Here is a 72,089-nt window from a genome sequence, read left to right as displayed (position 1 = left end):
ATCAGCAGGTTTTTTCATTTTTTATTCGGAAAAATTTTTTTCTCACATTTATTTCGGTCCCCTCTTATTTTAATAGCATAAAAACCATAAATATTATGTTATATTTGAACAGATGCGGTAAGTTAGCTCCCCTCCAGTTTTAGACTGCAGGTGTGAAATTTCACGCCTTGTTAAATGAAATAACACTTCCTGCAGCTATATTTATCAAATAAAATCATTATTTAACGATTATTTTTAACTTTTTAATGTTAGATTCGTATTTAAGTGGAAATAATTAATTAATATAAAAATTAAAATTCTTAGAGGATTTTTTCCCCCATTAGGTGTTGCAGAAAAAGGCCCAAGGAGTTAAAAAAGCAATTCCTAGTTATTTCGTACGGTTTCGAGTTATTTTCTACGTGAGACTTTTTTTATGCGGTCCCTATTCACCGCATAAAAAAATATTTTTTTAATTGTGTTGCGAAAACTATTTTTTATAGCCACTCGTGAAGTTTCGCGCGATTTTTTTATGCATTTTCTTTTATGCGGTCCCTATCCCCCGCACAAAAACAGGTTTGACTGTATTTGTTAAAAATAATATCATATTTTAATAAATCATTTATTAAAGTATTAAATTTTCAGATTTGTATGAGTTCATAGGCCTATATATCATTAAGAGATTGTTTGTTCTTTGGAATTAAGCACAAAATTGCTACGGAGAACTTATCACACTGGAACATTTTTTCGAAGGAAAAAGTGTTCCTGTGTGATAAGTTATCCGTACAAATTTTGTGCTTAATTTCAAAGAACATACAACCAAAAGAGACAACAACAAGCAGTCAAATATCATTAAGAGAAATTTTCGAAGTTTAAATATAAACAGATTTTAAAACTCGAAAAAAATTCATCTAAAACAGAAATTGGCTATTTACGGCCTGCAACCTGCAGATTTCGGACAATGAGACTTTACAAGTACAAAATAAATGAATTTTATTTTGTACTTGTAACAAGGCACACAAATTATGAAAACGATATACGGTCTGGAAGTATTGGGCTTCATGAATAATGAAAATTCCATGTATTTTTTTTTTCACAGAGCAAAAAGTAATACAATATATAATTTATATAAAGACATGCGCAAATGCAGCTCCGAGAGCCGCTTTCGGCTTTTTTTGAGGTGCATGCGGCTCTTGCTGAAAGTGTTAATTTCTGTTTTTTATTATTATTTTTACAATTTTATTTTTATAAGTTTGTGAAAAACATGTTTATTAAAAAAATTCAATATTTGATTTATATTATATTTATTTTATATAATAAAATCGCGCGCCTTACCATACAGTACAGTACCGCCACGACTGTACAGAACTGCGGCTCCCATACATTTTGCAAAACCTACATTTCGGCTCCCACTAAACTCTCGCTTGCCCATCCCTGTTATAGAACTACGCACAAAAATATTTTGTCACTAGTCAACTAAATGTGATATCTTTGTAACTGGTTCTTTGTTAAGTACCGTGGAGTAATGAGCATATTTATACTGATGTTTTTTTTACGAAAACTGTAAAAGACTGTTTTTTGATTATTTTGTTTTGATTGTTTTTATGTAATTTGTATTCTCAAATATTTTGTAATAATATAACCACCATCTTGTAACAGGCATATGCCTATTATAAATAAAGTTTATTTATTAATAATAATATTATTAATTAATAATTATTTAACATTTGTTAAATACTATACAATAATAAAGTTCAATGAGATTGATTAATGTGATAAATAGATTTTAATTAAAAAAGTAGATATAATTAAATTTTATTGTAATGAAACAAGTAGGTATCAATTAAAGCAAAAAAAGAAAAAAAACAATAAAACATGTAAAGAATCTTAGTTCTTAGAATAAATGAAATAAACAAAAAGAATATAATTCTCTAATAAATTTTTACTTTTTAACTTAGTTTGTGCTTTTTTTCTTGGTAAGGAAGATTCGTTTTTTAATTAAATAGCCGTCTATTTCGGATATAAATTTTAAACATAAAAATAATACTGTATGATATAAAATTAAACCTGCAACTTCATACATATTAAAAAGTCAAAAATAAAAATAAAAGAAACAAGAGTAGAACATTTTTCTTTAGTTCTATTCTTTGTTTATTAATAAATTTATCGTTCGCATTAAAACAATTCGCTAATTTTCTCTAAATTCCAAACAAAATAGTAGTGATTTTTCTGTCTCGAAGAATTAGATTGATCATAAACAATTTTTAGAATAAAGTAATAAATTTAAAAATATATAAATTATGTTCTATTGTAATAAGAATTATAATAGCATTCATATTCAAATAATTTTCATAAATTATATACAAATCTTATGACTAAGACATAAACTTGTTTCAAATAACTAAACGGTTCCAGTTTTTCACTTAAATTTGGAAATAATTACGGACTTTTACAATGTTATATTAATACACTGATGTTTCCTTTCACGAATTAAAAATAATATAAGTTCAACACTTTAATAAAATTATTTAAAAATACAACTTATGTACAGTACATAAAATATTTTTCTCTAATTCTACATAAATGTTTATCATTATAGAAAATATCAATATTATGAATTTTCAAGTTTTAAATATGTCATCTGAGTAAATATGAAATAAATTAAAATCAAGTAATTCATGCCCTTTTAAAAATGCTAAAATATATATTTAAATAGTAGTAGAAAAATTTTTTCTACTACTATTTAAAATATTATATTATAAACTAATATACTGTATTAAAATTTTATATGATTTTTAGAAAATAAAAAGAAAACAAATTCTTAATAAAATAAAATATAAATCGGTCTTTTGTAAGCTTAACTTGAGTTACTGAAATGAATGATATTGACAATAAAAAGGTATAATAAATATTTTTATTGAACATATTCGTTATATTTAATGACTTTCAGCATTATTGCATTGGTTTTATTGCTTTAATAAGACATTCATTTTTGTTTTTCAGGTGTAGTGAGAAAGTGTTCTTTTTCCCCTTCCATAAAACGCACTCTGTGTATTCTTAATTTATAAATTATATTTTTATCTACAATAATTTCCATTACGTTTATTTTTTTATAAATTAATTTAAATTCATAACATGTATATTTATTAATATTCCTAACAACTAATAATTAGTTCCTAACAACCAAAAATAAACTTTTTCTCTACTAAAATAAGATTATTATTTAAGTATCGTATTTCGTTGCTCGAACAACACAAATTTGAAAAAATTTACTAATTAAATATATTATATGTATTTAAGTATTAATACTTGTTTATTTACAGTGTTTTTGTTAAATAAGTTTTTTAAAGTGTCCTGTATATCTTATATAATTTTCGTTTAATCGATTTACCGGCCAACAGATGATTTTGGTCACGCGAATTAAAAGGATTATTGTAGTATTATCTTATAAACATTAAAAAGTTTTTATAGAGGAATGATAATTAAATTTTGAGAATTAAATCTTTGAATGGTCTTAAGCAAGTTCCTGATTAAATTCTAATGTAATTCGAATTTTTTGAATTTTACTAGAATTTAATTTACTTACATTTCCTGATAAAAATATCATTGTGATTTTATTTTTCTCTGTTGCTTTGTTCAATAAGAATTTAAATATTAATATTAAATAAGAATTTTACATAAATAGGTTCTTTAGATTATCGATAAACATATCTAACTAATTTCATATTTAATTTTTACTAAATATTAATTTCTTATAAAGTTGATATAAAAGAAACTTTAAACAGTAACTACTTTAATAAAACCTATATTATAAAACCGGGTGATAACACTAAATTGGCGGGTTGAAAATTTTAGTTGAAAATTTTAACCCGCGAAAATTTTAGTTGAAAATGAGCCGGTTATTTTCAACTAAATTTTCTCGAAAATTTGACTATTGATTGGATTTAATGAATTGCAATTTAAAATTATACTTTTGTAGCGGAGATTCGCCCACTTGATTCCAATATAAATTATTTATAACAAAAGTTTTAATAATGTACTGTACGTATATCTTCTGTTTAATTCTGACTGAGGACTCTCAACTTAAACTAAGTTCGGTTCCGTTTCGAAATTCACGTCTACACTTAAATTAACCGGAAAACACAGTTTTTATTCAAATCACATAAGAACTTTCCTTTCAGATTTTTTTTATGAAAGTCAAACATAGAACAATGTTCAGATTCCAGACAAAATAGAACATTTTTGTTTTTCGAATGAGTCGAACGTCGTGATTTTTTAAATTAAATTAACATCCCATAGAAAAACGTTTCAATTCTACGTGTGATTTAAAAAGGAAAAAAAAATGGCCGGAAATACTTCGTCTCGTGATAGTAGATCACGAAAATGTCCAAGCACATGGGATGACAGAATTTCTGACACCACCTAGTTCTCTGTTCGAACGTAGGTCGAGAGTTTCCGTACGTGAACTTGAAATAAGAGAGTGGATGAGTAATTAAAGAGATAGACGACCCGGAAATGATTCTCTCAAACTAGCGAGTAACAATAAGAGACAATTATTTACGATATCTATATATATTAAAGTTTGATGAGCAAAAATACAAAATTATATATGCAATATATTACGCACCCGAATTTTCAATTAATAATTAAACCTAAGCCCTGTTGAGAGAGAGATTACAAATTACTGCGTCTCGATAAACATGTTCTCGAAGTGAGGGAAATTCTCCGGTCCGGATACAAATATGGATGCATTTGCTACTATCAAAGTTAAGAATGCCGGTTGTTACTATTTTCTATATTATGAAAATAATATAGCATTAGATGAATTCTCATATGTTAGTATTTTTATATAAGAAAATTTTACAATTTCTTACTTTTATTGTCCAATTTTATAATAATTATGACGTTGATGATAATAATAATAATAATAATTAATTCTAATAAAATCGTTATAAGACGATCAAAAGTGTTGTTACACTGAAACAAAGTAGCAAATTGCTTTAACGTAATGATACTTTTGGTGGTTTTTTTCACAGCCATCTGAAGGCTTTCATATTGTCACTAGACTGTGCAAAATTTTCAGAAATCGGAGGAAGAGGGAAATTTTTAATTTATATAAATTTAACTATCGCGATATAATTCAAATTAATTAATACTGTAGAAAGAAATGGACATATGAAATATACAGTTAATACAGTGGGCTATATAGATGTTAGGTACTGTACAGCCGCGTTATATACCGATAGATTTGTAGTAGATTAATATACTTTTTAAGATTTTGTTTACTTATCTAATTTTTATATTTGGTTAAATATTAAGAAAATAAAAATAAATTTACTTTATCTCATTACTTCATTTAAAATGAAATTTTCTTTAAAACAAAAATGTATCTATAATTATTATGTCCATATTTAATTTTCAAATTATTTTAACTTAGAAATCGCAGGATATCGGGCAGGTTACTAAAAGCAATTATCATGCCACTTTTAAATGCAAATTAAGACTTCATGTCAGTTGCTTTTCTTATTGAAATAAACATTATTAATTTAAATAACTATCGTTTTAATCTGCTAATATTGTATTATTTAATTCACAATAAATATAGATAAAATAGTTAGGTTAAATGGCAAGTAATATGGCGATAGAATGTTTATAAACAAAATTTTAAATCACGTGATTTTTTCCGCATTAATTTATGCTGTGGAAATTTAATTATAGGTTTAAGTGTGCCGTGAGATAAAAAAAGGTTGAAAAACACTGTTATAACAAATATTATATAAGTAAAATCTAAGAAATCTGTAGGCTATATGAAATAATGTCAAAACTTCAATCGTGATTATTTTCATAAATATCTATGATACCTAAAGGAAGTTAAAAATACTGCATGTGTAATGTACGAGTATATACTGTACATAGTAATGGCTATAACCAGTATTGTAGTTTAAACTTAAAAAGATTATTCGGAATTTCACAATTTTTCCCTTTAACGTTTAAAACTGATATTAGAAAAAAGAAACGAGCAATTACTTGAAGAGAAAAAAGAAACTTGTATTAGTTTGGTTATTTGAAATTTTAAAACTCTTTTTTTTATAGATTTACGACTTTATCGTATACCGTCTGGATATACGAAAAGTTATGTAACTAAAATATACGACATTTATACGCAAAAAGCATAGGATATACGGAGTATGCCGCCATGTACTCTCCATTAAAACCTGGTTGTCTCTAACAAACATTTTATTTCGACTGTAATTAATTTGTCAAAAATTAATTGCAAACTAATTAATTTATGCAAGCGATTTCAGTCAGCTGTTTGTGATATATCATGTTAATATTCATTTCTAAATTTTTATTATTTTCTCAAAAATATATAATTTCTTTATCGTGTACAATACGGCATCGTTTCCTATTCATTTTCTGGTAAAATACTTTTGTAAATTTTAAAAATATTTTTTGAATAATAAATTCATATTATTATTCTATAGTATATATAATAATACATTTTATAATTTGAAGTATTATCCTGAATTAGTATTGAAATAATACATTATTAGAAACACGATTATTAAACATTTTTAATTAGTGTTTCGATAGTTATTAAAAATAAAATGACGTAATTGTGATTTAATATTTTAAAATAAAAATATTTCTAAAGATATTATTTCATTCGATACTGTGAACACTAAAATATATCTGGAGAAAATAATCGATTATATCCAATTATGGTGAGAGAAAGTTTAGAAAAATGTTTCCCATGTGACTGCAAGTCATGCTTGGTGTCGAATTTTTACAAACTCTCCAATTTTACTATTGATAGAAATTCCAAAGAAAAAAAAACTTTCTCAAAAATCGAAATAACTTTGAAACAATTCAATTATTTCTTAAAAAGAAATTTTCCGTAGGCACGAGCGACCATAGAAATAAAAAATTAACAACTATTAATAGCTAAAATGTAAGAAAATTATTATTTACATTATTATTATTATTATTATGATATAATATTGCTAATAACAAATTTGAACTGTGGATAAATTTCGATTGAAAAATAATAATTTATATAAAATTGAAATGGTGTGTTTTAAAAACACCTTATATTATTATTAACGTTAGATAAAATAAACAAGGAATAATATCATTTCTTGATTGTTGAAAATTCATTGAAAAATATGACTTAAAATTCTCATAATATTCATTATTCCACGTAAAACTATTTAAACTAGAGAAATTAAAATTATGAAAACGGAAAACATTTATATTTTTATTAAATTATTAACACTCTTAATAGGATAATTACTCTAAATGTTTTAGGGTAATCGTCAATAAAATTTTAAATTTAGTGGGAGATATGTATATAAGGTTTATTTCCATTTATATAAAAATTTCAAAGATAAAGTAAGCCTATATTTATAATTATGAAATCGAGATTATGGTAATTTTTATAACTTTTAAAAATATTTTCTCTCTTTCATTTGGTTGCTTGGTAGGATTTAAAAATGCAAAAACAAGACCCGCAGACGACATTATGCCAAATCGAACATATGTGAAAGAGTTTTAACAGATTGTGAAATATGTACAGTACTGTATAGTACATACAAAAATAAACAGAGAAATAAAAAAAATTATATAAAATAAAATTACAAAATAAGTATATCAAATGAAAGTTATGAATAATTTTTCCGAAAGAAACGTTTAAAATTTTTAGGAAAGTAAATAATTGAAATTTTCTTTTAGAAATGTTTGCTAGAAAGTAGCTATTCATCAGTTTTTCTCTAGTTTGAATGTAAAATTTTAAAATATTTTTAAGATTTTGAATTTAAATTTACATGAAATTTGAAAGTTAAAGCACTCTTTAAAGTTTAAACTTTAAATAGTGCTTTAACTCTTTAAACTTGTATTTTAAATATACGTTAAATTCTCCATTTTGTTACAGAGATTTGACTAATTGCAATTTCCCATGAATTTATTCTGTTCATACTCGGAATAGAAGAACATTTTACTTTATATATACAATTTAAATACAAATAATTATATCATTAAAAATAAAATAAAATATGAAAGTTAGCCTTCTCTTATAATTTACGAAGGAAAAATATAGACGTAAATATTACTATGAATATTTCGATTAGGAAAAAAATCATCACTTATGTAATTATTATCACTATATTGTTAGTATAACATTTTTCATCAACGAGGTTGTTTTTTAAGAAAATGTAATCCTGTCTCTTACAATCTAAATTTATAAATGAGAATGTTTGTTTGTTTGTATGTTTGTTTGCTAGGCACACATAGGCCGTTCGACCAATTACTACAAAACTCGGCAGTTACGTTCAAATTTTTCTAACTTATGTAATGTCGTAAAACCACCCCAAATTATCGCTTGTATTTCTGTACATACAATAATTTCCGTCTACATTTGATCGATGACTTTACATATAACGCCGTCTACTGGAAAAAATTTTACAAAATAATTAACTATATATAATTCTTTACAAAAATATATATATATATAATTTCAAAAAATACATATTATATTAATTAATTCAATTACTGTGGCGATAATGTAGAGCGAAATAGATGCAACATTGCGCCATTACGACCACAGATAGCACATATCACTTATCTGCGTAGAATGTAGTAATGTTTTGCCCCTGTACGTCATACTTTTTCTGTTAGCAATAGAGTCGTGCAGGTTAGATATCTAAATCCGTTCGGGAAAATTTTTTAATTGAAATAACGTGATTTGCAGGATTTGCAGTACAAATCGGAAGTTCATATGTAGTTAATATGGTCCCTCTTTCTCTTACTATTTCCATGTCTTGTCTCGACGTTTATCTATCTCCGTTCTCGAGATTAAGGAAGGACAAGATGGACAGAAGACAGTGGAAATTTATAGTACTGTCCAGTAACCGAGTGGATAAAACTACCGAACACCGATAGTCGATCGTAGGTTAGCGCATGGCCAACGGCTGTCCACGTGGAGTTTGAGTTTTCTTCGCATTAGTAACACTTAAATTGGGATCAGATTTACATAAAAGTCTTTCTGGAATGCAACCTCTTTGGCACGTGATCGCTCACGTGTCACGTTGCCGTAACCAAATAAACCAAATCAATTCTAATAATTTTTCTATAAACGCAATATATTTATGAGGACATGCAAACCTGGACATCAGTGATACCAAACTTCTTTCAATGATACTGTTTAAGATGTTCTAACGTTCAGCCAAATTAATGTATAGTACTTGCAACGATTTTAAGGCAGAAAGTAGAGCTTTCTGTGTCGATGTTTATTTTTCCTGTTTATTATTATTTTGCTTCATTCAAAATTTGCGACATTGCTTCACTCAAAATTTCCTGTCGTTGTAGTCTGTGTAATGTGCACTTTATTCACATGTTTGTTAAGTTAGGCAACGCAACACTTGAGCGATCTGCCTAGGGAGATGCTTTCCAGAAGGCCTTCTTAAAAGTAACTAACCTCTATTCAGGCGTTACAGAGATAGAGAAAACTCGGAAAACTCCACGTGGCTAGCCCGTCCTGGCGAGGCTCGAACCCACGTCCTAATTCTCAGTGTTCAGGAAACAGAACCGCTTAGCCACTGGTGGGTCATTTACATGTTGAGTCTTACTGTCAAATCCAATATTCTTATGTCACAACTTTCAAAAGTTTCTTTTTCTTAGATGTTTTTGCCGAGCTTTACTTTTCAATCTGGTTTCACCAGTTTTTACGGGATCACATAAACGCAATTATTCTCGCATTTTTACTGGAATTTTTGTTTAAACAAGTCTTATATCAAGTCTTTCGGTTATCAATTTCGATTACATGCGGGGCCATCACAACCTATACAACACGGATCACTTTTAAAATATTAATACTAGACCAGTATTAAGTAGTAGTCGTTGACTCACGGAAGACAACTACTACTTTTGGTCGAATTAACTTCAACGTCCATCTGCAACAGCTCCTTCTTTCTATTGGACCCAGCAGTATGGTGGCATTCGAATACGAAAATTACATAATACGAAGTTTCCGGCGAGTACAATATATGTTTTAAGTGGTTTTCGAGGATGCGATTTTAAATATTTGATCCGTTTTTCACGAAATTTGATTCGTTAGCAGGTCACCATTTGATATTCGGCCGTGAATGAAACAGCTTGTTAGAGCTAACATTAGAAAAAATATGATATTTAAAAAAAAATATATCTTTTTAATATATATATTTTTTATATATGATATAAAAAATATATATATTAAAAAGATATATTGTTTTCAATTGATGTCTACTTGACCAATGAAATTGTGCCATTTTGTACCACCCGAGTATCGCTATAAAGATGACAATGGTAGGCTGAAATAACCAAACTGTTTATATGATTTTCGTTTTAATATTTGTTATATCATAATGAAGATCCCCGTGACGATCTCGTGATGATATCTCCCGAACTTCGTTTTGCTGAATTGGGTTCCGTATGTGTCACGATCCGATAGTTAATTCCGGTTCGATGAAAGCACTCCTCCACACTCAATTCAGTGAATATTTACAGTTTATTTACAAAACAAAATATTTCAGAATATACAAGTTTAACAACATTACATACACAGGACAACAAAGTGTGATGTCTCACGTAACAACTTGTCCTTCGGGGACTATAGACTCTGGGGAAGCTTCAGTCAGTCTGTGGAGTTGCCTCAACTATACGGCCCGTCCAGTCTCTGCACTTACCCGTCCCTGAGATCGTTATCAGAGGAGAACACTCTCTCTACGTTCAGCGGGCTACCCAAGTGCCTGAGACTACCGTATTATCAGTCTCTTTCCCTTCTCCCCTTTTCTCTCGCCCGTCTTCCTATTTAACGTGCTTCTGGACGACAACTTCTGACCAATCCGGATTCTTCTTTTCATCGGCAGCTTCCTACAACGATGGCCCTTCTCCCGACGAAACAGCTTACCGAAACGTCCGCTCCTTGTTTACATTTTTTTCTAGTAAGCTAACATGTGGTAAACACATTGCCGCCCACACACAAGTCTCATAAACAAAAACGCTACTCCCTTTGTCTCCCCGACTATTTAAAAACACAACGCCAGGTGGGACCAGTTAACAAGGTCGTGTCGCTTTTACCCCTACTCTGTTAAAAGCAAACCTTTACAATCATAGAATTTGATTTTTGTAACTACAAACATTATTTTATATAAGGGTTTATCACACCGAGTGAAGAATCTAACACATTTTAAAAATTCCTTTTTCCTATACTGTATACAATTTTTAAAAAAATTTAAATGTACTAGATTTCATTGGTCAATTGGTGAGAAATAGACCCTTATGTAAAATAACGTTTGTGTTCTATTATATTATATTATACTATAAATCATATACTATAATATAATATAATAGAAGGGATAGAAGTCCGAAATAATGTAAACAACGTTAATGTTTGTACTTATTTTTTGTCCGGGCAACGCTGGGCTTACCTGCTAGTTTACTATCTTTGTAAACTTATTGTGTGACAAAATTAAACGTGTAAGTTATTTTTTTCCTATTACACAAATGATTAATTCTTAATCAAAACATTTGTAATTTCGATAATTAATAAGTATCTAATAGAGAACATTTATAACATGTCTTAGTAAAGAGCTTTAAATTTAAAAAATGAAAATGAGCAAGATTTATTTTTTGAAAAAGTTTTTCAAAAAAATATTATTTAATCTTCTTACTCCTGTTAAGCTATGTTAATTGATACATTTAATTCTTTACAAAAATAAGCCTAAATATTGACTTTATATAAGTATATTTTCGAGCTTTCTACAAGTTCATTATATCGGGTGTTCATTTTTTGTGGTTTTAAGCCTCTCTCCGTGCAATATACAGGGTGTTTAGAAAAAAAACGCACTGTAAGAGCTCCTGAAGAAGTAAGAATGTCGCCAAGCAAGCATAATATTCACTGATCTGTCGGTTGTTATGTTGTTACACGGAATTATGCAAAATTTGTCATAAAATATAGGAATAGCAACCTTTGTACCACATATGTATGATACGGATTGTGCCAGGTTGTTTTAAATAGGAAACAGTTTAATCGGAAATAAAATTACATGTTAATTTCATACTTATTTGTTAAAATGAAGAAAAAAGTTTTCTTGTAACCTCCAAGAAAATTAAAAGTATTGACAAGAACACTTTTACCTATTTTTTATAGTGTTTGAAATATACCTATCTGACAGCATCCAAAACGACTCAAAATCTTCCTTGGTCCTCCTAAGCTGGTCAGCCATTATCTGTGCAGAAGCGTCAGTTTGTGCGTTATCGTGAATCTGCGACATTTTAAATTTCTGTTCAATAACTCCTGTCCTTTACGTTGCCCAAATAAAAAAAATCTAATGGCTTCAAACCAGGAGAGCGAGGGGCATGGATAGAGACCTCTTTGATCAATCCACATTTTTGGAAAAGCGGCATGTAACTACTCATTCAAACTGGAAGACCCTAATGCATCGTGTTTAGAAAATGGCGTTATCAAGAACTACATCTGCGAGTAGTAAAACCTCCAACACTTTTGGGAGTTAAGGACACCGTCAATAAAAAACGGTCCGAGAACTCTATGGTCAAGTAATCCAGCCCAAATGTTCAAATGTTAACACACTGCTAACATTAAATGTATCGTACTTCACTCGCAAGCAATGCAGATTTTCCTGCGTCCAATAGCGCACGTTAGTGGAGTTTATCTCGCCTCATCTGTAAAGCAAATTCACCTGGAAACGATAGGATTTGTGTACCAAAATCCATAAACATTTCTGCAAAATTTAATTTTGCATTATAATCTTCAGAAAACAGTTCATGGTGAAATTGGGATTTTTACAGATGATAACAGAACCTGTTGAGAATTGTACAGTACGCACAGATGTTGACCCAATTCCTGCTTGTACAGCCACACAGCGAATAAAAGTACTGTTAGGTTTATGTGAATGTGGCTATAATGTTCATAGCATCATCCATCATACAAGTCCTGGGCCTCCCAGGTCTTGACGCATCATTCAAGCCATTCGAGCGTTGAAATTTTTCTATCATTCTTAAGATTGTAGTATGTTGGGATGCAATGCATGGAATTGCATCACATATCCCTTATGCTACATCTCCAAAGAAAAACTTGTAAAATGTCGCTTCTCTCTGCCTTCTCATTCTGTCACACACTGTTTGCAATCTACACCGACTTTAAATAAATTCCTGTCTGAAGTAACAAAATACTGCCGCCACAGACAGTAATTTGCATAATTATCGTAATAACAGATGCTTGCGATATACATTTTGAATACTTCTTATTGAGAATCGCCATCAGGAGTTACATCGGCAATTTTTGAAAGCACTTTGCAACCATTCAATCTGTAAAGTTATCACAGACGGCAGGTACTGTACATGTGAGAAGAATGCCGTCCAGCAAAGCATTGATATCATCATTGCTTTGCTGGACGGCATTCTTGCTTCATCGGGAGTTCCTATAATGCATTATTTATTATTTTGTTTAGTTATTTAAATTTAAATTTAATTAGATTTAATTAAATTTAATTTTATGGTAATCGAAAACAAAAGTTTCTCTAATTTTAGAATGTTTTAAATTTCTGGAATTCAAAACACGAAATCTTATACTATATATTTTTATAATATATTATTTTATATTAAAATTATCTTTAAAAGTTAAATAAAAAATAAGATTATAGCTTAAATTTTAATAACTATTCATTACTAATTTTTTGCAATAATTTAAATAATCGTGTATAATAAATAGATGCTAGTCCTATATTTTAGCGAATAGAGAATATCTATTAGACTTTATATAGCACTCTGTACTATAGTTCTGTAAGGTCATTAAGTTCGTTTTTCTTTAATAACACTTTCAATCAATGGAAGCTTTTAACTTCTTTTAGTTTTTCAATTGAACTAAAAAGTAAAATACTTATTCACTTTTATCATAAATCATCATTGAAATTTCCAATATTCTTAATACATTAATGACATAAAATCGGCAACTGAAAAATCTATGATTTCAGTTATTTTAAAATAAAAGATGGCTAACGTTTTTCCTCTTCGGTAGAAATTTTTATCTCTAACAAAATAATTTTTATTGTACAGATTAATTACTAGATAATCAAAATAGACAGTATTCAGAGAATCTAGTAATTAACCTTCAGCTCTATATATATCAGAATGTTAAATCAGAAACTTCATTAAAAAAGTTTATTTTATTAGTTCCGAAGTCGTGTTAATACAAAAATAATTATTTGTATTATATAAAATATAGCATCTAATAAAAACCAATAGAAATATATTTTATTCGCTTAACAATTTTATTCAGTAAACAGGGTAATAAAACAGATTTCTATTCTGAAAAATAATATTCATCTTAATTTAATTACGATTATAGTTTTACTTCAGTTATTTATTTATCTAATTGAAATAAAATCCAAATATTTTTCTATATAAAATAGAGATTGTGTTTATTAAAAATACTGTATTACAATAAAATTTAAGAAATTCTCCTAGAGCGAAATCAAAATTTGGTTGCTAAGTTGAACACTTATTTTCTCAGTGGAAATGAAATGTTTCCACTCTTTCTCAAATATTCTGTTTGTAGACTGTCAAATCGTAATTCTTCTGAAGAAATCAGACTCTTTTATTTACAATGATATTATGTCAAGTATGTTTACGAATTTCGGATACATTTTCTTTATTACTTAAAACTTTTTCACCTTACTCAGCATGTTTTGAGGTATGAGCTATTATTTTTTTGGACACAAGGTATACAAGAAAATTAAATAATGCAGTAAATTTATTGCCGTCGGAATGTACAGTACAGTACAGTACATGTAATTATGAATCTCGTATAACAATAACTACTAAACAGTTTGATCTGAAAGACATTTTGAAAAACAGTTTTATTATTCTATCTGAGGAGATATACTTACTAAATAGTATTATTGAAACAAAACGGCTGCTATTTAAATAGATGATCTACCTTACCATTACATTTTCTTTTTAAAGAAAGAAAAATCATTACATTTTAATAATGATTTTTCTTCAGATTATCTTCTATCGACGATGCAGAATGCTATAATAGATTCAGAGATACAACTTTATTTTCAATACGAGTAACTTTACTTCATTTTCCCGTTTATCACATCTAAAAATGTTAATTTAAATCTTTAATTTAAACAATTTTTTTAATAAATGATAATACTCTGAGGAATAAATAAAGAAGTTCAAACTTGTAACTTTTTCGAACACAAATCTCCGTGAAGAAACAACTAATTAAAATAAGTACTTTATCCATAAACTTTATGAACTGATTATTTAACATACAGAATATCGAATAAAGACTATAATTATTTTTGTACCATTCAGAAAATAAAGAGAAATAGAAGAGCAGTATTTCAACATAAAATAATAGCGAGGTTGCGGCCGAACGTGAACGTCGAACGGTTGCGGCTCCGCTATCTTGTAAGCGGCGCTCGACGTTCGACTATCGTGTTTTAGAGATGAAAACTTTGGCTGCAACCTCGCTAATAACTCAAAAACTATTTTTTCTCTGTTTTTCATCATTTCATTATATTGATACTTCAACCTGAATTATTTAAATTAATAACATTGTTTTAGTAATGTTTTTGAATTATTTTAATTTTATAAAAAATTGCCTTACATAGCAAGCAAAAGATCGTAATTTCTTCCTTGGTTAGATCAATGGTTTTCAAAGTGGACGCTATGGACAGCCCTGGGGTAATGAAATTATCTAAATGTGCGACAAGAAACGCTGAAATTTGGTTTTAGAACGTGTTTTTTGCTTATTTTCATTAATGATTGGTGATTAAATACACTTGAATATAATTCTCTTATAATATATAACCTAAACATCTAATAATTGTATCAAAAAATTTAAATACTAATTTGAGTATTAAGAAGCATCTTGCATTTCCATGTCATACGTAATTTAAAAAAAAAAAATGTTTTTAGCGCAGTCATATAATTTTCCTTAATGCAATGAAATCATCTCTAGATTATTTAATATGGTGAAGTAAGAATTGCCAAGTGAATTTAGACTAGACATTGAGAAACATTAAGTACTGTATTGCGGCCGAATAATTTATTGCGGTCTGTTAATAATTTATTAATAGTGAAATATAATTTGTTATTCAAGATTCATTCTAAATGATTATGGAGATTTACAAACTGGAATCACTGAATTAAGTTTATTTATTCATTATTGAATAAATAACAATTAAAAGCTGAATTACATTGCAATGAATTGAACTAATTAACTATATTCTGCATTATTGGAGTATTATCATAAAAATTCATTCTAACAACGTTCCTGATACTTTCAAGTTTCATAGCTAATCTACATTCACAATGTAATCTTCAAAATTTAAACTTTCAAACATAAAATAGTACTTTATTTAAACATTAAGTTTAAATAAAATTGTAAAGTTTTAAACAAATTCTCTCAAAGTAGAAAAACTCCTTCTTTATACAATCTGTCAGTTGTTTCCATTTCTATTTTTCCGATATAACAGAGGGAATGTATGGCGATTGGTGAAAAAGTGACCCCCCTCCCCAAGATTTTTACATTTTTGGATTCAGAGGATCTTGAAACGTCAAGAAATGCAAAAAAGTTAAAGGATTTATTTCTGTGTATGGATGTTAGTGGGTGTGGAAGGCATAATTTTGTTTACCCTCTCTCAAGCTTAATAACTCCCGTGTTTTTTGTCGAAAATATCTGAAATTTTGCAAGGAGATTTGTGTATTAGGGGGATTCATGCTGTTAAATTTGGAGGTTAAAGGTTGACGGGATAGGGAGATAAAGGGGGTCATTTTTCATATCTCGAGTAGGGTCGGACTTAATGAGGATTTTACTCGTAATTAGCATTTACAAGTTTTTTTTTATTTATAAAACCCAACTCTTTTTCCATTTTATAATGATTACTTATATTAAGAGATTGTTTAAATAAAATCTGATAGCAAACGGCGAACAAACAATTTTAAATGTTACCCGGAAAGTTATGCAACTTGTTTTATTTTAATAACAAAGAGTAGTTAGTTTACAGACAATTAAAAATTAGTAATATAATTATACGAATTTGTAATTTATTGTTACTTTTTAACATTTATTTTCCTTGATGAATCGCATAAACAGATAATTTAAAGTTTGTAAAATACCCATAGCCTAGACGACTGATAACAAGTTTGTACAGTAAGACCAATAAGATGGTAAATAAAATAAGTTTGGGAACCACTAGCGTAAATGATAAATCTTTTAAATTTGATGAGGTAAATTTGTGAAAAATATACTAGTCATTTTCTAAAAATTTAAAAATCGAATAGTTACAGGTAAAAATAAGTTCTAATTCAGGTGTACTAAAATGTTGTAAAATAGATTAAATTACTTTGACAATAATTTTTTCTTGTTTTTTTCGAGTACTCTGTATGTCTTATAACGCACTAGATTCCTGGAACAGTTTGGCCCTTGTGCCATTAAAACAGACAATCCAATCCTGTATGTTCTCTAAAAATTTTCACTTATAAAGTTATTAAAATAATTCAATGATTATTAGTTTGTCAGATTTAATAATATAACAGATTATCAGACCATACTGTATCAAGTTTATGCACAAAAATAGAATAAAATTAATCTGTCACTATCAAAATTTCATTTCCTTTTTTAAACCATTTGCATCTTTAAATATATTTTAAATTAAAAAAAAAATGATTTTCTTAATCAAAATTTATTGCCTTTCAAATATATAATTCTTCTCGAGGGCATCGAAAGTCGTCTCCGGGGGGAATTTACATGGGTCCAAGTAAATATTAATAAATTATTTGAAAATTTTTTGAGTTTTTTGACGGATATATTACTTTTTTACAAAATAAAGACAATATATCCCAGGAGTTTCTTCATTTAGAATAATAGAGACTTACACAAAAAACATATATCAATTTTTATAGAGTCTTTTCTTTCCCTGTTTCACAGACAGGTATGACTTTATGCAAAGTAACCTTGTGATTACCCAAAAGGACCACCAAAAGGCTAGAAGCAGTTAAAAGTGCTACAAGACACGGTAGATATTGTGAAAATTTTAATCATTGTTTAATTGTGAAAGCGCCGTAGCCTCAAATAAAAGGTCAGCGTTTTGATCATATTTTAACTTTGTGGTAATTTTTAATATTCTATTTTCTTGCTGTGTTAAGAAGACTTTTTTATTTTTTCAAGCTGTTACTTCTAAGTTGGTCTGTGAAACAGAAAACGAAAAGACTATAAAAAATTTATATTTTTTTGTGTAAGTCTCTATTATTCTAAACAATAGTTATTGATAAGCATTTTATATTACAACAGTGTTTTAGTAGTAATTAGTGCGTAACGAAACAAATTGTTGGATGATGTCCGGGATCTTGTGTACACCTGCTCCGGGGAATTTTACCCCATCTTTCTCCCTCTCTCATCGGTCGTGATTCTTCTTATGATATAATTAATATTATTTTACTATTTAAAAACTTCCCTTATAATATAAGTATACATAAACTCAATGCTTGGCTGAAATTTAATAAATTAAATTTATATTGAAATTATTAATAATCATTTTAATGCTCTACAAATGGAAATGATAGAAGGACGTTTGGTAAACAACAGCTTGTTCTGTGGAGATATATGAATAATTATTAAACAAATTTTAAAGTATAATAAGTGCGGTTGTTTAAGTTATGGAAATGATAGAATATACCTCTTCATTATAATTAAATATATCTTATATTCACCTCTATACAGCTATAGGTAAGAGTCTTAAATGAAGTTTCAATTTCGAACAATAATGTATTTAATTTTTTTAAATTTCAAATGTCAACTTTACGAAGAATGGATTACGAATAAATATATTGAATGTGTAACTATATTTTCAACATGTTAATCAAAATTAAAAATAAATTATTAATAAAATATGAAATAATATTATGAACTGAATAAGAATACATTTATTATTGTTGTTGTTATTATTATTATTATGTAAAATTATCTTAAAATGTATCTATAATAAATACAATAATGAATTGAAAATATCTTTACTACTCTTTGAAGTTCTTTTCATTGTGTATAAGAAATAAGAAGTTAATGTGATAATAAACTGATTAAAATTACAATTTTTTTTATAATAAAGAATTACAAATGTATTCTTTATTATAAAAAAAATGTATTCTATGTGTGAATTATATCATGTTTCTCACAGAACTCTACAGTTTAAAATATGACAAAAACTTTTTATTACAATTGTTATATATTTTATTTAAATAACTATTCAGTTAAATGTTAACAAAATAAATTAGTTATAAGTCATAAATTATTATCTCAACAACCCAATAGTGCTGTTTTTCCAAACTTATCACAACGACTTCTGTATGTTATAATACTCTTTTTTAATTTTTTTAAGTACCTTTAACAAAATGCATTTCGTGCTCATATCGCCCTCTTCAGTTGTTATAGTTATATGATACTGAAAACTCGTTTCTATTTTTAAAAATATCCTCGTTACGAATATACAACTGTTATATTATCACTAATGTATATATTATATACAAATAAATAATATTTTTATTGATGAAATTAGTAGTATCTTTTTTAAAATTACTATATTTTGCTGATACTGGCGAAAATACACTAAAAATAATACTTGTAATCGATTTCGAGACTTTGCTAAATCAGCATCTAAGTTTATTATTTTGACAGAAAAGCAATAACATCTGATATTTTCGAAATTTAAAACCGTATACCAAACATATTTAAAATTCGATTCGTGGAAAGTTAATTATACATTTTCAACAATATACACAATACATACTTTCTATCAATAATATCAGCAAAATTTATACAAATGATATTATTTAGTAATTATTATTTTTATACTTCTTAACAAAAAAATGTATGTTAAATGTCAAACATGAAAAACGTTCGTTTCAGTCAAATCATATAAACATACACGTACTCTTCAATAAAATTTATTTCAATTGTGAATATGTAATGAAGTTACAGACACTTAAAGTATGCGTGAATTAGCTTAAGAGTCCTTAATTAGACACGATCGACTATGAATGAATGTGAATTAATAGTATAGCATAAACTGCATTTAAATAATATAATTAAACTATAATTATATAAACTTTTTAATAGTATCGGGAAAAGTCGCCAATCCTTATAGTCGTGAAGTAAGTGTGCTCTGCTTTCCGACTGCTGTAACTTTGGATTTAGTGATTTCTCCTATGGATATTATACACCGTTGGAAAGAACTAATTGTAAGGAAGCCGTGAGTGTTTTAATTTTGTTCTACGTCTCGCGGTTGGCGAGTTACAGCCGTCTGTAGTTACGTTCTTTCTCGGGCCCCATCGGCCCCCCCTTGTGTAATCGGACTTTTCTTCGACGGGCTTTGTTAGCCCATTACGCGCTCTGTATACTGTATAAATTTAGTTAATATTACTCTGTTAGTTATTAAGTTATCGCTACTTAGTTGTCATCTCTGTAACAAAGAACTGTTCTCCACGTGTTTTTCTGGTCTCAGCCGTTCGGCGTATCCGAGCCGTTTGGCGAGCTGTAGCCGGGTAGCGTGTTTTTGCGCTGTTCGGCGTTTTTACTTGTTTTCGTGTGTGCGCGTCTGTGCGGGCTACAAACTTGGTTTCTTGGACTCTATACTCTTCTGTCAATCGTTCTCATGGATACCTTGGCGGACGTGCCGGAAAGGAAGTTACTAGCTGTAATTTCCAGAGGACTTGACTGTATTATGCAAGCTCTCCCAGCAAATTCCTATGGCTCGGTTTCGGTTGCTAATAGGAAAAGTGTGAGACAGGCGGCGCTTGACATGCACGCAGCTGCGAATAACTTATTTGGAATAGTATTAGCACTCCGCTCAACTGAGCAGGAAGGGAAGGGTACCTACGCCGATGCAGTAAGGAAGGGAAGGATCAGCGGGAGTCGTACCACACATATTATAGCCGAAGCTATAGCTGATAATAAAACACAAGTGAAACCACAGGACCTCATTATTGAGACTACGACTACAGAGGATGGTGAAACCCTCTGTCCAGAGGAAATGCTCAATGAGATCCAAACTAAGATAGATCCTGCAAGCTTGAAAATAGGCACACGCAATATAACAGCGGTGCCGGGAAAAGGTGTAAAAATTAGACTTAAAACTGAGCAAGATGTTCAGAACTTACAGGAGGCAATTGGGAAATTGCCGGAATTAAACGAAAGAGTTAAAATGATACGACCAAAACGCCGGAAACCTCGAGTTATACTGCTTAACGTGCCTCAGGAGGAGGAGAAGGTGGAACTTGTCGAGAAAATCTACGATCAAAACAGCGAGATTAATAGGAAACTTACGAAGGAAGCTTTCCACAGAGAAACAAGAATCACTCATATGATACCTTCAAAAACTAAGCCTGACTGCCGACACGTGGTGATGTCAGTCTCTCCTGCAATCCGAAATCTGATAATAACCACGAAACGGATAAGTTATGAATGGGGTACTTTGATAGCTGACGATTATATTCCCATTATTAGATGCTTTCGGTGTACGGGCTTCGGCCATAAGGCGGCCTCCTGTGATCATAGGGAAAGGTGCAGCCACTGCACCAAAAGACACAAATATAAAGAGTGCACTAACACCAATGAAACCCCTAAATGCACTAACTGCACCAAAATAAATAAGGAACAACCCGATGGCCCAAAGTATCAAACAGACCACAATGCATTCTCTGCACAATGCCCAGTCTTAAAAAATTACAAGAGACTCTTGGTAAGGCAAACCATATACGAATAATAGTCTGTATGTCCTCATATTCCTGTGTAATAAAACCTTCATAATGGCAAACACAACGTTCAAAATTCTTCAACTCAACGCCCAGAAAAGCCAAGCTGCCTCGTCGCTTGTTATTAAGACAGCGAACGATCTGGACGTGGATGTAATCCTTATACAGGAACCGTATACTGTCAAAAATAACATTGTTAGATTTGGCTCGTGGCAAGTTCTGAATAAAACAACCCCAGATGAACGTTCCAAATGTGGTATAATAATAAGGAATCCCAATGTTAATGCTGCATTAATTCCTGAGCTAAGCTCTAATCGAGTCACAACCGTCACGATTGACCAAGGCCCCATAGACTTTATTCTCTGTATATATTTCTCGCCATTTGATAATGACGAGGACTGCATAGACGAGCTATCTAGTGTTATAAGGAAACTAGGAGACAAATCGTATCTCATTGCAGGTGACTGCAATGCCAAATCCCCCCTCTGGTACCACGAGACTGAGGACAAGAGGGGAAGGCTCATACAGGAACTCCTTAATGAGATTGACGGTATATCGCTGAACACCTCAGATTTACCAACCTTCCAAACGACAAGGGCGAGAGGCTGGACCGACGTTTGTTTGGCGCCCACGGAAGTGGGTAGTATCGTGAAAGATTGTACAACTTTATCGAAAGATTCGGCGAGTGATCACCGATATATTCTGACTACTCTACAACATCACCAGCAAATTAAGGATCATGTCACTAACTATTATAGCACTATAACTAACTGGGAATACTTCCGGGCCTCTTTCGCAGAAAAATGGAGGAACTTTCAATTTACAGAACTAAACACCCATGAAAGGATTGACAATTATGTGAACCATATGACACAATCTATTGTCGAAGCCCTCAAGATTTCTTCCAGACAGAAATTAAAGAAAAACCGTACGCACTGGTGGAACGATGATTTAGACCGTGAAAAGAGGAAAATCAAAAGATTAAGAAAGAAATGGTTAAAAGAACGAAACACAGAACGAAGAGAACAGCAAAGTAGGGATTATGCCAATGCTCTACGGACTTACAAAGCTAATATTAACAAAGCAAGAACGACGGCGTGGCGGGAATTTTGCGGAAGATCAACGGTGGACCCCTGGGGCGAGCCCTATAAGATCGCGTTCAAAAATAAAAGGAAGGCAACCCTGCCGAATGTTACTGACACCAATCCTCAAACCAATAACTATTCAATTAGCAGTAATCTACAGAAGCTTCTTGATTTCCATTTCCCCAACGACAGTCAAACAGATGACTCACCTACTCACCAACGAATACGTATAAATCTCGAGGACATTTACAGCGAAACCAACGATAAATGGTTTTCTTTTAAAGAGGTGCAACAAGCGATCCGCTCCCTGGCTAATAAAAAAGCCCCAGGGCATGACGGTATTACTGCGGAGGTGGTAAAAGAGGCGTTTGCTGAAATCCCAATAGCTTTCGTCATTCTTTACAATGGGTGCCTAAGGGTGGGCTACTTTCCCGATTCATGGAAAATAGCTAACGTAAAATTCATCCCGAAAACAGTTAACCCAGTGGAAAGAAAAGACTATAGGCCAATAAGCCTGCTCCCAGTTATGGGTAAAGTACTCGACGGGCTGATGATAGATAGAATCAATTGGCATGTTGAAAAAAATAATATACTAAATACCAACCAGCATGGGTTCAGACCAGGTAGATCCACAATTACTGCTATTGGAAACGTAACAACTTTCATAAAAACTGCATGGGATAAAGACCGTCACGCACTCCTCATTAGCATCGACTTCAAGAAGGCGTTCGACCACCTCTGGTGGCCGGTGCTTAAATATAGTTTAAGGGAAATGAAATGTCCGCAAAATATCTATCAGCTGCTGGATAATTACCTGACCAATAGGAAAGCTGGCTGCCTATCCAACAATATAAATATTATTAAAAATATAGAAAGAGGTTGCCCCCAAGGTTCACGCAGCGGGCCTGGGCTGTGGAACCTAATGTATAACAACCTACTCAACCTGCTTCCAACAACTGATCATGTTAAGATACAAGGATTCGCAGACGACACCATTGTCATGATACAACACCAGAACTGTAATGTCCTTCAAAGGATAGGCAATGAGGTCCTCAACGACATCAACCAATGGAGTATAGACAACAAACTCCCAATAAACCATCAAAAATGTGAGGCACTCGTGTGCACGAAAAAGTCTAATAGAAAACAATTACAGAGGCCCCTGTGTTTGTACATTAATAACCATAAAATCAAGATAACGTCGCATATGAAGTATCTTGGTGTAATACTGGACCCAACTCTGAGTTGGTCAACTCATATTGATGAACTGTGCAAAAAGGTAAGCCAGAAGGCAAACATGATTTACCACATTGCTAGGAACACATGGGGTCTAGGCCCGAAGCACTGTAGACTTATCTACAAAGGTGCAATTGAGCCGGCTTTGCTGTATGCGGCTCAAATCTGGGGACATCGGGTGGACATTGTCCATAATAAGCGAAAAATCCTGTCTGTCCAGCGTACCTTCGCTATTCGCATTTGCAGGGCGTACCGCACGGCCCCTACAGATGCTCTTCTGACAGTCGCTAATCTAATGCCTATTCACATCAAAATTAAAAATCTGGTCTGGACTTGGAATCTTACAACAACCGACCTGCAAAACTGTAGTGAGGACGATTTGAAGACTATAGCTGCAGAAAACAAATATCCTCCAGATGGAATCCAAACGCTAAAGCAAATCAAATCCTATGATATAGACAATTACTACAATGACCCGACTAAGAACTTCCACCCAGCTGAAAGGAACAATGTCTTGATCAAATTTGAGAGAGATACTACTAATCCAAGCACAAACTGGCATATTTACACTGATGGTGCCAGAAATGAGAAGGGAACTGGTGCGGCCCTGGTGGTCTACAACGGTGTCGATAATTCTGTGGTACACGAAGAGTACTATAAACTTAATTCCAAATGTACTAATAACCAGGCTGAATTATGGGCCATGTATAAGGCCCTTGTTTACTTTACAACTAACAATCAGAAACTCAAAGGGTCAGCTACCTTCTTCACGGATAGCCGCTACGTTCTCCGGATCATCAGCGGCAGCAGAAAGAGCACCGCCACAGGTGTAAAAGTTGTTCATCTGGCCAACAGTCTTAGCAAAAGAAAGGCCGTCTCGTTTTGCTGGGTGCCAGGTCATCAGGGAGTCGGCGGAAACGAGAGAGCGGACGAATTAGCCAAACGTGCTGCCGGCAGTAATCTTGAAACGGCTTTCAACTCACTTCCCTTCACCTACATCCACAATCTCACCTACGTCATGGCAACTAACCTGTGGCAGACCGAATGGTCTTCGTCCACCACGGGCAGACTCACGTACCTTTTCTTACCATCCATAGTCGAACGCCAAAAAATGAACTACCTTACTCCTTCATTCAATCTTACGCAACTGCTCACCGGCCATGGGAATTTCCCTAGTTACCTGAACAGAATAAAAAAGCGAAATGACGATGTGTGCAACTGCGATAGCGCTGCTATAGGCAACGCCCAGCATATTCTACTGGATTGCAAGACCTATGACATAGAACGCAGGCAACTGATCCTCTACTGTCTATCTAATGGACATGCTTGGCCACCTGACTGGAAGGTGTTCTGCTCCAATAAAGACTGCTTTAAACACCTAATGACTTTTGCGTCCAATTGTGACATCCTCAAGAATAGCCTTACAACATAAGGCTCCAGAACCACGGGTTCTGCTTCTGTTATTATTTATTGTAAACTGCTTATTGTATTTCCATTCACTGCCTTTCATGTATATTTTCACCTTGTATATTGTACTCATCGTCGCCAAATTGGCATGCTGTATTATCTTCTATTTGTTTTTATTACTTAATAATTGCGGTGCAAGACGCCAATGTGTTCCCACTACACTATCTTCCCTTCACACTCTATCCCTATCAACTATCCTCCCACCTCTTCCCCTCACCCCAATCCTTACTTCGTAACCCCTCCTCTTCCATTCAAGGCAAAGTCTGCAGACAGCCTTCTTACTCTATCTTCAAGTATATAAACTTTTTCAAATACAACAATGAATCTAAAATATACGACTTGCGTAAATTTATAATGAAAATTTGGAATATTAAATTAGAAAACAACTATTGATTTTCAACCATTAAATTAAAATATATTATTTAGTATTTCGAATTTAATATTTTGTAGTTATGTAATTATATGAAATATTAGGGACTCAACACCACTACCTTTAATGATCTAAATCTGGTGATTCGAGACCCTTCGTGGCTTTCTTCTCACATACGTTACTATTTATAATAATTTTTTAACAGGGTGAGTCAAAATTCCTTGTGTCTTTTTCATTCCAAAGTACTGAAGATACGTTGATTATATATTTTCGAGACGAAATCACTTTTATTGGATAATTCAAAATCAAGTATATGATGAGACACTATAAACTGAAATTGTAAGCACACCGAAAGGTCTAACACCGGTTCTCAATTTATTGCGTTGTGAAACGATATAGTTGCCAGATATTTCCAGATGCACGTTGCCACTTGCCCCGTATTGTACAGAACATCAAGTATTTTAAGCGCAATGTGTTATAATTACAATTATTACTGCTAAAGCGCTATTTTAATTTAATATAATGGATGTATGTCACCTATTTGTATGTTCAATATTTCTTCACCCGCGAGGTAGCAACACTACTTCCAGGACTTGTGTGAATACAAACACTTGACCGTGGCATAGAGATTTTCAATAAGTTTTTACAGATATTGTAAACACATAACAACACCTTATTCTTGCCAAGGAACGTAATTTATTACAATGACAAACGTTTTCAGCCTGATTTAGAGGCCATCTTTAGGTTGAGAACGAAAATGGAACTAAAGCATTCCGTTAATAGAATACAAAATTAAAATTAAAATTAAATAACCAATAAAATAACGTAAAAACAAAAAAGTAAAAAATAAAAATTAAAAATTAAAATAATCAAAGGAATAACCCAAAAACAGAACAAAAATGTGTATATAGAATTATGAAATTGAAATTAACATAACTCTTCTATTAAAATCATTAATTTAACTGGTTAGAGTTCTTAGTGAGTTCTTTAACCATAAATTTTCATGCAGATGGAAGACTTTCTGCAAAATTGGAGTAACCACTAGGAGCTTGGACTTAGACTCAAGGTGCATAATTATAATATCAGAAAAGAGACTAAAACTACAATTTTGTCCCAAATGGCGCAAACACAAGGTTCTATAGTTAAATGGAATGATGCAGCCATCATCAAACCTCTATATTCCCTATCTTTGGTGATGACCGCTGAAAAGATTCAGATATAATAGGAGTAAACTACAGGAGGGATGTTTAAATGCAAGAGATGCAGAAAGTCTTCCATCTGCATGGAAATTTATGGTTAAAGAACTCACTAAGAACTCTAACCAGTTATATTAATGATTTTAATAGAAGAGTTATGTTAATTTCAATTTCATAATTCTATATACACATTTTTGTTCTGTTTTTGGGTTATTCCTTTGATTATATTAATTTTTAATTTTTATTTTTTACTTTTTTGTTTTTACGTTATTCCATTGGTTATTTAATTTTAATTTTAATTTTGTATCCTATTAACGGAATGCTTTAGTTCCATTTTCGTTCTAAACCTAAAGATGGCCTGTAAATCAGGCTGAAAACGTTTGTTATTGTAATAAATTACGTTTCTCGGCAAGAATAAGGTGTTATTTGTGTGCTTGGTGATTTGTTGAGTACTTGAGGATAGTACAGATATTGTATTTCATTTGTCTGTTAGTTTCTGTTTCGACATTTTATAAATTTCGGTAATAATGAGTAGCAAAGATAAACGAAAGTATGTTTTCATGTAAAACTAAATTTGACGCAATAAAACGGTTAGACGAAGTGGAAACGACAGGGAAGCTAGCGGCGGGTTATGAGGTAGGCGAAGTAATAGTTGGGGATGGAGACGAAATAGAAAAAAAAAAATATTGAACAGTTTTGTTCTTGTTACAACTCTTATAGTAAACAGCCACGTAAATCTATGAAAAGGGCAGAGTATGAAAAATCAAACAAGGTTTTATTTCTTTGGTTTTCGCAGCAAAGGGAAAAAGCAAGCCCCATAACGAGTTCCACGTCGCATGAAGCACTTTTCTTTAGACGTTCAAAGGTGAAGATGATTTTACAGCTAGGGTGGGATGGTATGATGAAAGGTACGGTGTTCTGCAGGTAACAATTTGTGGCGAAAATTTATCAACAGGCACCAAAAATGTACAATTATTCAAAACTCAAATGAAAAGAACTTATGGCTTTCATTCGATCAGCTAAATAACTGCGATCGGTTATACAACAAAGAAAGACTAGCCGTTTTGGCTAGCGCTAATGTATCGGGAAAGCATAAGTTAAAGGAAAATCTGCTAAGCCTAGAGTATTTAATTATGTTTGTCTGTCCACGTTGCCTTCAGTTTATAAAAATCAGGAAAACACTTCGATGGATAGAGAAATTTTCATAACTTCGTTTCTTGAACATTTTGTTCCTGAAGTAGAAAAGTTCTTGCAGAAAAATTATTTACCACATAAAGCTATTTTACTTTCTGATAATGCACCTTCATAACCTGATGAACAAGAATTACGTCCATTTTCCACAAGTTATTAATATAAAACTATCGACTACATCTTCAATCTATGACAGATGTTATCGAAAATAACAAAAGCATAGTCAATTTTCTGAAAAGAGCAAATATCAAAACGTCACTTATTGGGTAGCTGAAACATGAAACCAAATTATGTCTAAAACAATAAATGGCATGGAATGTGATAAAATCAAAATCATCGAATCGTCTTCTAAAAATTACCGAAAATTTGGTCCAGGCATCAAATGAAGAAAAAAAGCGTCCTTGTCTCATTAGGCAGTTCCAGGATGTGAAGACGCAATTGAACCTGATATTACTGATTAAATGACTTTTATTGAAGGATATGAAATGAAAGACTCGTGTTTTGTTGATAAAGTGACTGAAATAACGGAGGAAAATGACTAAGATCTGTCAATTGCAGATTCATCGCAATCGAATAAAGTGAGTCATAGCGAAGGAATTGCCGCGTTAGAAACCGCTATTCGTTATGTTGAAGAACAGGGTTACACCTACAGATTTGTTATTTTGAAGCGGTAACTCAACAAAGTTGCCAGAAAACGGCTGTAGTTTAAGAAACAAAAAACACTTGACAGTTTGCTCCTATTTTGTAATTTTTTCTACTTCTTAGCATATTCTTATATATTACATAGATATTTAGCTTAATTCATTAGGCAATAAAATACTCGTAAATACATTATTTAACGGCTTTACTTTTTACTGTTTTCCGTTTTATATTTACATAACATACATACAGTATATTCCGTATATTTCGAGTTTTCGATAGTTCGAGGTCGTCTCATTCTCAATCAACTCGAACTATTAATATCTATATGAATATACTCTAAATAACGAAAAAAACGATAAAGAGTAATGAATGCCAAAATCAAAATTGCAATTTAAAATAATTTGGAGATTAATAATAATAATAATAATAATAACCACTTGGACACCATTCCATTTATGAAACATTGTGCATAAAATATTTTCCTTTTTATCGATTTCAGACTTTTCTGATAACTTTCTCGACGCATTTTTTCGACTTTACTATTTGTTTTCTTTAAGAATTTTTCTTATACTCGGATATTTCACATGAGTAAATCAGTGATGTCGATGGAGCTTTATAGTGAAATTTTTTGTTTTATAAAACAAATAAATTTCATGTAACTTTTCCAATGAAATGGTTGACATTTAAAAAACTAATTGTAACCACACGTTCCCAAAACAAAGAAAATACTATAATAAAATATAATATTTTTACTAAGATATTACCATAAATACGTTTTCTTGTTGCAAGTGTAAACGAGATTACAATCCTGGTTATAGCGTAATGCAAGAAACAAATTTTTATTTCAAAAACTTTGAGTACTTAATTAAGTAGTAATATTTATATTTTGAATACGGAATTTATTACTACAATTTACTCTTATATTCCAAAAGTAAGTATTTTTCCATGTCCACCATGTTTATAGTGGCATCAAAGAATAAGCTTTTTTTTTCTTCTTTTTTAAACAAATTTCTATTGCACGAGATTGCTGAAGTTGATTTTATGTTTAGGTTTCGTTGCTGAAAGCTAAAAATCTACATTCTTATTGACTAGCTATAGAAAACCTCACTTAATGTAAGGTCGACCTATTTATTCGTTTCTTTTCGGATCATTGCATTAATTTTCTAGTTCATTTCGAATGTTACTAGCAAAGTAGATGTTTTTATAAAATAAAATAAATTAATATTTTTAATTTAATAAAACAGAATAACACAAACAACTTAAATTTAACAAATTAGCGATATTTTAGCAGAGTAGCAGAACGTCATAAGCCATTGTGTAGAAAGTAAATAACATATTACAGTGATGCCAGCTAATTAAAATCCATTACTTCTAAATAGAAGCGAAATAATATTATATCAGATATTTTCAGCATACAAATGTATATACGTTTTTATAATACTTCTTTATTAATTATAATTATTTATCAACGTTTTACAAAAATGTTTACAAAAAAGCAAAAGAGAAAATTGTGATAATGGATTATATAGACGTGTACAGTCTATAAAATCCATTATCACAATTTTGTCTTTTATAAAAAATACTTTATAAAATATACATTTATGCTAATTTCCTTAAGAGTCTATCAGAACAATAAGCCTGAAACAGGATTAGAAACTTTTACCTTTTTCTATGAAAATACGAAGATATAATTCTTTTTATTTTAGTATTGCGGAATGTAAGAAAAGGTGTTAAATAGAAATTAATTAATTGTGATTAATTTAAGCATTTTTTTCTTTTTAGATGTAATTAGTTAACAATTTCAAATAAACTTTTTTATTTTAATACTCATTTAGTATACAATATTGTACCAAATATTTTTAGTAAAAATGAAGATTTGATTGATAATTTCTTTAGAAAAACAATTTCTAAATAGTACCATTACTTCTAACATTACGTATTTATATTTCTATAAAAATCACCATTCTTATAGCAGCTGTATGGTTGTTCGTTCTTAATCATGTATAAAATGTTAATTTGAACAATAAGTGATTATATTAAGTTTACATTTTATTAAATAAATGCATAAAATAATTAAATAAATTTATAGCAATTGCTTAATTAATATGCATAATATGTAATTTAAATAAATAATCAATAAATAACACATGTAGATATTTTTAATATACAGTTTGAATCCGTCTATCTTTCATCTCACGGGAAAAAGAAAAAAATTCGAGATATAAAGGTTCCTGTCCAATAAACAGTAATAGGTTTGATTGGAGATACGATATTTTATAAATATAATAGCAAATACAGTACATAAACTGTATTAGGTATAAATAAAACATTTTAGACATACCTTAACAGAAATAGTTTGTCAATAGTTTCTGATGATCAGAGAAAAACAGCGTTTATTGCAACTATGAACTGCATTGCAAGAGATGTTTCTCAACTACAATTTGTACTATCAAAATGTAGTCGTCAAGCTTTGAATTCGTAATCGACATTTTAATCCATAAATTATAGAGGTTCTGTAAGAAAATTATTTGAAATAAACATGGAAAATATATTGAATGTAAACTGAAAATGCAGGGGTAAAAATAAATTTTAAGATAAACATGTTTGAGATAGAGAGGTTCAACTGTTTCAGAAATTTATATATATATAAAACAAAACATTAAATTTTCAACGAGATGTAAAAGATTTAATTAATTATGAATATTAAATTAATTGTTAATTTTTCCATTTAAGATTTTTACTATTCTAATTGTATACAGAATTACCTTTTTATTTTTAAATATATAATGCTGTAATTACTTTAGTTTGATAAATATAAGCTACGTATGGACATTCTTTAAAATGATATTTATTTTCATTTATTAGTAAATTAAATATGACGCTTTAGAATCAGAAAAAGTTAAAAATATGGGAAAACAAATAGAATTGTTAGAATGAATAATTGAACAAAACACGAAAAGGAAACGAAATTCATTTTTAATACCTATGAAAAAATGATTTATTATTAAAAATTTTCATGTTCAATTATACCATTCTTATGTTCTCCAAAATATTTATTCATTACAAATATGTACAGCATGACAACTAAATGAATTCTCTGTAAAAATTTCAGGAAAGTATGATGCCGCTGTTTTTTCTATTAATTACGGCACTTTACCATTGTTTCGAAAATCGAAAGAATTCAATAAAATGTAAAGAAACTTTATAACTTTCTTAACATAAAATGAATAAACAAAAATTTTCGTATCTTGTAATCAAATTTCTTTTGCATAAGATATAGTTGTTGTATTCAACATATAAAATTGTGCATGTTTTAAATAGCACAGATTTAACGCAGGAACAAATAATAAACATTGTTTGTTCCTGCTCAAAATAATGAATTTTTGGTCAAATGGGTAGATTTAAATAGAAACTAAAACAGATGTATGTAATATTGATATTTAAGCAGACTTCAGTGAAAAATATTTCGGATAAAAGTAGTTACTTTTACAAGTAATACCTTCTCCACTTTAATAAGGAATCAATATTTAGAAGTTATTAAGTGACATTACTTACTAAGAGATTAAAATTTCTCATAAAAATTTTAAAACGTAAAAAATATTCTCGAATTATACTAATTGATTATAAGTATAAAATGATGATTTCACTTTCAATTTTATTTTTACTGAAATACAAATGTATTTCAATTTTTATAGTAGTTGCCTTACAACCCATTTTTTAATATGCAGTATATGTGAAGATAAACCGATATGTGATATAAATCCAGACGAAATTACTCTGTATTTCAGAACATCTAGACAAAGCTTAAGCGAAAACGAACGCAGCAAGAATTCGGAACAAGTTTCTGTAAATAGTAATAAAATATAAGTACTGTCACTTCGAAAAATCAAACTGGAATAGAAATAATCTCTCAGATTCCTACGCGAATATGCTATTATTAAAAAATTTATATAACACTCTTTTACTTTTCTTACTCAAGCAATTTTTAATAGCAAAATACTGTTTTGAACATTATTAATTTTGTTTATTTCTTTCAAATGAATTATCGAATATATTAAGAAAGTTATAATATTAATATTTATTTATTTAAACTTTTACTCATTTTGATATGCATAGAAACTAACTTAAATTAAAAATATAATAGTTTAATCCTTTAATTTAATTGTTTTTTGAACAATTAAATAATTCTAATATATTTCAATTTTCAACTAATTCGACAGTTTTATCCGTGGTAATATACATATTCTTCAATACTGAAAATTCTGTCATTACTTATGCGTTTACTATTATATTAATATTCCTCTTTAATAAAATTTCTCAGCTGAGTTTATATTACGTCTCGCATAAAATCCAGTAAAATGAAAGTACTGTTTACTGTAAAAAAATTAATAAAATCGTAATAAACAATATTCTATTTTATTTAATAAAGCGTTTATAAAATAAACATATTGTTATTTGAATCCTCATTTAAAATATCACTCGCTTAATTCTTTACATGAAGATAAATCAAGACAAATACTTGCGTGTTTCTGATGATAAATTTGTTGAACTTCGATTTTCTTTTATTTTTCAAGTCTATGTAATTAGCAAAGGTTAAACTCATATTATAATAAGATAATCGCTATTTCTTTTTTCTTAACATCAGTTTAAAAATTTTAACTTATTGCGCATATACTATACATTGTAATGAACTAATACACTACTTTATTATTAATAATAACAAACATTATGAACATATTCCTATATAAGACGTTCATAAATATTTTATTTTTCACTTAAAATATGAAGTTACAAAACTAAAGATGAAAAATACCAATAACACGAGTCAGAACTACAAATATATCCAAATTCATTGCCAAATAAATAAATAAATAAAGTTATAATAATAATTTATCAGATCGAAAATTCTGGTTTTCATTTTAAAATGCATTTAAATAATTAATATTGATATTATATATAATTCATTTGACATTATTTAATCAATTATTAAATGTTTCCTTTAGACAGTAAATTTATTTATTTCATAGTATGAAATCTTCCTCAAAAGATAAGATATTATTCGACTGCAATCGAACTCATAAAATAGAGTGGAAGTTCTGTCATATCTTCATCTATTATATTGCTTGAATTATGTAAACATTAGAAGATAAATTTCGTTTTAATCGTTAAATTAGTTATAGAAATATTCTTTACTGGAATACGCAGTGCATTTTACATTATGTTAAAGTATACGATATTTATTCAATGAACGTTTTCTTTAAAATAATGATAATAAATGATAAAGCAATATTGCATTATTAAGTGTGATATTTTTAATATCTGTAATATTAATTACCAAATATTATGCCGGATACAATTAATTGTATTATTAATAAATGAAAATATTTTAATTATTGATAACATTAATATCATTAAAATATATTTATTTTTATAAACCATACTTTTACGTAATTAAAATTACTAAGAGGACTTTTATCTTTTAAACGCATTTGCTTGATTATTGCCAATCAACAAAATTCTCATTAATTTTGAAATATTACGCCGCAATAGAAGTTAATTTTTTGGAAATATTACATTACAGTTCGAATATTGTACAAGTTCCTTTAATAAATCGTACAGAAATACACTGAAATTTTTAAGGTAAATTTTGTTTGTTGAGATGGTCTTTTTTAAAAATAATAGAGTATAGTAAAAATTTAACTCGTTTGCATCAACAATATTGGAAAAATATTTAACGTTAAGTTTATTTTCTTGCAACTGCACGTAACAATTTTGTGGTCCATGATGTTAACACTACTTTTCTTTTATTATAGTAAAGGATTTTACCTGGATTTCTGGTAAAACCCGCATTGTTTTGTTTGAAACATTTTTTAAGGAGCAATGAGTGCAAATCCGATATTTCCACAAAAAATTCAAAAGTTCATACCTCCGTAAAATTTAGAAAATACCAAAACTGATTTTACTATACAATTTTTAAAACCATATAAAATTTTAGCAAAATGAATTTGGTTTAACGTATTCCTAAAAAGAAAACCAATTAAAAAATGTTATGTTTAGAATAAATATTATATTCTACTGGATTGCAAAATTCAATGTTGTACATCTTCTTATTCGTTTATATTAGCGATTTTATTATAATTTAAATAATTATATCATTAAAATATAATACAGTACACTAAAATTGAAAATTACAAACCTGTTTAACGCAATAAAATATTATCATATTAAACAATTAATGTTGCCTTCGCATTCCCATAATTTTTAAAATATTTATGTTTTCATTGTACCTTTTTTTATTTAATAATAATAATAATAATAATAAATAAGACATAATTATTAAGCATATTAAAATATTACTAAAAAAGTTTTCTTTATAAATTTTTCCAGATAATAAACAGAAATTATCATTTTAAAATTATACAATTAGTTACAAATTGTTTTGAACTTAAGTTCTATAATTCATAATATTTTTCTTCTTATATTTCCTGTATTTATATTATAAATTCGATAAGATTTATAAAACATTTATTCATTTCTAAAATTTCAAGTTTAAAATTCAATTATAAAAAATTATGATTTACTATAGTTAATTTATATTAAAGCAAACATTTAAAGCTTAATAATGTCACTAATTAATGTATTAAAATTGGGTTTGCAAGGAATAATTTTGATTAATAAAATATCTAAAAATGCAATCTAATAAGAAGTAATAAAAAAATAAGAATTTTTACTTGCAAGAGAGTATATCTAAATTTACATTTATTTTGCAAATGTGGATATCTCTTGTTTATACGATTGGAGAATTGAAAAGAAAATAAATTTAGAATATTTTACATCCTTTTACTTAATTCAACAACAAATCAGCCAAATAGACATTGACTATAAAGTAAACGAGGCAAGATTTTCCATGAAATGATTCTGTCGATGACATCAAAGGAAGACTAGTTATCTTTAGAGATTTAGAGTTTTCCACCCAGCTCCATCCAGATTACATATCCTATCGTTGAGGGACTTACTGTTGTCATCAGAGATTGCCATTTTTCCAATAGGAGTAAATTACTATCTATGACAGCAATTTGAAGAGATGAAAAACTATCTTGATGCCAAATATCTCTTTTGATATGGCTACCAACATAAAATATCATCGCAATGATCTTATCTGCTGTGTCATCATGAACTAGTTAACATTATTATTAAATAGTAACAAAGTGTGTGAAAATAATTCTTAAAATCGAATGATTAAACACACAAAATATTAAAGCAATATTATCTGAATTCCTTTTTACTTTCATTAGATTATATTTTTAGGATGGAGACGTAAATAATAAAAGTTTATTCAGCAGAAATATTTGACCTGTACAGCACTTTTTAAACAAACTTGGAAGAATACAAAAGAATTTTTTATGAAATGATTTATTTGGTGTCTGACAATAGCATCTGCTCGAATGACTCTTCAGAATGTCGCCTACTTGTCATGTTGTGTCGAACATTCAACTGTGTTCTAAGTACATACGCGGACACAATTTTGACATTTCTTTTGCGCTGTTCTCTTTACAGTTTTTACAGTATTTCTTATAATCTGCCATTCAACTGCTTTCCTCGCAAACGCGAAAAACTGTTAAAATGTCACAACAACATATCAATTTTTCAACTTCAGGTCGGTATATTTACTTATTTCTAAACATTTTGAAATTTCATATGCATTGTTTTTTCCCCAAATCTATTTTATATGCTAATATCATTTAAATAATTTACGCAAACATATTATTATATTAAAAAATTGAATAAGAAACTTATATTCTTTTTACTTATTAATAAAATTCAGTATCTCCAATACTTATTTAATTATTCATATAAATCATAAATTAGTTACATTAATTAACTATAAAAATCTAATAATTAATTAACTAATTACATATAAAATTGTAATTATAAGAAAGTTACAAGTGAAATATATAAAAATTTCACATTTGTAATAACAGTATTTCAAATAGTAGAAAGTATCATGAAAAAACTATAATTTCTTATCATATAGGTTTAATACAGACATGAAAAATGTTTTATTTCGAATTTAAAATCAAAAATATGATTGAAGAGTCTCTGATTATATTTAAAAACTGATGAATATTTACTTTTAAGTTGCTTTTAATTTATAAACAACTAAACTGATCAGTGCTTTGAAAAAACTCCATCACATTATATTAGAAAAAACAAAAATGAAATAAAATAAAACTCTGGTCAAAACTAACATTAAGAAAATGGAGAAATGATGTTTCACACTTCTTTAAACACCATGAGCTATTTTTATTTATTATTTACTTATAAATTGTTTTCATTTTTTACAGAAAATTTGTTTGTGTATTTAAAAAATATATATATAACCTATACATTATTTCTTACTGCTATTTGATACATTTATACTCAAAATGACCAAAAATAATTGATTAAGTCATTTTAAATAGAAAAGTTAATAATTTTAATTATTAAAATTTTAAAAATATTATGTATATGATTTTTTTAATAACTTTAAAACGTCTTAATTTTGCTAAGAAATCCTATCAAATTGAATTTCTTTAAATTCAATAAAATCAATTGTGAGATTAAGGTCACCAAATCTTTAATCAGCTATAATATTGAATTACAGAAAGTTGTCCTTTGTGAATTAAAGAACTTGATCGAAGCATTATTCTATCCCTTACTAGAATTGTTTCTTCGATTTTATTGAATTCCCTACATTTTGATAATACGTTCTTTTCTTTTAACTCTATAAATAGCTAATAAAGAGTTAAATATAAGATATAATCGTAATTTTAAATATTAACTTAATAACTGACAATTTGATAAATGATCTGATGAATCGATTTGGAAAATTCACTTAATTTTAAATATATAATGAGAAGAAAGGTAAAAATATCTAAAATAGATTGGGAATATAACTTATAAAATATTATAAAATCATTATTATATTAAATCCGGCCAATAAATAAATAATATAAAATAACTTAATATTTACATGGTTGCCTGTTTGCTTCGATAAGAAACAAATCAAGCAACAAGACTATACAATAAATTAATGAAAACATTATATGTATAAATAATATTTATATAAACATGTTTAATTTTTAAAAAAAAATTATTTTCAGTGTACAAAGAATGATACCATTTTTATAAACAACCACAAATTTAAAATAACCAGAAAATTTTATATTAAAGCAAAATATAATGTATCTACTGTATTCTTTTTATTTTTATACAAGGAAAGAATAATTGAATATTTGCCAATTTATTTTATATTTTAGCAGTTATTAGTTTTATAAAATTAATTAAATATAATTTCAAGGGTGTTAAAAATTTTAATATTAACCACAAAAGAATTCATCGATAATCGTAATCTGATGCATCGATTTTTCTTTAGAACGGAGTTGCTGTAAAATTGTTCCCGGACTAGCTTTAAATATCCGCCTTTGAAAAGATCTTAATTACTGACTCTCTATACCTTAACGACATTTGGGTTGTTTTAACGACTTCAGTGAGACCACATCAACCGGATAAAGTGAGTCTGGTAAAAGATTTATTGGCTGATAAGTTTACTTCCTACTGTTAACTGAAAATTCATTATATTTGTTTTCTTAGATTCTTCGGAGCGAATTGTCCGCTTAATTGAATTTCTTCATGTAAAAATATTTAAATCGACAGTAGTACAGATGATCTTAATACATCATTACTATTAAAATTTAATTTATATAGCAACTGTTACAAGTTATATTTTAGAGATCTTAAAACAAATATTGCTTTTTCATCAAAAAATCACTTTTTCCTGTGTTTGATATATATTAAACGCGTTACATTCTCTTCATAATGGCTGATATTTTTTTTATCTGTGTTATTAGTCAAGAAAATTTTCCAAGAAAGGAATTTAATATTAGAATGCTAGGCGAATAGATCGATAAAATTCTCTTTGACGTATTACAAAGACTATCTTTATTTAGATATTTTAGTTGAGTTGTGATAAAATTCTTAAATAAAAAACTCATTTTTTATCATTTAAATTATAATAAGATAAAGAAACGAATGTTACTTATTTTATGCCAATATTAAGTTTAAATAATTATATTCTTATAATTTATAACTTTCAGTATTATTAGGTCAAAACTATTTTCGAAAATTTCATCTTGTACCAACTGCTATACACAAAGAGATCGTAAATTGTTATAATCATAATGTATTTTTTCTTTAATGATAGTTGAACCAGTTTAGAGAATTTCGCTACCGTATCGGATCTATGATTATCAAAAAGAATAGTAGATGAAAGTACATTATCTGAAACGAAACACCTTATACAATCTCAAGCGGAAGATATATCTACTGAAGGAGAACTATCGACATCGCACAGATCAATATTTTCTGTATTTTTTACAGATATATTTTACATTAGTTTTAATGTTCGTTACACCAATAGAACTCTTTAATATTAGTTTCCAAAACCTCGTAAATTATATTAACATAGTATTAAAAAATCAAATATGCATATAAGATTTTATTGTTATGGTGGTAATGAAGAATTATTATTATTGTTATTGTTATTATTATTCTTAAAAAGATAAGTTTCAAACTTTTTCTGGAAACATTCTTTTATAATTTATACTTCTCATTAAATTCTAAATCTTTAAACAAATGATTTTACTAATTAATGTCATCATTCTATTGAATTAATTCTTCAGAGTTTACGTAATTTCATACCAAGTGACAAGAACAATCTAAGTAGATTTAATCGTTCTGTTAATGGCTCTAACCATTGTTCTTATCAGATTTAATTATTGTGTTAATACAAAAAGCATTTCTAATAGTGTAGCAAAAAACCGGTTTACTACTAATCTAACAAATATATATATAGTTTGCTTATTTAATTTTACGAGAAGGTGCGAAGATTCAAAACATTTTTAAGTTATTTTCTCGAAGAAATATTAAATAAGAAACTATTTATATTAAGCAAATAAAATTATATAATTTATGACATTTTATTTGGCATTTAACTGAAATTTAATAATAAAATTTTTCAGATTAATTGAAAATTAAATATTAGTTTATTTTTAAAATTTTAATATAACTTCGCTAAAAATCATGAAAATGCAAAGAAAATAAACCGCTGTTCTTCAAAGTTGTCCTATTGAAATGTTGCAAGATTGTTTACTCTTTCAAGAATATCTCTATTTAAAAGACTCTCCTATGATGATCATCAATCATGAGTTAATAATGTTCTTTATACAGGGTCATTCAAAAGGAATGCTTCCATTCATAGTGCGTATGTACTGTGCAGTACAATATGTACAGTACAGTACCATATCAAAGGAATATATAAATTACGATGTAAATCGTTTTAACATGTAATTGTCAAAATATACCGTACATACAGTTAATTATTATTAATTATTTAATGAATGTGTAACTGAGGAAATTACCGTAAAAAATGGTTAAATACTGTAGTTTTCTAGTTACATATCCATTAAATAATTAATAATAATTAATTGTACTATATACGTCGAGATTACATATTGTGACGATTTACACCGTAAATTACATATTTCCTTGACAGCTCTTAATATGATATTGTATGTACAGTACTGTACTAGGAGAAGCATTCCATCGTTTGGTGCGTTACTTTTGAATGACTCTGTATATTAAAAGACATTCTAAGTCAGATATTTCCCAAAGCAGTCGATATCGACCTCAAGGGGTCAATAAGACATTTCTGGGGTCGATTGTAAACGATTCATTAAAAATTATCATGTAATGAATTATGTATATTATAGTTCAAGAGGCCGTAAATTTACACACTTTTTAAGTAGATCTTTTCTTTAAAAACAGTTTGCAGATTAATACTGGCTCACCAGATAATTAGTTAATTTATTATTATTATTGGCTGTATTAGAAAAATTGAAAGATTAATCAAAGAAGACACAGTCTGTCCAAAAATATTTTTGAATCCATCATTTATTTCATGTTACGTGTTCTAGAACACCCTTCGACGACCGGACCTTTCCTTTGAGGCTACTAAGCCGCCGGGTAAAAGACACATAAAAAAAAATCTAAATTAAAACAAGAGTAAAAAATTCGGAAACTGGTGGATCTTACAGACATCTTCAGGTTTTATCCTATCCCGTTGGCCTAGCAGCCTCAAAGGAAAGGTCCGGTCGTCGAAGGGTGTTCTAGAACACGTAACATGAAATAAATGGTGGATTCAAAAATATTTTTGACAGACTGTGTCTTCTTTGATTAATTAAGTAAAAATTGCCTAAAGACGAAATTCAACAATTAAAAAATTGAAAGAGTTAATAAAAATTCGAGGAATCTTTCAAGGGATCGACAGTCAAAAGAGTTGAGGACTGTTCTGAGCAATAATAATTTTCTAAACCTTTTATGCATCATTCAAATTTCTGTTTATATTTTAAATTAAAATATTAAATTTAAAACATTTACTGTAAATTATTCAAATAATTTTATTTAACTAATTGCGTTATCATTAATATTTTGAGTTTATAAAATGGTGTTTTGTAATACTCTCATTATTTTTAATTTTTTATTCTTAGTCAATTTTAACATTTCGTTACCAAAGTATTTTATTATAAAAATCAAATAAACATAAACTTTTAACGAATTGTTCAATCCGTTTCAAACTAAAGCTTCTTCATTCGCGCAATATTTTTAAATTATAAATATGAGATATAAATCTAAAGTGTTTTATTCCTGTTCCTTGGAAATGACATCAGATAAAGCTGGATGACCTGAACTCTGTCATTTTTCTCTGCCACAAAAAGAACCTTTTACCTCGGGGTGTGTAAGTAATATATAATGTGTCACTATTATGTCACGAGAGACGCTCTCAAGCTTGACAATACTTTTATCCATGTAATGTCTTTATCAAAAATATTAAAACAAAATACTGATAAAATTATCCGAATTATCATTCTTCATATTTTTGTTTAAAATATTTATTTTAAACAATATTTTTAAAAACTTATGAATAAATACAAAGCCTTGGAATCTAGGATTTTTATATAAATTTCACAATACAAATATTTTAGAATTTTTCTTTTAAGAGAAAGTATTGCTATATATCAGTTAAGCAGTTATTCAATAACAAACAATAACAGCAGAATCATCCTTTTTCATTATTTTTTTGTAAACTCAACACAACTGAGTTTCTTCACTCTTTACAGAAAATGATCGATTATTTCAAATCAATAACTTGTGTAAAATAATAAATGTAACATCATCGATTTACAGAGAATGTATCCATGTTGATATTTGTAATGGGATAAAATATAACAGAAAATACTTTATTTATACACCAAATAATTATAAAACTATATTAAAATACAATTAATTTTAATCAAAATAAACATAAATATAAGTTGAAAAACTTTGTTAAAATAAATTAATTACTGATAAATCAAATTGCGTTACGACAAGAAAAACAATTTTATGTTAATTATACAAGGGCCAATTTATTCATTAATACTGTAATGAAAACAGTTGTAACATGAATGAGATTTTTTAAAAAATAATTGTTAACAGTCATTCATCGTTTTTTGAATAATTAAGAAAAAATAAATTAATTTCTAGTTTTTAAAAATATAATTCAAAGTAAAATATATTCTATAAATCGTAAATATTTATAAAATACTTTTGACTTAAAATTTAAGAAAACGTGGGTGTAAACGTTTTTTGTTATTCAGTAATGCGAAATTTTACGAAAGAAATTATAAATTGTATTTTCTAAATGATTTAACTAAATTATAACGCAGATATTCTATATTATTAACAATGTTGGAAACTGCTAGAAGTGAAAGAGAAGTTTCTACCGCTCCCTAGGGTCTTGTTTAATTAAATGATACCATTTTCGATCAGTTCATTAATTAGAGAAAATTAAAGAGTCTTCACAGTTTAATTTTAGTTACATTCTATACAAGTAATATATTGATACGATTTAGGATATTCAAATATTCATTAAATTACAATATATTATATAAGTAGAATAAAATTGATTTTTAAATTTTCGTAACATTAATTTAATTTAATTTATATACATAAATTAATGTTAGGCATAAAATTATAAATTAAAATTATTTTTATAAAGTATCATATCGTATTTTAATTATAAAGTATGTTTTAAAATCAATGACACAACTTAAATAAGCAAAATAGATTACTTTATAAACATATTTAATTATTTTTTTATGTTTTAGAATAAGAAGGGGAACTCTACTATGACAATGCGATGTCTTCTGAAAATATCCATTTTAATATAGAAGTTAAGTCTATTGTTCTATCAGTTTTAAAGAAGTTTTGCACAACAATGAAGATTAAGTTTCTATCTATTTAAAATGCAAATAAGATTGAATATGATTATTTTCTTCTACATTTTCTATGGCGACATGCTATTAAGACAGTGTATCTCATTACTCTACACGATGTTTTCTAGTTAAAAAATAATTTTTTTTTTAATTTTAATTTAAAAAAAGAAATTTAAAACAATAAATTATTTTTTCTTTCATTTCCAATTATCGACTTACATAAAATTTAATAAATCGATATTATTGCATAAATCAATACCTTTAAAATCAATTTTAACGTAAATATACCGGTAAGTAAAATAAATTACAGTAAATATATCTAAAAATTTCTTTGTTTTTAATTTTAAAATAATATAATAAACGTAAACAGGATATATTATAAACCTTTTATTATATTGATTCATCTTTATGTAAAAAGCAATAAGTATTTATGTAAAATAAAGATATATTATCCATAAAAATGTATGTTTAATATCATGAAAAGTAGGGAGTACAGTATATAAAATATTTAATAAAGTCAAAATTTTAAAAAATATATCTCTTATAAACGCTAAATTCAAACGAAAGTAAATAGTTATATTTGTATGAGATTGGCAATTGAATTGCGTACTTTGTTGCATTTTATGTCTTAATAAGACATTCATTCACACATCATTATACATGTGAAAATTCGAATAAGCACAAAAACTAGACTTTACAGTGTATTATATATTCGGATTTACATTTTAAATAAATATTTCTGTTCAAATTTATTTAATAATCTATGATTTTAATTATACTGCTGCAATTTAAAAAAATTATTTTAAAACTTTTACTTATATTTGCTTTCAAATTTTTATCTTTTTCCATAAGAAAAAGAATGCGCTAGTTATTATATTTCGCAAACAAACTTTTACTTATATGAAGTACAGTTTTTTGTTGCGTCAATCTGTAAAAAATGTCATTATAAGATGACACTTGTCTGATTCACAAACTTTCTGACAATTGTTTCTTCCAATATTTAATTTTAACCTGTCAACAAAACAGTGTTAAAGTTAACATCTGTTTCCATTTAAAAAGAAAAATTTAGAAACTGATGTCTGTACACAAAAGAAATTTTTGATTGTAAAGTTGAAAAATGTATTTACTTAGAGGTATATTTTTTATAACGTGCTGTTAATTAAACATTGGTTTCCATAAATTAAGAAATAAACGAAAAAAATCATTATAATAAAAAACTACATCCAATTTAAATGAAATTTTATGGCATTGATAATCTTATAATTTGTGTTACTGAAAATCTCAAGAATATTTGATATAAAACATTTTCATTTACATGTACAGTACGTATAAATAAAAAACTAATTGAAAAATAGAAATACCAAAAATTAAATCTGAGAAATGAGGAGTGTGGTGCGCAAAACAGCGATCCAGGACCGACAGGGAAGTTTCATGCTGTATTAGACAGTAACACTCATTGTTCTCGCAAATCAATGAAAAACAAATGCACGGGTATGGGGGAAGGATGGAAGGCAGTAATACGCCTACCAAGAGCGTCGTAGATATGATCCATTGGGTTTACATTGGGAGTGTGCTAGCCACTCCATCTGGCCAATAGTCTTCTCTTCAAAGTACTGCTGCATTAGACGAACTGTATAAGGGCAGACATTATCGGTCTGCATTATAATGTGTCTTTAATTGCAGCTGTATATGGACACATAAAGGAGATCAGGATATCTCTACTACTGAGCAGTCAGGTTTCATTTTGGCAGCTCATGGAGCGCGTTCTACATCCATCTAAAGTAGGAGTCACCACAGCGGACCAGATAACAGAAAATGATGACCGCGGGCCTTATAACCATTTTGTTCAATACAGCACACTGAATACAAAAAATAAAAACAACCAGCATTTCACCTCAATTTACTATACATCTATTGGAACTCACTTAAAAGTCTCAATACAATTTCTACCAATTTAAATACTGAATACAGTGGAATATCGTTAACTTGAACCGGGATAACTCGAAGTCATTTTCTTTCCCAATTATCCCAAAACGTGTTAAATCAACTGATTAACTCGAATTCCCCGAAACTTTTAAATTCGAAGTTTTGAATTTTTCCTATTCGAGTTAACCAAGCTCTACTGTATTGTTTAATATATATATAAATTCAAATATATTTTTAATAAAACATTTTCAAAATTGTTCATCACCTAAATAGGTTATATTTAATAAAAAAAACTGGTTTGTGATCCTTCAAGCAATTTGTTTAGAAAAAATAACAAAGAAATCAATAAAGATTTAGAACTGAACGCAACATTTACTACATATTTTTCACTTTTTGAAAATTTTTTAACGTTTACACAAATTAATAACCGAGATTTACTGTTAACACCTGTGGCGTATTTATGGGAGAAATGTGGGTGTTGGATTCTCAGTAGCTTTAGGAATAAAATTTAAACAAAAAAATTCGTTTTAAACAACAAATCTAAAGATACATTTTTTAAAATGAATAATTTAATATCAATCAGATATTTTATTTTATTATTGTAATAAAAAATAAGTGCTTGGTTATCAATCGCTTACTTATACTGCATGACTGGATTGTTTTGGAAAAATGACCATAGCTTTGGATATAGAGTTTGTTCTTTTAGTTGTATCGGGTACATTCTAGAGCATTTATCTGGAGGGTATATATGGAACGTTTAATTTTTCTTCATTCTGACTGTACTTTTTATATAAATCTCCCAGATCATCCCGGAGCAAAATCTTAGTAATATCACTGGGTTACTACATAATAGGAAACAGTTAAGTAATGTTTGCATTGCTCCTGTGGACTATTTTATAGTGCTAAAATTTATTCGATTATAAAAAATATAGGATTGTAGCATTCTAGCTTTTGGATATTTTAATATAAATAATTTATGAATAAATACAGTATTTATTCAATGCTAAGAATGAAAAATATTTCAAATTAAAAGTAATATTTTTCATAATGAGTCAGTTATTTTACCAGAGAATACGAATAATTCATTTTATTAAAATAATTTTTGAATGCTTAATCGTCAATCTCTAATGTCTCATTTTCAGTAGAATATAATGAATGTGTAACATTTTGTTTTTAATTATTGTATATAGGACGATAGTTATCCGAAAATAAATGCAAAATGAGAAATATGAAAAGAGTTGCCGATGAGAAGCATTGAAAGATGGAACATTGTTTCTTTTTCATTTGAGTATCATTAACGTAAGAATATAGCGTTTAATTAGAAGAAAAGTGGTCGCGATAAACATCAAAACAGTCTTTATTGAAAAGACTTTAAAATGTGAATACGTAGACGTACAACATCGTATCTTATTCGATCGACACTACATCTCTTTAGGTGGCAAGGCAATATAGACCTACACTTGAAAGTGAATAAAATATTGTATATTCAAACGTAAGTAGAAAGAGGTAATCCTATTTAGACTCCTCTTTGTGAGCTCGTTACATCAGAGTAGTCAAAATAATTATTAAGAATTATATAGTTATCATATTATTAGAATAATTATTTTCATAAAAATCAGATTAAGAACAATTAAAAAACTGAAGCAGAAATAAAAGTAGAAGATACAAAATTAAGAACAAATTATTAAATTATTCATGAAAGAATCGAAAAAGACAATTGTCTTGCCTGATTGCATGAAAAACTCCGTTTCGAATATGCATGATAAAAGAAAATTACAGAAATGATAACCCAAATTGATTTGCTGTTATTGTTGAGTAAACATAACAACTGATGCAAAACGCCGTCTTCAATTTGAATACTGATGAACGAAAACCAGGTAATCAATCATTCATAAACGAAGCGAATTTTGCTTTGAATTGAACGAAAGTATAAAAGAATTTGAAATGATACTTTTATAGTTTCATGTATTGAGAGAAACACTTATCCGATTTAGTTAAAACTAACGTGAAATCACTTCAAATAATAAGTAACCAAAAATGTATATTTACCGAAGTTGATAAAAAGTTTTGTTTGTGATTTTCTGATACAAAGACTTTCTTGAATCAAAGAATACCAAGCATGACATAAGTATTAAGTTAGTCTATTTAATGGCCGTGATCTACAACATTGAGCATAGATTTATGCTTCATAAGTAGGTGAGGACCTATTGCATTTAGTCATTGTTGACCTGTAGCATATGCACGTTTTTATCTTCATCTGGAAATGTTTTTTGCTTTAGATTTTTTTCTCTGGTCTTGTTGTGTTGAGAGTAGGTTAAAAGTATGAGACGGCGGATGAGTTAAGTGGGGTCTGACAACTAGTTCATACGCGGGTTATGGTTCTGCTGTCAACACGTAACTGTAAATCCCATGTGTCTGTTCTTAGTAGTGCTATTATAATGTCATCTTTTCGGTTCTTCCTTTCTGAGCCATGGTTTATACTGTAAAGTTTATTTTTGAGTTGGCTGTCTCTCATTCTATTTGCCATTTGTGGAGTATGTAAGTATTTATATGACTATACAGATATTTATAGTGTGGAGAAACCATATTTGTAAACTAGTAAGGGTGGTAAAAGGCTGTTTGGAAAAGTTATCTGATATTTCTCCTTTCTGGATTCCAATTTGTTCAGAAATCTACAAAGAATCTAAGGTGTATGTAATTGGTAGAAAGGAATGTATTTGGTAGACGAGTAGATGGTCAGTTATGTTATTTCTCAAGATTGTGTAGTAGAGTGGTATGAGTCTGTGTAAATAATACATTCATTGCCATAAAAATGAGCGCACCAAGAAGTTGTCGTATTGCTGCGAAATTTGGCATGCAGATAAGTCTCAAACAGATATGGAAATGATTAGAGTTATAGCGATGGCGTGATGACTCATTGCGTAGTACCCTTGGCCTATAAAAAAGCGCAAAGGCATCTGTACCTGTTGCAGAGGGACGCCGTATCACTAGAGATGTTTTTACGTCGCAATCGAAGACCATATGAACAACTAACCGAGTTTGAGAGGAAAAGGATCATCGGGTTGATAGAAGCTGGATGGTTACGACGTTATTTATTGCCGTCCTTCGTGAAAAACAGGCAAGAATCCATAAACCCATTTCAAACAAGCAGCACCAAACTTCATATTAATTTGTTATAATTAACAAAGTGAATTTCAAATTAATAAAGTAAAATAGAACTTTTATCATCATTATTCTTTCGATGTTTATATCGTTTAAAACAATTCATGATAGTGGTCCGCGGGATTCAAAATTGTGAGTTTAGTTTTCTGTGAAATCAGAAAGGTTGGCGACCGCTGTTCTATATGACTGTAAAACACTATTTGACACGTTTAACTTTAAGGATGATTTCTTTCCCTGAAAACGTATACACCGATAGAAAAAATACATAGCCTTTAGTTTTTTACATTCTACAATACTATCGCGGAAGTTGGATGTACGGACTCTTAGTGATACGTAAAAATTTTCTGTGGTTACGAAAAATCTGCAATTGGTTAACATAGTTTGTAAGTTAAAGTGAGTTCATAATCTTTATTTTATATAAAGCATACAGGGAAATTATTGCTACGAGTAATTAATTTGTATTACTCAGGATTTTTGGAGCAGAGCGTTAGAAAAGCTTCTTCTATGAAGCTTTCAGAATTGGGTTCGTTCTCAAAATCTGCTCGATCGATTTTGATTAAACTTTAACATTTTCCATTAATTGAGATGAGAAATCCAAAACTATACTGAGGGTTCATTTAAATGTAAAAAAATCTTGGGAGATCATTTTTGACCGATTGCAATACTCTCTCTTTGTTATAATAGGCCGAGAAAGTAAAACTAGGCGTCCATGACTTCGTTTTCGTTGTACAGTACAAATTTATTAACGTGACAATGTCCTTGTTTTCTGATGAGACTGGGCTCACCTAATGGAATGTAGGCCTAGGGATCAAAAATAAAGACAGCTTTTCATGCTCCTGACGGAAAATAAACGCAAGAACAAGGCAATTGCCATCAATTCTGTTGTTTTTGGATCGTCTCTCTGTACCCGGCTAGTGTAAGGATCGTATCTCCCACAGACGGCAGGTAAAAGGATAGCCTCTTTTGTGCCTAACAAGTGCAAGAATCTTTTCTTTCTTTCTGACTCCGTCTCCGGCTCGATCTTTTATTTTATTTTTACTTAATGTTCTGAGTAATAAAAATATTTTAAACTACAAAACAACAAAAATTGAATTTCGTAGGTCAATTTTCGTACATTTATAATCGTTAGACCGAACGTTATGTAATAGAATAATACATATTTTACACCTCTGTTTTTCATGGTTTGATTTTTCGGCCATTGAAAAGTAAACGTAACATAATATTAAAAAAATTATTACCAATTAAGATCTTACTGGTGTGGTTTTAGCAATCCATTAGAATTGCGAGCTCAGATACGACGCATTTTCTGAAGTAAGAATCTTCAGAAGCTTTAGAAGCTCCTAATAACCAATCTTGTAATATAAATGTGCTTCATATAAGTATCTAACTACACCGCACTATATAATTGAAATGTTTTAGCTTATCTTTGCTCCAAAGCATTACGAAAATAAGAAAAATATTAAATCAAAAGTCTAAATTTCCTTTCAAACGAGGACACAAGAAACAAAACGTGGACAATCGTAATCAATTACTGTGATGTCACCAATTGTCGTATTTCAAATTAGACTCAAAAGATAGAAAAAAATAAGTTAACTTATTTTAAAATAGATATATATAAATGAAATATTTTGCATATATTTAAATTTTCTTTTCACATTAACTATGCGATTTCTTAATATGCAAGTAAATCAATGTTATCTCTAAGTGATTTTTGTGAAAAAATTCATTGAAAATAGATTTTGTAGATCAAATGAAATGATACGAAAAATTTCTGATTACAGAAAGTTGGAAAATGATAACGTTTCTAGAGGAAACTGAATTCGCATAAATTATCATTCAATATTAAAAACGATCGCTTTATCTTTTTACCTATCTCCACTTTATAAAATACTAAATAAACCTGCTCAAAATAAATCCATGTTATTAACTTAGTTGAAGATCCTTCTTACTCGTCACGTGATCTTTACAAATGTTCCGTCCCGAGTCGTTCTTTACGCCTCGAGATTGTCCGTTTGATGGTCCGTTGAAAGTCACACCTCCACACTCGATAATTAGTTATATACAGTTTATTTACAAATATTTACAAAGATATACACTATGTAATAGCATTACGTACACTACAGTATCGAAGCTGTGATGCAGCACGTCGACTTAGCTGGCCTGGGAACACGAGTCACTCTTCCGGAGATGGCTTAACCTCGTGGCCGTCCGTCTCTACAACAACCTTTCTCCAGAGGACTTTCCAAGAGGAGAACACTCTCTCTATCCGCCTCAAAGGTCTGCCTGTTGTTAGAGACCGCCACGTACCAGGTCCCTCGCCCTTTCTCCTCGCTTTTTTGCCACCCTTCCAATTTAAGGGATTCTGGCACTGCCTCCTGCGACCAATCACTTCCTTCCCCTTCTTAGAGCCTTCCAAGACGTCCGCCCTATCTCCCGCCGACGTAGCTCACATTTGCGTCCGTGCTTTATTTATTCTTGTTTTCTCAAGCTGGCCGGCACGTGGCCAACACATTGTCCCTTAAGTGGAGACGCTCCACCTTTGATCCTTCCGGCCGTTTATGGCCCCGACCCCAGGTGGGAGCAATTACCTCAGTCGGGCGGTTTCTTTGACACAGGCCGCCAAAGGCGACCTTTACACCTCCCACCGACAAGGTTCAAACTGCGCTTCAACAAAAGCCTGTTTGACATAAACAATACTACCGCGACACACAGCAATCTTTACCGTACAAATTATTTTGTTACACTACACTTCCTCCTTTCTTATTACAAGGATCAAGTTACTACAAATAATAAACTATACTAACAATATACAGTATTTAATATTTTACAGAAAAAGATATTTTACACAGTCAATAACATCTTCGGCAAATTGTCCCGTCACATTGCATTCAGAATCGCCTGGTAGATACTGATTACATCTATCCGAAGGACTTAATACCGAAATTAAACTGCCTTGTCTGTACGATCTGGGGGTTCCGGATTGCTCCTGATTTCCCGTCTGGATAGTACGTCGATCTCATTACGATTTTTCCCTCTTCTGTGCGCGATTTTTGCCTTATTATCCCGCGCTACCAATGCCCTAGGGACCGATTGTTCCTTAAGAGGCGTGCGGTCAACTAGCCGAAGGGGAACGCTTGCCTGCCGACTATGACCCGCCTTACAATATTTTCTAGCATCGCTCTTTTTATTTGTCGTGGGGCTCGTCCTATTTTCCCCGCTTTCTTTCGCAACCGTAACCCTCGCGACTGGTTTCCGTCGCCTATTCGTTTTCGTCCGTTCGACTCTCCTCAAAACGCAATAATCGGCTGCCGAAAGTAATGCATCTGTACCGCAGCTAAGTTCGTCAGTTAATGCGCAAGTTATCAAGGCTGGAGCGTAATCATTTTTCTTTTTATTCGACCTCCCTTCTAGTCTTACAGGTATTGTCGCTAACACTGCTGATACCTGCTGCCCAAATGCGCTGATCAACTTAACCTTTCTCGCTGCCCGCGACACGTAAACAGGCACTACAGACTTCCTAATTACCGTCATATCTACCCCCGTGTCCACTATTGCAGAAAATTTATTACCTTTACAAGCGAGCAGGAGATTTTTGTTTCACTAACGGGTACGTTTCCGCTGATCGTTTCCCTGTTCACCTTTACCCTAGCTACTAGCTGCTCGTCCGATTCTACTGTTTCGTCTATTTTAACCGCTCGCGTTGCTTTAGGCTTTGGTCCTTCCTCTTTAATATTTCTCCGAGGACAATCCCTTCTGAGATGACCCATTTGGTCACAGACATAGCATCTCATTCTTGATCCTCCATTGTTCGCGCTCATGCCTCCAGTTCTAGTGACTGTTCTATCCCTTTCGCGTTCAGGTATAAGTCTAACGTCACCCTTTTCCACAGCCTCCGCATGCTTATCTGCGTATCTGGCTAACTCTTCCGGTGGGAACCAGCCTTTACCTTCTTGCAACAAAACGTAACGCTTAGTGTCGGCATCTAACTTAGTCTTAAGGTGATCCGAGACCACTAATTTTGTTAGCTGCCCAAAAGAATCTACGCCTCTACTATTCAGATAATACCGATACAGATCCTCCATTCTAGCTGCAAATTGGGGCCACGTTTCTTTGCTTCCCTTTTCAGCGGAAGTGAACTCTTTGAGGTACTCAGCGGCAGACAGTCTCAGCTCGTCTAGTAGGAATTGTTTTAAGGTTTGGTAATCCCTGATCTCGTCTGCCGTAAGCCTATTTAACGCCGTTTTACATTTCTCCGATAGCACCGTTAAAACTAGCTGCCCCTGAAGTTCTTCCGGCACATCGTACGTTTGTAACACTACCTCTACGGCCCGAAACCACGACGGTACTTCCGCCTCCTTGTCTGGCATTTTAGGTAAAGCCCATCTGATTTTTCTAGCTAGGCTATCCAAGTTACCTCCCAGCTCAGAGTTATTACTAGTCCTAGATTCACTCCGTAGACGATCTCTCTCTAACTCTATTTCGCTTTTTCTAATTTCCATTTCGATTTCGCTTTTTCTAATGTCCCTTTCAATTTCCCTGTTTTTAATTTCTATTTCTTTGTTTTTAGAGTCTATTTCAGCTAGTCTGACCTGTAAGCGTAATTTCTCTAACTCGTCAGACTCATGCCCCTCTACTTCGTTTCGGTTATCCATAACCTCGACCTCGGAATCCAAAATTTCCCTTTCTGGCTCCGTATCCATTTCCTGGGATTGACTAAGATCAGCCCGACCTCCCTGATCCTCAGAACATGGCATACCCCTTTTTGACCCTTGAGTCCTTCCGCGTCCCGGCATTCTGAATACAAATAATCAAGAACAACTTACCACTGTTGAGTTCTGTTCCGCCTTGATTTCCGGCTACTCTTCCTTCCGTAAGTATCCAAATCTCGAATGTGGGCTCAGTACTTTCCTGTCGTCTTGCGAGAATCTCCTGAAGATTTGCAAGAAAATCCTGTCGAAGACTGCGCCAGTGAAGATCCTTCTTACTCGTCACGTGATCTTTACAAATGTTCCGTCCCGAGTCGTTCTTTACGCCTCGAGATTGTCCGTTTGATGGTCCGTTGAAAGTCACACCTCCACACTCGATAATTAGTTATATACAGTTTATTTACAAATATTTACAAAGATATACACTATGTAATAGCATTACGTACACTACAGTATCGAAGCTGTGATGCAGCACGTCGACTTAGCTGGCCCGGGAACACGAGTCACTCTTCCGGAGATGGCTTAACCTCGTGGCCGTCCGTCTCTACAACAACCTTTCTCCAGAGGACTTTCTAAGAGGAGAACACTCTCTCTATCCGCCTCAAAGGTCTGCCTGTTGTTAGAGACCGCCACGTACCAGGTCCCTCGCCCTTTCTCCTCGCTTTTTTGCCACCCTTCCAATTTAAGGGATTCTGGCACTGCCTCCTGCGACCAATCACTTCCTTCCCCTTCTTAGAGCCTTCCAAGACGTCCGCCCTATCTCCCGCCGACGTAGCTCACATTTGCGTCCGTGCTTTATTTATTCTTGTTTTCTCAAGCTGGCCGGCACGTGGCCAACACATTGTCCCTTAAGTGGAGACGCTCCACCTTTGATCCTTCCGGCCGTTTATGGCCCCGACCCCAGGTGGGAGCAATTACCTCAGTCGGGCGGTTTCTTTGACACAGGCCGCCAAAGCACCTTTAAAACTTATTTATTTTTTAATATTAAACCTAAATTTTTGAGTTTCAGAAAAATTTGAAATTTACTTTTGATTTTATTAATCTTTAAGTTTTCACTTTAAATTAAAGAATAAACATTATTTTTATCTTTCGATTTTAGCGGCAGACACCACTTAACATATTATTTGGACCGACATATTATAGGGCTTTAACATATTACTGGCCTCTTAAAGTTTGAACCTATAATAACTTACACTCCATAAAGCAAAAATTATTCAGTACTTCTTGAGCTTTATATTTTTGAGTGTGATTTTTGGAAACTCTGGTGCAATTTAAGAGCCTGTTAGCTGCCCAAATAGCACCGATTGCAGAACTTTATATAAACATAAATATGAACCAATTGCTTGAAATGAAAGATCAGAAAAAAATATGTAAGTTATATCTAATTGGGGACATTGTTACGCTATCTACGAATTGTATACATTGCTTTTCACAGACACAATGTAGTGACACTTTTCAAAACACTAGGCAGATTATTCATCTTTTATTCGGTTGGATTTTCCAACCTAGTGTTTTGAAAAGTGTCACTACATTGTGTCTATGAAAAGCAACGTAAAATAAACAACACGGTTTCATTGAAATAAAAAAAAATTGTACACATATTTTTGTGAAAAATGGTGCAATTTCAGCTAATTTCTCTAATATGTAGATAATTTCTACATTATAAAAATAATTATAATTTTCAAAATATTTTTTTAGCCTAAATAATATGTGTAATATCGTTACGTACACGTACAGAAGCTAAAACTCAAATTACAAAATATACTTTTTAATAGTCCTGAGAATAGTCGCTTCATTCCATTTAACCACAGAATCCTCTGCTTGTGCCATACAGGATAATACTAATATTAACAAAGGGCACTGCAACACAGTATTATCCTGTATGGCACAAGCAGAGGATTCTGTGGTTATACTTTTTAATTTTGCTTAACCAATTTACGTATATATGTCAAATAACAGAATATTTACTAAGTTGAACAGAAGTTTTTAAATACTGTAACTTTTATTATCAAATAATTATACACTTAAAATGTATACAGATATTAACGCATCAGTCGACTTTCTTCGCTGTTTATAAGAAATATTTAATTCATAAAAATTAATAGCAAATTGTATTTACTACATATATACACTATCGATTTGCAAATAACATGGTGGATATATTTGTAACTTTGTAATATACTTTGTATTCATAAAAAACAAATAAAACTTAAATTATTCTAATAAAACGTATTAACAGTTAATTTTAGTAAAATAAAGTGGAAGATACAAAATTTGTGAAAATTCAATTAATACTGAATATAATTAGACAAGTGATTACCATATCTTTATTTCCAAGGAAAAAAAGATTGATTAGATATTATTTACTAATTCTATTTACGACATAATTTTATACTTCAACAGAATGTCTGAATTAACAAATATATCACGAGTTATCGATAAACTTCTTAATCAAGTAAAATTAGAGTTATATTTTTTATAAATAAATATTTCCTAATTTTTAAACAGAATTTATATATCCAAATTCTAAATCATTAATTTTAAATCATGAGTATATTAACATTATACTAGTGTTTTTGAAGAAGCATATGTTGTGTCTACAATTAATATATTTTCTTGATATTTACTTATTTAGTTACAAAGTTACCTTCTTCTTTATATTTATTATTGTAAAGATAGGCAATAATATAATTTTGTAAGATAAAGCCATTTATCATAATTATAGTAACATTTACCTTAAATATATTTTGATTTTGAAAATAAATAATATTAATTACTTTTATATTTTAATACACAGTTTTCTTCAACGTGATTTCTTTGCTATCTAATAGATCCTCTATGAAATAGTAGCCAACATCAACTCTCATGTAAACACAGAGTAATTAAAGCCGTTGATGAAGAGAGAATTACAATTAATGGATTCATTCCCCATTGACAATAAGTAAATTAGGAAAAAAGATCATGAAAGGCAATTTATCTTTTCCTTTTTTTTATTTCATGACAGAGAAAATAAAAAATTCTTTTCGATTTTTCAAGTAATAGGTTCTACTCTTATTATTACGGTACGTAGTAAAACGTAATCTACTCACGTTTTGAACATTCAGTTATAATGTCGGAATCTTGAATTTCCTGAAGTTAATGAACTGATCGAAGACAGTTCCAGTTAATTAAGCAAAAGGTCAATTCTGATATAGATAATATAACTTTTAACGTCTAGATGAGTCTGTGTGAAGTTAAATTGTTTTTCTTACATCAAATAATTATCTAGTTGTTGGAAATAAATCACTTATTGCTGTTAGTTTAATAAATATGTTAAGATAATATACTTTTAACAAAATGTAATATTAGAATTTTAATAATTATTATAGGCTATTATAGGCTTATTATAGGCTAGAAAAAGTAAAAGAAAATGCTGTTAACTTTATGTAAATTTGACTTGTAAATAAAATGTTGTTTGTAACAAAAGACTAAAATATTTTAATAATAAATGAAAAACGATAATACTAAATAATTGCTTTAAAAGTCACATTTCATTTCATATAAATATATGACTTGTTAGCATTCACTCAGACATAAATTAATTGAAATATATACAAAGTAGAATATTATAAGATTAATATTATTGTAAGATAAATCAGTGCTTATAGTTTTATAGAAAAACAATAATGATTTATATAGTATATTTTATTTTTAAAAAATTTCTCGTACAAACTTGAAAAATTCCAAAATTAATTCATCTTTAAATTGTTCAGTTCACCACAAAGGAATAAATCGTTTTACAGTTTAAAAAAAATCATTTTAAACTTAAAAGTAAAAAACATCGAAAATTTTTCAATGCATTGGTTATATTTTTCTCATTAGTGGCAATAAAGAAGAAAAAAAATTTCTCTGAAAGCTGACTTTAACCTAATTGATCATTAGTCGATATTAGATCGTGTATGAAGCACTCGTGGCATCTAAACTGAATTTTAATAATGTGAATATCATTACAAACCGGATTTTAAATTAATCGATCGTATAGTAGAGTAACCAAGCAATTAATTTAGGAATTAGATAATTTATTTAGTTTTGCTTGATTCATTGAAAAATTATTTGATCCAATTGATTTTATATAGGTAAGAAATATTATGAGCTACGCGTTGTTAAATCCACAATGATTCAATTTGTAAAACTGAAAATAAAAAGAGCAAATGAAATAATTCAATCACCAAAATAACTTAAAATTAGAAATTACTTTAACAATTCGCCTATTTACTCGTAAATTATTCTCAAGTTTATCAATTTGCATCAGTTCATTTAGGAAGAAATAATTTTTGCAATTTGATGATAGCAATCCTGATTAAGTTCGACACTGCGAAGATAACCTTATCAGTTTTAAAAGATAGTGTTTATCTTATGTACTAAAAGAAATTGTCTAGGTGGATTTAGACAAAGAATTTTCTGCTCTTTTAATGCCGATGGCAAAAAAAAGGAAAAAAAAAATTGTAGCTTGTTATCCAAAAATATTAAGTATTCAGAGAGAAAATTATGCTTAATCTCTGAAAACTAATAGAATTGCAAATATACTTATTACTAAATCAAAAATAAGAAGTTTCATTACTTGTTGGCAATTGTTTACTTCTTTCATATATATGTTTTTGTTTTAACAAATAAAATGTCTAGAATTCCTTAGAATAACAATGATGAACGTGATTCCTTATCTTCGTATTTTGCATTCAACGCACGAGAAAGATGTTTGGATAAACTAGATTCTGTTATAACGTTTGCACTTCTATTTTAAAGAAATCGAAAAGTAATTTCTATTATTAATATAAATTTGAAAATATATGAAGTTTATTAATGTTTTTAGACAATTATAAAATCAACGCCAAATTTTACAAATACCGACATTTTTATTTTAACTTTAATTAAATTACAAATTTATCACTAAAAAGTATTTCTAAAATCAATTCATTATTGATTAAAAAATTATTCATGTTTCACACATATATGTAAGGCGTTCAGGAAATAAGCATTAGCATCCGATACCCTGCTAAGTGGAAGAAGCCGGAAGAAAACATATACAACAACAACAAAAAGGGAACAAAGGAAGGAATGAAGAAGAAACATCTAGACAAAAGGATACATGATTTTGGCTAAAATTTAAATTTGCTGATATAAAAGAAGTCTGTTGTTATAAGTCGACGGGATTTAAACTAATATTGCGAGGAAATAAACTAGAATATTAAGAAATATATATAGACCACCAAAAAGTTACACCAAAAAGCCAAATATTCTGTCTTCAACAACAGTAGTGACCACTGTCGTTGTTAAGGCTACTTTTCTCTGGTCAAGGCGTCCAACTTGACGAAATATTCTTTAAGCCAGTACGTTTTCGATATTGATATTTCCGATTATTTGGAGTATCAACAAGTAAAAGAACGAAAATTATGCGATTGAACATATCTATTAACTCAATATAATGACAGAGAGTTTTGTGATCTTTTACGATTATCAAAGTCTGTCGCCATTAACTTATTAAACGAAGTCCGCAGCGATCTGCATTTTATGAATCAAATCATAATCACACATTATCACTTCAATTATTAACGTGTCTTCGTTTTTAAGCAACGGCGAACTTTCAAAAGATTGTGAGCGATAAGGTTGGTGTAGGAAAATCAACTGTTTACAGGACAGTGTTTAATGTCTCCAAAGCAGTTGAGCTAAGAGAACGATATATTTTTTCCTCAATACATTGCCAAGAATTTATAAAAGTCATATATCAATTCAAACAAATTACAAAATTTCCGAAAATTTTTGGTGCCATAGATTGCACACATCTAACAATATTATTTCCAGGCAGCGAAAATACTGAACTACTGTACATCGAAACAGAATTGGCTATTTTTCTATAAATGTTCTGGTAAAGTGTGCTTGTTACCAATGCTTATAAATACAATATATATATATATATTTTATTATAAATATATAAGTGTTATAATAAGTAATTATAGTAAAATTCGTACATATACATTACAGATTCCATACGTTTTGATTATATATAATCAAAAAGTAATGTAAATATTTATAATAGTTTGCTACATCTTATTTGCCATTAAGTTAAATTATTATAGTTTAAAGTCAGTGTAAATTACGTATATAAGTTCAATTTATCAGAAGTGTAACTGTTTTGAGCTTTCTCTTGCACTTTTTCTCTGTTTCGAAGTCATTTTGAAGCAGAGAGAAAATGCAAAGTAGCTTTGCTTGACTACACATAATTTTTTAAAATATTTTTGTAATTTATTATGAAAAATAAATGCTTTTAATTAATTATTAAAATAATGTTCTTCATTTACTAAATAAAGAACATTATTTTTGATCTGTAAGACTAAATATCTGCATCCATATTTTCCAGTATAATAAGTCCTGTTAATTTTATCAAGTGGTAGTCTCTTTAATCCGAATAACGGTAGACTGTCTCACAGCTAAACAGGTTTAATAACTCCTTTATTGTCTTTTTAACATATGCATTTCGGATCAGTGTTATAAGTCCTGATCCCTCCTCAGTGCTTTAAGTTCTTCATATACTCCCCAACACCCATACAGCATTCTCCGAGTTCTGTTTACATATCCGTTTGACAATATTGTTTAATTCCCTTTCACCAGTGTACCAACAGTAATAGTTCTCGCTTTCTTTAAAAGTATTCCAAACTTTTTCAAAATAGTTCTATAAACACACTTTTAAAATAATTCAACAAGCACTACGTTTTACAATTCTAGTACGTTTTCCACAGTTCTGTGGAAAACGTACTAGAATTGTATAAATATGCTACCCTAATGTATACCAAATTTCAACTTTCAACTCCTAACCGTATGGACACGTCTCGATAATGTATATAGATGCTTTAATCCCGTCCCTCCCCCATGGAGAGGAATTTCGAAAAATCTCTTCTTAGTGTGCGTTCTCGCGACGTACCCTAACGGTGTACCAAATTTCAACTTTCAACTCCTAACCGTTTGGGCTCTGCGCTGATTATTATTATTATTATCAACTCGTCTCGATTATATATATAGATAAATCTGTATTTCATGAAACTTTGTTAAATCCTATCGAAATTATGTGTTGATGAAAATATACTAAATAAAAATTGATATAAAATAATATTAGTTGGATTAGTATGAATTTTTAACAAAGATAGAACAGAAAATATTATGTGTATATGTATATCATAATACTATAAAATATTATTCCAATTTGGTAGGGTTCATTTTTGCACATTTTTTTTTTTTTTTTTTTTTTTTTTTATTGAATAAATATAGAAAATTGCTCAGTTCCAAAGATTTTTCCCGTTTAGGCAGATTTCCGTTTTGAACAAGTTTTACTATAGGCTATATACCTTTTGTTTAATGTATATTTTAACATTATTATTATCATCATCATTGTTTTAGATGGTTGGTGACGCTGAATTAAAAAACAGAAATATTCAATCCGATTTCTCTTTTTGAATAATCGGGTTGCCTTCGTCGTTTTCCTTCGATTTCTGCCATGATAGCATTGATAGAATTTATATAAAAGCACATGATAGCACATGATAGCATTGATATCATCCTCGCGTCATTTGTATTGATCAGTGAATATATATCCCGGAATATGAATAAGAAAAGCAATGTCATATACTCAATGTTAATTAACAATACACGCTAAAACAAGGGTCGCAAACTACAAACTAGTGGTCCTTTAAGGCTTCATACAACGATAATGATGAAACCAGGGGTTGGTCCTTATTTCATGTTAAAATCGAAATACGTTAGAATTGCCTAGTAACATGACAGAACTGTTGCTGGGAAAATTTACTTTGGTTGAAGACTTTCCTAGGTGAAGTGAGGAAATGAGAATTATAACGCTCTGAAAAATGATGTCTTGTCTTACACGTTTAAAATTTTACAAATCCTTCAATAGAATTAAAAGATAGCTTAATTAATAAGTTCGGAATGTTGCCGGCAGATACAATAATCTATTGCATAGATCTGAAGTACAATGCAAGTAGGCATTAAATAATTTTTTAAAAAACGAAGATGATTAGACACGATGGGCGAAACTAATGGAACAGTATATCATTTCTTTGTCGATACGTAGGCTGCCAAATAAACTTGCAACTTACTTCATAACCGTTAGGTCAATTTCACTAGAGAACGTAAATAGTGGGTGAATTCAGGAGAAAAAGCAAAGAATTACAGAGACACCGAAAAAAAAAAATTGACAAATCACAAAGAAACGGCCAGAATACTTGTCACTGATCATTACGATTGCGTTTTTAAATCAAAAAAGTCTTAAAGCCATTTTTTATAATAGTTCTAATGTGCTCATTCAAATTGTTGATACTGTATAACAACTGCTTCAAATATATAACCATCCATAAATGTTAAAAAGAAAACTTAAAATGAGTACAGCTAACAGTATCGTTCTGTTTTTAAGTCGGGTAAAAACAACTTTAGTATAGGCGATATAATACAAACAGTTGAATTACTGATTATAAAACGAAGGTTACAATTGCTGGGGGATAGGGTCTGATTACAACAGAGTTCCGAAACCAGTGACACTGCAACGTCCAAGAGGAGCAAACTTATTAAAAACTTGTTATATTTTTAATTTTTATAAAATGGCAAAAAGCTTAATGTTGAGAGTAGAGATGGGCTTTATAAAAAATTGTAAATGGTAATAACAAGTAAAATAATCTAATCCGACATTACTAGAGATATGACACATGACCCTTAATCTTTATCTCCCCATCCCCTCGATTTTTAACCACGAAAATTTAATAGCATCAATCTCCATAGCACAGAAATCTCCCTGCAAAATTTCAGAAATTTTCAACAAAAAGCCCAAGAGTTATTAAGCTTTAAACAGGGTGAACAAAATCGTGTCCCCCACACACTAATATCCATACATACAGAAAAAACTTCCAAATTTTTTTGCATTTCTCGACGTTTCAAGGTCCCGAGTCAAAAAATGTAAAAATCTTGAGGATCATTTTTTGATCGATCGCCATATTTTCCCTTTATTATTCTATATATAACAGAGACGGGAAAGTAAAAGCTTTGAAGCAATATTTCACAGTATAAGTGCACACGTAAATCTGACGAGTCCATATCACAATCTCCATCTTAATTTTTGTCAAACGAGAAATAGATGTGTCTGTTGCGTGCACCTACGATCACAAAGTCGAAACCTCGATCATATGCTTTTCACGCTAGCACTGTGTGATACCTCTTCGAGGGTGGCTTCCGGATTGTTAAGAAATAAAACCGAAATAGGAAATAAGAAAATCGATTATAGTCTAATTTCAAATATTTTATATTTTTACAAATAAAAATCCAGTATGTGAGTATTTTTTCTGATATGTACTTTGTAACTCCAAGATTTTTTATATATTTTTACTTGCTGTATGCCAAGGAATTATAGGAAGTATTTACGTGACGTGTGCTGTCAGTGAGGAAAGGTTGGAGAACACTGGATGAAATATTTCAATCTTAACTTATTTAAAAAACATTTCACATACTTCACAAATAAAAAAATTCCGATCCAATTATCACTTCAACACTCTTTAACTCCATCATTCTCAACATCTTTTCATATGCTGCTGATATTTCGATACCCAATCTCTTATTTGATATACAAAAAAATTCAATGCGCTTTCATCCGTAAATTACATAAACCTGATCGATGTATCCCTGGATAAGCTACGCGAATTGAAATAGGAAAACCAAGCTTTGCCCCATTCTTCTAAAATAACACTCTGAATTTATCAATAGATTAAAAGCCAACTCTGATCCCATCTATTACAAAGTTCTCAATTACCTTAAAAATATCTCGCTCTCAAACACAACTGCTCCCAATCTCATAAACTAGCATACTTCGACAGTGAACAATATCTGTAGAGAATTTGGTGTTACTATACAGCAGGGGTCTTCAACCTTTTTCTGAGAAGGGCCACGCGAGATTTAGTAGACAAATCCAAGTACGAAACATTACATTACATCTACAGTAGTCAAAAATCAAGAATTTTTTATCTTCGAATAAGAATGGACATAAATCAAAGTAAAATTTGCAACTACTTTTCCCAACGAAATTTTGAAGTACTCAATATTAAAGTTCCGTTTATTCTTTCGACCGTAGCATTCAATATTTGGATTTTATATGTTTCATTTTGGAAAGATTTGTTCGCAAAAGTACGAACAAATCTGTCGAAGCAAAGGTAAAGAATATCCTCTGTACAAATTTATTAAGGGTCGGAACACATGGACAGATATTATTTGCGGGAATTATTTCGGCTTAAAATGTGGCAATACGTGGGTTGAAATAGAGCACACGTGCGGCCTTCTCGTAAAGAAATTTCGGCGCCAAATCCTTCTCGGAGTGAAATATGAACTGGCCCAGTCTGGACTCTGAGTAATAAATATGTCTGTGTATTCTAACGAATTTCGCGCGAAAATATCCATCCGCCTGTTTCGGCCCTAAAACTTAAAAATTTTTTCTGGAGAAATTTGTAAACATTAAACAAATTTCCTTCTTTAAATAGGTTTTTATTTAAAAAAAATCATTTGCAACAAGACTTTTAGTCTACTTTTGAAAAGTTTAAATGCTTTGAACTAATTCGAATGTCATTGGTAAAACGCATCGGTGAAAATGCACAATGCGGATCAGATAAATACGCTTTGAGAGTCATATTTGTCTTACGGGTCATAGGTTAGAGACAATTGTTTTATGTTCCTACGAGAACCTATGTCATTATGATTACAACCAATACTGTATCTCCAGATATTACAGAAAACTCTTGAACTTTTCAGATTCCTCTCGTGGTATCAGCTCACCTTTGCTAAAAATATTCCCGAACTTTACTGTTATATTAAATTAATATCAATGAATTCAGTAAATTATAAATTTTGACTTATTCATGCGATGATATGATTAATTGCAAATATTATTATTAATATTTATCTGCACATTTAAAATATTAGATTAGCGTTTCTCAAGCGTTTTGCTCACGCCGCCCAATATATTTGTTTGTAAATGTAAATGTTTATACCATAAAATTTTTAAAACAAACCTAGTAAACTGAAGTCACTACATATTATATAACAAAATAAAATTATGCATTATTGATGATAATTTCTACTTGTGAAATGTAACATTGAGTACATTAACGCGAACAATAGTTTCAGAAACGTTGTATTATCGCAATAGATTATCATCTTTACAGGAATATATGATTAAATTACATCTAAATTCAGATAAGAAAAAACACCAGATAAGAAAAGAAAGAAAGAAATTTTAAAACTATCATTTCGTTAAAAACCAAAATGCAAGAACGACTTGAGTATAATTCGATATTTAAATTACATCATTACTACTAAAATAACGGGTCACCTTTGTTAATGACGCGTTAAATTTGTTGTTACAGAAAAATTTCTATATTTTAATGACTTCTTAATAAAACCCTAAAGCATGACCCTCTTCACTTCATTTACTTCTGATCTTTTTCCCTCTTCTTCTCTTTATAAAAGACTAACAAAAACAAAAAAATACTGTTAACTTTGAAGTGTTTCTCAAAAGAAAGAATTTAAAACAAGATGCAATATTATTAATTTAATTTTAATTACATATTTATTATCGAAATGTTTAAAAAGGTACTTGCTATATTTTTTTCATGAAATGAAAACCGAAACAAGTTAATTATTAAGATTTGAAAAATGTTAAGTTTTTGAATTAATATCGTTAATTTTGATATAATTAAAGCGATCGATCTGTCATTGTAATACAGTTAGGATGCGATCACTGGATTAACTTTTAAAAATTTTCCTAAAGGCTATACTTGTAATTAACGTTAGTTCGTTTAGGATATTTAACCGCTTAACCAGTTTAATATAAGTTATCGAAAACCACATTTAAAGCCGGTTCAACCTATGCAATTTTCTTGCAATTTTTGTCGTTTGATACGAAACGACATAGAAGTCGCAAGCCATTTGACAAACTCGAACGAGTTGAACATCGTCTTTCGGAAATTGATCCAATAAACATCCAGATGATCATTTATTTCTATACTTTTCGTATTGTTAGATAGTTTTGTTTACACGACATAAATTTAAGACTATTAATTCGAATTTAGTACAAAAGAAATAAACCAATCATTTATAAAAACTGTTTATAAGTTAGCTATTAAACCGATATTTACTTAAATGTCGATAAATTTGAAAATTTCTTAAATAATTTTTATTTTAAATAAAATCAATAAAATTTTATAAATCAATCAATAAATAAAATAACTTTAAAAAATTATCAAACAACTTGAATTAAATTAAAATGATTAGCCAACTTTTATTTAGTCAAAAAGATGAAATATAAATATCATAACTAATCAGTTTCATTTAATTCAAAATTTGATGTAAAATATTTTTAAAATTTGAATTTATCTATCGTTAAAATAAACATTAATTAAATATACAATTCAATTGTTTCAATGGTTAACTGTAATTTAGGATAATCTCGTAAAGTATATTTTTAAAATGTTTTTTCTGAAGTTATCCATTTTCAGAAACGATTAATTTCTAATATTTTATTCTTTTAACACATCAACTGCCATGTGAATTATAAAATATTTAACTCACGCTACTTTTGCGTCGCGAAGCAGACAATGCTTCCAACAATAATAGAACATACAGTTTTTGCCTAGAAATTCTTTACTATTCTCATATAACTTTGATGAAATCTTCTAGTACGTTTGATAGCAAAATATCAACAATTTTTGCATAAGTTTCGAGAAAAATTATTTATAAACAAAAGAGTTAGATATTATTATCAAAAATAAAATGTGCTACATTAATAGAACATGTATTGGTTAGAATTATGTACATAGAAAGCATTGTATTTGCATAACATACAAATTTGATGAACAAGTGAAAAGAAAGGTTCAGTATATTGCATAGTACCCTACTATTAAAAATGGAATGTGTAATGGACCCAACTATAGAGGAGAATATCAAAATTGATGTGTTTCACCAGGAAAGGAGTAAAGTAACTTGGATTGCTAAAAATTCGGGAAAACCTCATTCAACAATCTTAAAGTATCTCAATAATAAGGAGTAACGAACAGGAAAAACAAAACACTTGGTGCAAGAGTTCAGTAACACTTGGAGAACGATGTGCAATTGTTCGACGTACACTTCAAGGAAACATATCCGTTCAAAAAATCAAAAATGAATTGAAGCTGAGCTGCAGTAAATCAACATGCACAATGTTTTGGGATCAACAGACAATGTTTCTTTCATCAAAATGAATTCAAGCAACCAGCTCAAGGAGAAACACAAACAACTTCGATTACAGTTTGCTAGAAACAGCTTTGAAAGAGGGGAAGGATGACAAAAAGTAATTTTCTTGGATGAGAAAAAGTGCACTCTCAACAGACCTGATTGTTTTAAGTATAATTCGACAGACAAGGACTAGATCAAAAGCAGTACTCGAAAAGAGTAACTAGTGGTAGTACACCCATGACTTGGGCAGGGATTGGAAAGAATGGAAAGACAGATCTAGTATTTATTGGAGGTCGAAACAATTCTCAAATTTATCTGGAGCTTTACTGGAGGCAGCTCCAGACTTATAGAAAAAAATGGTTGGACAGACTGAATTCATGCAGGATAATGCAAGCTTCCATGTATCAAAATTAACGTTATTTTTTTCAGAGCAAGAACGTCCGATTTTTGGACTGGCCACCCCTCAGTGCAGATTTAAACCCAATTGAAAATCTTTGGGGTAACTTGATTTTCCAAATGTGTACCAGAGGAAAGCAATACAGGGCTGTCACTGAACTAAACGCTGCTCTCACGGAGACATAGGAAAATATTCCATAAGAACGACTGCAATCTTTGATTAATTCAATGTCTAATCGTATTTTTCACCTTATTTCCAAAGATGGTAGCAAAATAGCTATTACTTTTAATTTTAAAATACAGTAGAGCATCGATTATCCGACTTAATTGGGGACTGGGGTTGGTTGGATAACTGAAAAGGCGGATAACCGAAAAGTATGAAAAAATACATTATTAGTATAGTGTATTAGGCCTGGTTTAAATACTAGCCTTCCTTTCATGGTCGAGCCAGTGCTGCCAGCTAAAACATGCAAAAATTTAACAAAAATAATATTAAAGTAGCCAAGACATAACCAAATATTGTAGCGCCACATCACTAGCGGACATTTGAATTTGCCGACTAGAACGCGGTCGGTTAACCGATAAGTCGGTGGTTAATCGGGTGGTCGGATAATCGATGCTCTACTGTATTATAAATCAAGATGTTCTATTAATGTTTGGCATTCTATTTTTTTCTAATAGTATCTAGCTCTTTTGTTTATTAATCAGTTTTATCCAAACTTGTGCTATAATTGTTGATATCTTACTATAAAATTTACTAGAAAGTTTCATTAAAGTTACATGAGAATAATACAGTTTTTGCCTAGAAATTCTTTATGTTCTATTATTTTTGAATGAACTGTATAATATTATAACTCATACGTCTCTTTATCTTGGGAGCCGCATGGTGCGCAGGAATCTCATGCTGGCATGCTGTATCATACATGTTATATGATGGGTGGCACCTGGCGAAACTCTGCAGTTAATTCGTGAAAATCTTACTTGTTAATGTTCTTATTGTTAAAATTAATATTGACAATGTAATACTAAAATCGTGGATAAATTTCGTTTTATATTTATTTTTAACTTTAAATTACACTTAAAGTGGTAAATTCTACAAGTATGTCGTGAGTCACACACAACTCACGTGGTATGCCACGTGAGTTATGTGTGACTCAAGACATACTTGTAGAAATTGCACTGTAAAAATTGATTCTATCGCCGTGAGTTACATATATCTCAAGCAGAGAAAACTATAAAAAACAACACTCTTTTTATTAAATTAAAAAGGATCGTTTTGTTTTCGAAGTTTTTATTCCATTTTCGTAATAAAACATCGTAGCCCTAAGGAAAAAATTTCACTGTGTTAATCCATTTTTTTTAAATATTTTAACTACATACGTACACTTTAAACAGCAATGTTAAATACAAAAATACAGCTACGTAAAATCATCAATTTTTGAATTTTAATTTTAGTTACGAGCATCTGAAATATAATCTAATATACAAATTTATAAGATAGTTGTAATGTACAAAACAGAAGATACAAATCATACAAAATATAAAAATGAAAATTACAATTTTAAATTTTATAAATTTAATATCATTCACTTCCTGGATATTATTATGTAAAAATTCACTAGACAGATACTATATATTCTGTAAATTAAGACAGTAGACTGAAAAGGAATGCAGAAAATAACAAAACCGAAATGCAATAATACCTTTTGCATATCTACAAATTACCTTGTAGTTTAAATAAAGGCGTTCAAACACCCGAAATTTACAGAATGTGTATGTATCTGTCTACTGAAAATTTACAATTTAATCTTGAAATATATTTTTGAATTTATCTTTAAAAATCTTAATTTTGTAAATTATTCAATTATACATCAACGTTCGTAATATTCAGATGAATCAATTTATTTGGAAAACAAATAAATACATTGTATAAGTTATTTGATACATTACAAATATATTTCATTATACAAGATTGAGAACTGTCATTTGTTGACTCAAATTTATAAAATCGTTTTTATTTTATTTTATTTCATTAGAATATAGAAATGAATGTAAAATTAGAAACATGTACGGTACTTGAATATACAGTATGATGTCCAATTTTTGGTACTTAATTTATAACAAAGTATATGTATACAGTATATACTTTGTTATATATATATATATAATTATTTATTTTATGTTATTTACTTTCAACTTTTACAGACTGGACGTGTCATTCCTATTTACTTATAATCATAGAGAAATACATTATAGTTCGAATATGAAAACACTTTTAAATTATTAAACATCAATTTACAGTCGGATGGCCGAGTGGTCAAAGTGGCAGCCTATCGCTCTGGAGAACCCGGAATCGTGTAATCCCCGGGAATTTTTCAGGGGGTGGTCTATTTGGATATGTGGGGCCCCCGTCCCTCGACGCCTAACCGAACCCATAATGGGCTTGCTAAAAAAAACGGCCTTAGTGCGTAATAGGTTTTAAATTAATGTATTTATTTATTTGTTTATTGATTTAACTTCTTAGGACTGTGTGTTTGTCAAGACACGTCTATTTACAAAAAAATATTTATATATTTGACAATCAAAGAGTAAGTACATCTTTTTGGGACACCCTGTATAATTTGTATAGTTACATTTATTTAAAATTGGAAACTATTGTAATTAGATCTATTTTAAAACATTTATGTAGTCATTTTATATGTTAATATCATAAAAACTGATAAAAGACTAGCATCTGCATACGTTATGATAACAATTAATTATATAATCTATATATAAATGAGAATGTTTGTTCGCTATACATGCCTAGGCCGTTCGACCAATTGCTACGAAACTCGGCAGTTACGTTCAAATATTTCTAACTTACGTAAATGACATATCCCACCCAAAATCATCGATTAGATTTCTATCGGTTGATTAATTTCTGTTTACATTTGATTGCTGCCTTTACATGTATCGCCCTCTATTTAAAAAATTTTACAAAATAATTAACTAAATATAATTCTTTACAAAAAAAAGAAATAATTTCAAAAAATACATATTATATTAATTAATTCAATTACTGCGGCAATAATATAGCGCGAAATAGAGCACCATTACGCTATTACAACCACAGATAGCACATAGTAATTGCCTGTGTGGATTGTAGTAGTGTTTTGCCCGTGTACGTCATACTTTTCCAATTGGCAATAGGGTCGTGCCGGTTAAATATCTAAATCCGTTCGGGGGAAATTTTTAAATTGAAATAACGTGGTTTGTGGTACAAATCAGAAGTTCATATATAGTTAATATGGTCCTCTTTCTCTTACCATTTCCATGTCTTGTCTCGACTTTTATCTATCTCCGTTCTCGAGATTAAGGAAGGACAAGATGGACGGAACACAGTGAAAATTTATAGTACTGTCCAGTAACCGAGTGGATAAAACCACCAAACACCGATAGCCGATTGTAGGTTTGCGCATGTCCAATGGCTGCACACGTGGAGTTTTCTGAGTTTTCTTCGCATTAGTAACACTTAAATTGGGATCAGATTTACATAAAAGTCTTTCTGGGATGCATCCTCCATGGCACGTGATTGCTCACGTGTCGCGTTGCAGTAACCAAATAAACCAAACCAATTCTAATAATTTTTCTATAAACGCGATATTTACGAGAAGATGCTTAACTTCCAGAATTTCTGGACATTTCTGGACATTCATGTTCAGTCTTACTGCCAAATATGCTTCCAGTATTCTTATGCTACAATTTTTAAAAGTTTCCTGTACTCAGATGTTTTCTATGAGTTTAACTTTTCAACCTGGTTTCACCAGTTTTTTACGGAATCACATAAAAGCAATTATTCTCGCATTTTTACTGGAATTTTTATTTAAACAAGTCTTATGTCAAGTCTTTCGGACGTTAAGGTTATCAATTTCGATCACATGCGGGGCTATCACAACCTATATAACACGGACCACTTTTCAAATATTAATACTAAACCAGTATTAAGTAGTAGTCGTTGACTCACGGGAAAACAACTACTACTATTGGTCGAATTAATTTCAACATCTATCTGCAACAGCCCTTCCTTCTATCGGACCCACCGGTACGGTGGCATTCGAATAGGAATATTACATAATACGAGGCTACTGGCGAGCACAAAATATGTTTCAAGTCGTTTTCGAGCATGCCGAATTTAAATATTTGATCCGTTTTTCGCGAAATTTGATTCGTTGTTGGATCACCATTTGATATTCGGCTGTGAGTTAACATTAGAAAAAAATACGATATGTTAAATTTTTTAAGATATCGTATTTTCAATTAGTCTATTTCACCGATGAAATGGTGTCATTTCATACCATCCTAGTATTGCCATAAACGTAACAATGGTAGGCTGAAATAACCAAACTCTTTATATGATTTTCGTTTTAATATTTGTTATATCATAGTATTTTATTTATATAACTACAAAGGTTATCTTACGTAAGGGTTTATCACACCGAATGACCACCCAACACGTTTTAAAAATTCTTTATTCTTCTACTGTACACAATTTAAAGAATTTTTAAATGTGTTAGATTGGTCACTCGGTGTGATAAACACTTACGTAAAATAAGATTATACCATACTACAAAAGTTATGTGATATTATTATATAAATCAAATACTATAATATAATAAATAGAAAAATTAGAAGTACGAAATAATCTAATAATCTTAATGTTTGTACTTATTCTTTGCCCGGACAACACTGGGGTTATTTGCTGTTATTTATATTGGATATATTGTAATTACGCAAAATATCTAAGTGTAAAGTATATAAACAATAATTTTTGAATAAATTGCAACTCCAATGTAAAATATGCTCTGAGTCTCATATTTTAAGACTGAAACAGTGACCAGTATCATTAACCCCTGCAATATAATAATTTAGCTACATATATTAAGATTAATATAAAAATAAGCGAGTAATTATTTATTGTGGAATCGTCATAATGCCGGAGTACAATTTATAATCATATTTGTTAATTATTTAATTTAAAATATATGCTCTCTATCTCAAATTAGTAGTGTCTTGCCCCTGTACATCATATTTTTCCTTTAACAATAGAGTCGTGTCAATCGTCTATCTAACACCTTTCAAGAGAAAATGTTTGAATTGAATTAACATGACTTTCGGTTTGCGTTGGAAATTCGTATATAGTTAATCGGGGGTTCCTGCCATAATGCTTTCATATCTGGTCCCATCTTTCATCTAACTCCGTTCTCGAGATTAAGGATAGACGACAGTGGGAATTTATA

The sequence above is a fragment of the Centruroides vittatus genome, unplaced genomic scaffold, assembly GCF_030686945.1.
Source record: "Centruroides vittatus isolate TY-2023 unplaced genomic scaffold, ASM3068694v2 contig_357, whole genome shotgun sequence".
In the NCBI taxonomy this organism is placed as follows: Eukaryota; Metazoa; Arthropoda; class Arachnida; order Scorpiones; family Buthidae; genus Centruroides; species Centruroides vittatus.
The sequence above is the reverse complement of the archived record's forward strand: the minus strand, read 5'-3'. Positions refer to the sequence as shown.